Source organism: Mesocricetus auratus, unplaced genomic scaffold, assembly GCF_017639785.1.
Source record: "Mesocricetus auratus isolate SY011 unplaced genomic scaffold, BCM_Maur_2.0 Super-Scaffold_100008, whole genome shotgun sequence".
Taxonomy (NCBI): Eukaryota; Metazoa; Chordata; class Mammalia; order Rodentia; family Cricetidae; genus Mesocricetus; species Mesocricetus auratus.
The window spans coordinates 80,926,595-80,983,838 of record NW_024429192.1 but is presented as its reverse complement, the minus strand read 5'-3'; the positions used below and the strand labels follow the sequence as shown (position 1 = coordinate 80,983,838).

At 48.2% G+C, this 57,244-nt stretch overlaps 1 protein-coding gene across 3 annotated transcripts; it reads left to right on the top strand.

Moving 5' to 3' along the window:
* The first annotated feature begins 9,625 nt into the window (after positions 1 to 9,625).
* Positions 9,626 to 49,475, top strand: Mmd2 (monocyte to macrophage differentiation associated 2). 3 transcript variants are annotated; one of them, XM_040751278.1, is made up of 7 exons: positions 9,626 to 9,879; positions 33,855 to 33,936; positions 38,325 to 38,485; positions 38,820 to 38,894; positions 43,497 to 43,598; positions 45,231 to 45,300; positions 48,002 to 49,475. In XM_040751278.1, the coding sequence occupies exons 1-7, from the start codon at positions 9,830 to 9,832 to the stop codon at positions 48,203 to 48,205; spliced, it is 744 nt and encodes a 247-aa protein (XP_040607212.1). In that variant the 5' UTR covers positions 9,626 to 9,829; the 3' UTR covers positions 48,206 to 49,475. The 3 variants fall into 3 exon arrangements, with proteins under 3 accessions (XP_040607212.1, XP_040607210.1, XP_040607211.1); XM_040751276.1 differs by having other exon boundaries at positions 45,065 to 45,300; XM_040751277.1 differs by lacking the exon at positions 9,626 to 9,879 and having other exon boundaries at positions 33,866 to 33,983; positions 45,065 to 45,300.
* The last annotated feature ends 7,769 nt before the right edge of the window (positions 49,476 to 57,244 follow it).

The window sequence follows — 57,244 nt, the reverse complement described above, 5'->3', positions numbered from 1 at the left end:
ATTCACTCAGACTCCATCCTCTCCTCACACATTCACTCAGGAATCCATCCTCTCCTCACACATTCACTCAGACTTCATCCTCTCCTCACACATTCACTAAGGACTCCATCCTCTCCTCACACATTCACTCAGACTCCATCCTCTCCTCACACATTCACTCAGGAATCATCCTCTCCTCACACATTCACTCAGACTCCATCCTCTCCTCACACATTCACTCAGACTTCATCCTCTCCTCACACATTCACTCAGACTTCATCCTCTCCTCACACATTCACTCAGACTTCATCCTCTCCTTACACATTCACTCAGACTTCATCCTCTCCTCACACATTCACTCAGACTTCATCCTCTCCTCACACATTCACTCAGACTTCATCCTCTCCTCACACATTCACTCAGACTTCATCCTCTCCTCACACATTCACTAAGGACTCCATCCTCTCCTCACACATTAACTCAGGACTTCATCCTCTCCTTACACATCACTCAGACTTCATCCTCTCCTCACACATTCACTCAGGAATCATCCTCTCCTCACACATTCACTCAGGAATCATCCTCTCCTCACACATTCACTCAGACTTCATCCTCTCCTCACACATTCACTCAGACTTCATCCTCTCCTCACACATTCACTCAGACTCCATCCTCTCCTCACACATTCACTCAGACTTCATCCTCTCCTCACACATTCACTCAGACTTCATCCTCTCCTCACACATTCACTCAGGAATCATCCTCTCCTCACACATTCACTCAGACTTCATCCTCTCCTCACACATTCACTCAGACTTCATCCTCTCCTCACACATTCACTCAGACTTCATCCTCTCCTCACACATTCACTAAGGACTTCATCCTCTCCTCACACATTCACTCAGGACTCCATCCTCTCCTCACACATTCACTCAGACTTCATCCTCTCCTCACACATTCACTCAGGACTCCATCCTCTCCTCACACATTCACTCAGACTTCATCCTCTCCTCACACATTCACTCAGACTTCATCCTCTCCTCACACATTCACTCAGACTCCATCCTCTCCTCACACATTCACTCAGGAATCCATCCTCTCCTCACACATTAACTCAGACTTCATCCTCTCCTCACACATTCACTCAGACTCCATCCACTCCTCACACATTCACTCAGACTCCATCCTCTCCTCACACATTCACTCAGGAATCATCCTCTCCTCACACATTAACTCAGGACTTCATCCTCTCCTCACACATTCACTCAGACTTCATCCTCTCCTCACACATTCACTCAGACTTCATCCTCTCCTCACACATTCACTCAGACTTCATCCTCTCCTTACACATTCACTCAGACTTCATCCTCTCCTCACACATTCACTCAGACTTCATCCTCTCCTTACACATTCACTCACAGCTTCTTTGGCACCACAGCAAATAAATAATAAAAATTCAGGATATTTGTAAGGTCCATAACAAAACCTTAGCAATCTACTTCTCCTTTCCCATCTAGTTACTTTGCCCTCTCTCTCTATTTCCTTCTCACTTGAATACTCTCCCTCCTCCCAGGCTGTCTTCCTCCATTGCCCACTCAGCGCACCCACTCCTATTCCTTTTCCTTCAGGTCCGTTTCTTCACTTTGCTGCCTCTTCACGACCTGGTTAGCTTTCTTACAAAACTAGACAGAGAAATCCTCAAGTCTGCCTGCTATCCAGCATTCCTCCCTCCCTCCCTCTCTCTCTCCCTCCCTCCCTCTCTCCTCCCTCCTTCCTCCTTACTTCCTTCCCTGGCTCCCTCATCTCTCACCACCCAGGCCAACCCCTGACAACAAAACAGTCCTTGACAGAACCCAGCCAGGTTCCTGTGAGTCCCTCCCCATCCTGGCCTCTGTGTGGGTCTCAGAAACACCCAGTTCACGGGCCACATCCTGGGATGACCCAGGCACTCTGAAAGGGCCTGCCAGAGAGAGATCATGGCGGTCAAAGGACTCAGTTTGCTCCATCCCACAGGGGCATGTAGTGAGATATCCACCCCGCCCCCACCTGTAGCACTGACCACGCCCATTTGCTGACATGATGGAGAGTGGTTTTAGGTCTCGGTCGGGGGTCGCAGAGAGCAGCCTGTGTGGATCCTTGGAGCTGGAACTTGTGGCTATTATCTGTTTTCTGTGTAAGTGCCTTCTCCCTGAATAAACTTTATTAACCTATATTGGTAATTCACTGGTATATAGGGACAGCAGCCACCAATAATGATAATCCTTTAGCCATCAATAGGGTTTCCTGGGGGACCAAAGCTCTTCCAGCCTCAGTTTCCCTCCTTGATCCCACGGAGCCTCCTCCTAGCTCTTTCCCTGCTGTCCACTTTTCTTTCCAATTCCTCTTTAAAAACAGCTTTTTAGTTGGGTGTTGGTGGCTCACGCCTTTAATCCCAGCACTCGGGAGGCAGACGCAGGCAGATCTCTGTGAGTTCGAGGCCGGGCTGGTCTACAAGAGCTAGTTCCAGGAAAGCCTCCAAAGCCACAGAGAAACCCTGTCTCGAAAAATGAAAAAAAAAACAAACAAACAAGACAAAACAAAACTTTTTTCCTACAAGATTTCATGTAGTCCACAAATTAGCCTTAAACTTACTGTAGCGCCCAGGCTGGCCTTGAACTCCTCATCCTGCCTCAGCTTCCCAAGTGCTGGGATCTCAGAAGTGCCCTGTTCCTCACCTTTAAAACGTCTAGAGCTAGCGGAGCATGGCGACTCACATGTTGAGGGAGGAAGAGTTTAATGCGGGGCAGCCTGGGCTACACAGTAAGGCCGGTACATAGTAAGAAAGACTGGGAAACAAGGACTAGACGCAGGTAGGTAGTGGCGTGTTAAAGGGCCTGGTTTCCCTCTCAGCTCTGCAAAAGTAAGTAAGTGGAGGAGGTAAGCGGCTGGGAGGAGGCTCAGTCCACACAGTGCGAGGATCTGAGTTCTAGCCCCCATGTAGACAAAGAAAGGTGTGGTGGCTGACACCCCTAGCTCTATGGAGGCAGAAACAGGAGGATACCTGGGACTCCTTGCTCCGCAGGACTAGCTGAATCGCCAGACTCCATGAGTCAGAAATCCTGACTCAAAAACGAAGACAGGGCAAGATGGCTCCATGGGAAAAGGCGCTTGCCATCAAGGTTAATGACCTGAGTTTGAACCCGGAACCCGCACCATGGCAAGAGGGAGTCAGCTCCACAAGTTGTTCTCCGGCCTCCACACCTGGGCTCTGGCCTGCTAGCCTGGTTTGAGTTCTAAGCATTGGTTCTGACATTCACATGCACGAGTGCGTACACACACACACACACACACACACACACACACACACACACACACACACACACACACAGCTTCCTAGATACCTCTATCCGAATCCAATTTGAGATCAGTTCTTGCTGGACTCCGTCTGGTGCAGTAGTTGCCGCTGATTAAAATCTGTGCTGACCATACCAGTTTTGTCTATCTTTGATATGCCCTCCCACTCCTCAGACCTGTGTGTGCCCCTGGGTGGTGGCTCCTACCGTCTCTGTCTCTCTGACCCGCCTGAGAGTCCCACAGGAAGGGAACAGTGCCCACATGGAGACCTCGCCCACGCAGAGAGGTTGAGGCACTGGAAGAGGAGTCTGGAGCCCACAGGAGGTCAGCCTGGGGTGAGACATGGCTCTCCTTTACTGTTATTAGTGCTGGGTTTCCCTTTTGATCAATGACATCACTGTTTGCTGAAATGACCCATGAATTAATGTCTATAGACAGCCAGACAAGTATTTGAGAGGTTGTTAGGGCACCAGCCTAGAATTCCCCAGTGAGGGGCTGGGGTGTGGCTCAGTGGTAGAGCACCTGCCTAGAATCCCCCAGTGAGGGGCTGGGGTGTGGCTCAGTGGTAGAGCACCTGCCTAGAATCCCCCAGTGAGGGGCTGGGGTGTGGCTCAGTGGTAGAGCACCTGCCTAGAATCCCCCAGTGAGGGGTTGGGGTGTGGCTCAGTGGTATGTAGCATACTTAAAGACCTGGTTCTCATCCCCAGCATTGCAATAAACAAACAAACAAACAAATACTTAAAAATAATAGAAAGGAACCACATAAGTGACTGGCACTTAAATTTATTGCTTGAACCAGGGAACAACCGGTTTGCAATTGCCGCAGTTACAGTGTATGTTGTGTGGCAAAACTTGTTGTCAGCTGGAGTAGAACTGTGTGGCACAGCCCTTGTCGAACATACAGGACACCTTGGGTTTCATGCCCAAACTTTCCAACAAAATCCTTGTAAAGTGTCGTTAGGAAACCAGACTCCATGAGGTCAGTGACAGCAGAATCCCCTCCTTATTTTGCCAGGTCTCTTTGATCCTAAAGCCACCTGCGCTGTTCAGTAGACATCAGTTCTCCACTGACTGTTTTTTGTTTTTCGAGACAGGGTTTCTCTGTATTGTTTTGGAAACTGTCCTGGAACTTGCTCTATAGACCAGGCTGGTCTTGAACTCACAGAGATCCTCCTGCCTCTGCCTCCCGAGTGCTGGGATTAAAGGCATGCGCCACCAACGCCCGGCTCTGACTGTTCTGGCTTAGAGAGGTAAAGTGGAGAAGCAGGGGGTCCCCACCACCCAGGCTTTCTAACCTTTCTCTGGGGGCCCTGCTACGCTCGCTGCATGTTCTCAGAAGGCCAGACTCTGCCATCCTGGAACTTCATGATACCCTGTGTCCTGCTGCTTCTCTTCCTCATGGTGGCTTCAATTCACAAGCCACAGGCTCTAAGTGGGCGAGGGCAGCCAGGAAGAGGTGCAGTGATGGCCATCTATAATGTAGATCTAGGATGAAGGAAAGGATGGGACCAGTCATGGTGTAATGCATTTGTAATTCTGGCACTCAGCGCACCAAAATGGCAATTCAGCTGTGGTCAGTCCAAGTCGTGTAGGGAAACCCTGACTCAAAAGCAAAATATAAAGGCCATAGGGCAATTGCAAAAGTTTGCTTATTGGTTCAGTTGGTAAGTTTCACTGCCTGTCTCTTACCTGGCTGCATTTGTTTGGCAGTTTTGAGGGTAGAGTCCAGGGTCTGGTGCATGGTTGGCAAGCACTTTACCACTGAGTCATGCCCCCAGCCCCTCACTGGGGGATTCTAGGCAGGTGCTCTACCATTGAGACACACCCCAGCCCCCTTACTGGGGGATTCTAGGCAGGTGCTCTACCACTGAGCCAGAACTCCTCTTCCAGTACTCTAGCCTTCTATGTCAGTAAGTGTTTGTGCAGCACTTGTAAGTCCTGGGTTCAATCAGCAACACCACAAAAGTATGAGAAGGAAAAGGAAGGGAGGAGGGAAAGAAGAGGAGGGAGGGAGGAAGGAAGTAGAGTGGTGAACTGTGAAGATGTAGGTTTGGTGGCCAAGAGTCCCTGTGATGTGGGCATGCCGGTGGTCCTCAGACTTCTCTCCCTGCTGCCAGCCACCCCACCAGCCACCTCCTTTACCTTTTCCCTCACACATAACCCCCACCTTGGAGCAAGAGCAAGAGTCAGGCCCTCTGTTGCCATAACAACCACATCCTAGCAGTAAAAATAGTAACTTATTTTTTATTCAGCTTCTGTAGCTGATGGAGAGGGAAATATACATTTCTAGAGTTGCTTTTCATTCCAGGGTCTCCTGCTGGCCTCCACAGAGCCCACTGCCAAGGCCTGCCTGAAGGTGGACAGCAGTAGGAGGGGACCACCAGCCCAGGGCGAGGTGGGGCACACAGTCTTGGAGCGGTCTGGTCTCAGTCTACTAGGAGCTGTGGCGACCAGTGGCCACTTGGAACCTGGCCTGGATTCTCTGGGGAGAAAGGCGACCAGGAAGGGTCAGGCCATGTTCAGCAGAAACCTTGGGAGTTGAGGTGTAGGGCTGGGCAGAGACTGCTGGCAGGCAGACGGGGGTTAATGTAAAGAGACTTAGGTCAACGGGTTGGCACAGGGCTTGCAATGTGGGGCTTATCTCTCACTGTGTCTGTTGGGTTGTGTCTTCTGGAGGTCTGTAGACGTTACTAGAGCTTCTGGGAGTTGTACTTAGCAGTGAACTCAGGGTGTTTCGAATGAGATTCAAATGCACAGGAATGTCCCCATGAGCTGTGTCCCTTAGGACTGTCTTCGTCCCCCTGAGATCCAGTATGCCCCATTCATACCATACCACTCTGACCACATAACCCTGGCTCACTCTCGTGTGTGTGTGTGTGTGTGTGTGTGTGTGTGTGTGTGTGCGCGTGAGTGCGCGCGCGTGCGCGCCTGCTCACGTGGCGTTCTCAAGTCAACTGGATGTCCTCCTCTAAAGCAGTGTCTCTCAACCTTCCTAGCATTGTGACCCCTTAATACAGTTCTTCATGCTGCGGTGACCCCAACCATAAAATTATCTCCCCTGCTACTTCACACTTCACGCTCGATTGCTACTTTATAACTGTAATTTTGCCACTGTTATGAATTGTAATGTAAAATCTGAATCACAGATGGTCTTGGGCGACCCCTGTGAAAGGGTGGTTAAACCCCCAAATGAGTCATGAGCAGGTTGAGAACCACTGCCCTATTGCTTTGCATCTTTTTATTTATTTTTTCTTTTTAATTTATGATTTTATTGTGTGCATATGAGTGTGCAGTCTGCATGTACGTATGTGCACTGCATGAATGTCTTGTGTCTAGGGTCCAGAAGAGGGTGCCAGGTCCGCTAGAGTTAAGGGTGGTTGTAAATTACCATGTGGATGCTGAGAACCAACCTAGGCCCTCTGCAAGAACAGCAAGTGCTCCTAACGACTGAGCCATCTCTAGCCCCTCTACCTATTTCTTTGACACAGGGTTTCTCATCAAATCTGGAGCTTGCCAACCAGACTGGACTGGCTGACCAGAAGGTTCCCAGGGTCCCACTGTCTCTGTATTCCCAGAACTGGGCTTATAGATGCATGCCATTGTACCCAGATTATATACAGGTGCTGGGGATCCAAACTCAGGTCCTCAAGCTTGCATGGCAAGAACTTTACCCATTAGATTGTCCCTCCAGTCTCTCATGGGATTTTGTTCCTCTTGCTCTTTTTTTTTTTGTGGTTGTCCTTGTCTTAGTATGCAGTTCAGACTAGTCTTAAAAGCAAGACCCTCTTGCTTCAGCCTTCTGAACGCTGGAATTACAGGTTTTAACTACCATATCTGGCCTTGTTACTCAGTGTTACTACGAGTTGCAAATGAACACACATCTTCATCCCAACTAGGACACACAAAGGACACATCAATATGTATTTGAACACACCTTCCTCTCACCTGTGCAAAGGCCTTATAGCCAATCCTTCTGCCTCATTAAAATTTTTTTAAAGTTACCATAAGCAGCAAAGAGTTTCATGTGGTATTTTGTTCTCTCTCTCTCTCTCTCTCTCTCTCTCTCTCTCTCTCTCTCTCTCTCTCTCTCTCTCTCTCGGCTAGATAGACCCTCTATTGATCAACCATGCTCCTGGCCTCCTATGCAGGTGCTCTACCACTGAGCCACACCCCAGCCCCTCACTGGGGGATTCTAGGCAGGTATTCTACTGGAGTAATGTGCCCCGCTTTCTTTTGATTTCTTCTTTGAGATAAAATCTTACTAAATTTTCTAGGCTGGCCTTGAATTTGAGCCTCTCGTGCCTTTGTAACCCAAGTGCTGGGATGACTACATTAGACATCTTGAACTTCTAATCTTACATCTGAGGCTGGTCAGCCTTATTTCCTAAGTACCCCAGGGCCTTTCCTTTGGCCTCTTCCTCTAGCGTTCTCATTCTCCCCTACCCTCTTTCTCCTTGTGGCTACTCCTGCCATGATCTCCTCCCCACCATCCACCTGTACCCTCTGGTCTTGCCTCACCAGGGTCTTGTGTGTGCCCACTCCGGGCCCAGCATTTGGAAAGCAGAGGTGAATCAGGTACTCCGTCAGTTTATTTCTTGTTCTAGCTCCCTTGATGCAGAGGTGTGGGTGGCATTTTCTCAGTCACCGGTAGGGCAGCAAACAAACATTGTTCTAAGAAGAACGAGGTCTGATGGTGAGTGTACATGCTGGCCGCTAGGGAGACTCAAGGTGAAGGATTGCAAGTTCAAAGTCAGCCTGGGCTACAGAGTGAACTCAAGGCCAGTTTGAGCTGTTCAGCCAGACCGCCTCAAAATGAAAAGTAAAAAGGGGCTGGGGATGTAGCTTAGCTGTAAAGTGTCCATCTGGTGTGTGCTGAGACTGGGGTTCACTGTCTAGTACTGGGTAAAAATAACTAATTAAAAGGATTAGGGCGCTGTGGCCCCAGATGGAGAAGCCATGCAGTGGGTGAGGAGAGGACTTCCCATAAACCTGGGGACCCTTCTGGTCATTGCAGCTACAGTTGATCAAGAAGCAGAGATGCCGGGCAATGGAGGCGCACACCTTTGATCCCAGCTCTCGGGAGGCAGACGCAGGTGGATTTCTGAGTTGGAGCCTAGCCTGGTCTACAGAGTGAGTTCCAGGACAGCCAGGACTACATGGAGAACCTCTGTCTCTTGAAAAACAAAAACAACAAAAAGAAGTCAAGATATACGAGTGCTGGCACTAAGTTAGAATTCTCTCTTTTATTCAAGGCTATCCCTCAGCTCAGGGAAAGGTCCAACCCACATTTAGGGTGGTCTTTCCCACCTCAACCTAAGGAATATAATTCCTCACAAACATGCTCAGAGGTTGTGTCTTTGGTGACCTCAGATCCCGTCAAGTGGAAATCAGTAGCTATCATAAACATCAAAGATCATCTTTCCTCCAGCAGCTCCCTCAGTGCTGTTCAAAATCTCCACAGACAGATTGTGTCCCTGAGTCCTCCAAACAAGGTCCCCTAAAGCAGAACGCTGAATCTGGGGCTGGTGAGCTGGCTCAGCTGGTAAAGGTGCTTGTCACCCAGCCTGAGGACCTGAGTTTTCATCCCAGGTTGTACATGGTGTAAGAACAAAACCAACTCCTGCAAGTTGTCTTCTGACCTCCACAAGCATGATAAATATAAATGTAGGAGGCTGGCGAGATGGCCCAGAGGTTACAAAGTGCTTGCTGCTGGTCCAGAGGGTTGGAGTTTGACTCCCAGCACCACTTTACAAAACTCCAGTAACTCCAGGCCCAGGGGATACCACACTTCGGACTTCCAGGCACCTGCACTGCACATACATGTACACATACACACATGGATTCAAAATTAAATAAACGTGTAAAAATCTAAAAATAATAATAAAAAGAAAGCTGGAGTTTGAAGATGTGAGGATGGACTTGGGGGTGAAGATCCGAGACATGCTGGAATGTCCTCATCTTGGGGCGGGTCGTTGGGGGAGCAGACGATTCCTAGAGTCACAGAGTCCTGGGGAGTAGTGAGGAATCAGTATTGGCAGGCTTCTCAGAGGTGCACAAGAGCCAGCAACAAGTAGACCGAGGATGCCACCTGGTTCGGTCCCCAAGCGTCCCCTGTGGCTTGTAGAGCTGCCTGGCTGACAAGAGGTGACAGAGGCGGTTCAGTTTAGACCAAGCTGTCTTCTGCTGGCTGGAAAAGCGATGGGGTGGAGGGGACACGGGTAGACGCCAACAGGAGGAGAGGACCTCCCAGCCGCGCGATTGGCAGAGTGCGACTGAGTCGTCCCCCCACCCCCCCATATCCCGCCCCCGCCCCGCCCCCGCCACCATCTGCTCAGGATTTGCTATCCCGAGACTCCTAGCTCGGGGGCTCGGGGCTCCGGAGGCAGCCGATCAGCTCTGCTCAGGGCTCTGGAGCTGCCCAAGGATCCGACACCCTTCCAACCTGCTGCGCCTCCCGCAGCGGCTCCCTGCGTTCCCGCGTCCCAGCCCCGGGCCGGGCGCTGATGGAATCGCGGCGATGTTCACTCTGGCCAGGTTGCTGGATTTCCAGAAAACAAAATACGCAAGGTGAGCAGCAGAGCTGAGGGGTGGTAGACAAGGGTCAGGGCCTTGAGGCCCCTCTTTCCTGCCTGGGGAACTGGGCTTGATGCACAGACCCCATTGCCTGGGCTTAGAACAACCCGGGAACCAGGCAGCATCGCCTTCATAATGGAGTGGAAATTGTCATCCCGCATTTGAGCGCAGCGCAGCGGATTCTCCGCGTTTCCTTTCTCGCTTGGGCGAGGCGCTTCATGGGTCCAGAGCACAGTTTCTCTATTTGCGACCCGGTGAAAGGCGAGAGTCCCCACCATTAGGGACCACGGGAGGATTAAATGAGATGATCCTTAGAAAGCACTTTGGGATGCCAGCAGGGCAGGGGAACTGCTCAATCCCTGTGGGGCTCCGTGGGTAACATTTAAAAAGGGTTTTGCACGCACCGGCTGCCCACTCTCAATGCAAGGCAGACGAATAGATAGGTCTCTTTTCAAGTGGAGAAACTGAGGTCCAGAACTCAGGAGGAACTGACTGTGTAACCAAGTCCTCGCTGAGCCCTGGTTTCTTTTTTCTGTTTTGTTTTGTTTGAGACAGGTCTTACTATGGTAGCCCTGGCTGGCCTGAAATCCTCTTTGTAGACCAGGGTGTTCTTTGACTTCGTAGAAATCTGTCTGGCTCTGGAGCGCTGGTCATTCTTTATAAATTTTTTTCTGAGACAGTCTTGCTGTGTACCCCAGGCTGGCCTTGGTCTAATTGTATAGCCTAGGCTGGCCTTGAATTTAGTTATCCAGTCTCAGCATCCTGAATGCTGGAATTAGGGCTGGGTGTCCCTGCACCTCACGAGAGTTTATTTATTTAACACTTTGTATACATGATTTCAGGATATAGTTCTTCTGAACACATCATTTGTGAGGTATTTTGCTTTTTTTTTAAATCTGAAATCTTCAATATCTGGTGTACATTTTGGTTTGATTTGATTGCCTTGTGTGTGGGTTTGTGTGCCACAGCGCACGTGTGTAGGCCAGGCAACATTGTGGAATTGGTTCTTTCCTTCCAACTTTATGTGAGTTTCAAGGGTTGCACTCAGGTCTCCGGGCTTCCGTGGCCAGCTCTTTGAACTGCTGAGCCATCTTGTCATGCCGTCCATGGCTTTTTTTTTTCTTTAAGAAAGTGTCTCGTTCTGTAGCCCAGGCTTCCCTGAACCCACCATGTGGCCCAGGTCAGTCTGGCACAGGTGGCAATCCTTCTGCAAGTGTGTGCCAGCACGCCTGCCCAATGTGGAGATGATCACTCTGTGGCGGTTGGAGAGGTCGGCCTTTGAGAAGGTACTGGGTCTTAAGAAATAAAACTCTTTCACTGGAGTGAGTGCCCGCTCTCAGACACTGGATTCGCTCTCCCCGGAGCTGGTTGTTGCAAAGCAAGGCTGCTTCCTCCAGCAGGCTTGCCCGTTCTGCACACACCTGCAGATTTAGCCCCCTTGAGCTGAGGCCAGCAAACGGACTTGGGAGTTCCAGTCTCGGGAGCCTCTCTGTCTGCCTCTCTGTCTGTATCCTAAGCCGGCCTCTAACTCACAGCTGAGGATGGCCTCAAATTCTCCATCCTCTGAGTGCCGGCTTAGGTGCCACCATGCCCAGTTTATGCATTGCTGGGGAGGAAACCAGTGTCTCATGAATGGTAAACATACTAAGCGACTCCCCTAGCCCAAGAACCTCTAATTCTTTGAGCTAGCCTGTCTCGGGTATTCTGGTAAAGCAACAGAAAACAGACCTAGAGGCTGAGAAGAGAGCTCACCTGATGAAGGCACTCAAGATTAAGGGCCTGAGTCTGAACCCCAACACTCAAGATAGAAAGTCAGATGTGGCGACGCCCTTGAAATCCCTGTGTCAGGGAGGTAGAGACAAGTGAATCCCTGGAACTTATCCAACCTCGTCTACTCAGCTGGCCCTAGGTCCCAGTGAGAGGCCCCTGTCTCAAAAACAAGTGAGTGGCTCCGGAGGAAGGACTGACCCTCTGGCCTCTGCATGCAAGTGCACACATGTGTATAAACTACCCTCCAAGAACATGCATACACGCCCCCCAAAGATAATGGACAGACTTAGATAAAATTGGGGAAGGCACGCCGGGTGTTTCTTAATTCTACCAAAGTTATCTGCTTTCTTTCTTTCTTTCTTTCTTTCTTTCTTTCTTTCTTCCTTTTATTTTTTGAGACAGGGTCTTTCTGTGCAACAATACTAGCTGTCCTGGAACCCACTTTGTAGACCAGACTGGCCTCTGCCTCCCAAGTGCTGGGATTAAGGGTGTGTGCCATCACTGCCTGGCCTTTCTTTCTTTTTGTATTGGATGTCTGGAGATGCTAGGAAAAGAAGTTTTGTGTTCTTTTAGTTATTTTATTATTATAGTTTTTTATTACATTTACGTATGTGGGTGTGCCATGGCATTCACGTGGAGGCCATAGAATAACATGAGATGTCTGTTCTTCCACCATGGGGGTTACAGGGTTAAACTCAGATCATCAGACTTGGCAACGGCACCTTTACCCACTGGGCCATCTTGATGGCCCCTGCTTTGGAGTTCCAAGTGTCTAATGGTGAAGACAGACAAAGCTTCATTTCTTTGGTGATTTTTCAGTTTTATGGTCTGTATAGATGATAAAACCTGTTTTTCATTTGTTATACAATTTTTAATTTGTCACACAGTAGGACGCTTCCTGAAACATAGTTCTTGTTTTTTTTTGGGGGGGGTGGGGGTTGTTGTTGTTTGAGATAGGGTTTCTCTATGTAGCTTTGTAAACCAGGCTGGCCTTGAACTCATAGAGATCTGCCTGCCTCTGCCTCCCGAGTGCTAGAATTAAAGGCATGCGCCACCACAGCCCAGCTTTCTTGTTTTTATTTTTGCTTTTTATTTTCTGAGACAAGGTCTCTGTATGCAGTCCGCTGGTCTTGGGCTTACAGAGATCTGCCTGCTTCTGTCCCCTAGTGCTGGGATGAGGGTCTTGGCACCACCATGCCCTGAGGTGAGCACATTTGTTCTTCCTGTTGCCAACAAGATCTTCTCCCTTTAAATCTTCTTACACTTGGGTCAGGGGTATCTTTGGAGATGTTTACAGAACATCACGTGGCCACACGGCTGGGGCTCCTGCAGCAATGCAGCTTCCTGTTGTCTGTCTCAGTTCAGCCATGGCCATGGGAGGCTGCAGGTCTCCGCTTCTCCTGCTGACGGAAACCAGCGATGGGGTGTGGCATCTTGTTCACATCTTCTTTAAGTTCCAAGCTTACTGGGTTGCAGACATGCGTGTGTGCACATGTGTTTGTTAAGCACAGGAAAGACGTTGTGTCTAGCCTTTGAGAATCCATTCTTAGCCATAGCTTCCAGGGATACTCCATTATGGCATGGAAGGCACCGAGGCAGGGGCTTGAGCAATCAGTCCCCTTTCTCCTGAGTTTGACCCATAGGACCCACGTGATGGAAGAACTGATTCCTTCCCTTTGCTCTCTGACCTCCCCACAGGCATAGTGGCATACATGCACCCCTCGTCTCCACCCCACAAATAAATGTAATAATAAGAACCCAACTCACCAACAAGTCAGTTTGACTTGCCATTTTCCTTGTTTGTAATAATTACTTGCAGATTCAGAGGCTGAGGGAGGAGAATTGTGAGTTTAAGGTTGCCTGAACTCAGTCATGAGTCCTTGTGTAAAAGCAAAGCAAAGACAACAAGAAACCCCAAACAACAACTTATTTCCAGCCGTGACTTAACACATGTCTGAAAGTCCATATCATGGTTTCATGATGATTTGTTTCATTGTCTTCCACTTTGGGATATTTGGAAATTTCCACTCCTGAGACTGCAGCTGGGCACATTTGTGCAGCGGTGTTCAGGGGGATTGTTCTTCTATGGCCTGTATTACCCATTGTTGGCTCTGGGCATGAGCAGGCAGGCCATGTGTATCCCAACTTCCAGGTCATATCCGCCTGCAGCCCAGTGTGCAGTGACCAGGTCAAATGGCCCCACAGTGGAGTTCTTGAACAGGACTTGGAATTCCTCCTAAGGCCACACAGACAAAGATAGGGTTCCAGCTTGTCCCACAGAGGAGCCCATGTTTTAACTCTGTCCTTACTGTGTTGTTCTGCCTGGCAGTGGGGCTGCTAGATGAGGTTGGTAGCCTCTTTGCACCCTGTTCAGGCCTCCTTGGTGTCCTCAAAGAAGCTAAGATATGGATGGGGTGAGGGCATGTGGTGGAGGACTTGCCTAGCACGCATGAAGCCTTGGGTTTCATCCACAGCATGGCATACAAAAAGTTTTGTGGCTCATACTGAAAATCCAAGGACTTGATAGGTGGAGAATGCTAGAATTGTGGCGCTGTGGAAAGCTGTGAGTTCTAGAAATAGGTTTTGGCTGAGAGATGATTGGTGAGACATCTTCTGTGGTGTCTGATATGAAGACAGGTATTGCCAAGTGCTGGTTATGCTTTCTTGTGTGTGTTCTTATTGAACTGGCTGTTGAGTGTAGGAGCCTTGCACTTGCTAGGCAAACACTCTATATATCTTCAGCCTCTTTTGTTTTCTTTCATTTTGTGGGACAGACCACAGCCCTTGTTTATGGCTGCATGATCACCTTTCTGGTTTGTGCATTCCTGGGGCCAGGAGTGGTGACCAAGATGCATGTATGCACATCACAACTGTGAAGGTCAGAGGACAACCTCTGGTGTTGACCCTCAAGAGCCCTCTACTTTTTGTTTGAGACAGGGTCTCTATGGGTCTGAAACTTTGCCATGTAGACCAGGTTAGTCTTCAAACCTCCAGGGGTCCAGTTGTCTCTGCATCTCATCTCATTGTCCCAGGCTGACTTTTTATGTGGGTTCTGGGGATCTGAACCTAAGTCCTCACACTTGTGAGGCAAGCCCTTCACTGACTGAGCCGTCCCTCCAGCTCTTTTTGACCTGGAGTTTGAGACAAGGCCTACCTAAGTTGCCCAGGCTGACCCAAAACTCTTTCTGTAGTCCAGGTGGGCCTTAAACATTCAGCCCTTCTGCCTCAGCCCCTATCGTGGCTGGAGGGACAGATCCGAGCTCCTGGTCTCCCAGGGTTGGCTGTTTATGCCATCATTATTTATGATTGGTTCATTTTCAGAGGGGTTTTGACGTAGTTTGTAAAAAGTTACCCTGTCGAGGTCAGTGGGGCTGTCTGAGAAGTTCTTTGTTCTTATTAGGTCTGTGGGGCTTTGGCTGGTTCCTCTGTGTATGGAGGGTGGCTAACGGGAGGTGGAGGTCGTTTGCTTGCTCTCCCATGTTATGGCAGATGGCTCTGCACAGGGTCTCTCTCGGGATCTGGATGAGAGGCACTCTATTCATCACTTGTCAACTTCACCCCATCTAATCTTGCTAGCCAGCCTGCTGCTGGGCACATTGCTTTCCTCCCTCCCTCCCTCCCTCCCTCCCTCCCTCCCTCCCTCCCTCCCTCCCTCCCTCCCTCCCTCCCTCTCTCTCTCTCTCTCTCTGTGCGTGTGTGTGCACGCACACGTGTGTGTATACTTGCTTGCGTGTATATGTGGACACACGTGTACCACGGCTCACATGTGCAGGCCAGACGACAACATTAGGTGTTGGATCATTGACTTTAGCCTTCTTTGAGACAGGATCTCATTTACCACTGAGAACACTAGCTGCTCCCAGGCTTCTGTGAAGTCCCCTGTCTTGGTCTCCAGTCCTGTCTTGCTGTAGGATTGCTGGTATTAGAGATATGGACTGCTGCATCCAGCTTTAGCTGGATTCTAGGGATCTGAGCTCAGGTCCTCATGTTTGCAAGGTAGGTGCTTTACCCACTGAGCAATCTTCCCAGCCTTGGTATATTTTTGAAATCCTCCATTTGGTTTGCCTAAGCTGCTGCTTCGATTTTCTGCTTCCCTCACACATCCCACCCACGCCAACCAACAACAATGGCAGTGCCGACCATAGGGAATAGTCCCCATAGAAGAGCATGTGCGCCTCCCAACCCCGTTTCCCACGAGACACAGGGGTCAGAATTAGGTCTGGAGCTGCCCTTGCTACCCATGCTTGGGTGGGACTTAGTGAGGCTCTCAGAACATGCAATCTGCAGCTTCATTAATTTAAACTGTCCGGCATCTCCTGCTATCTCTTGCATTCATTCACTGCCTGGCATCTGCAGGTCCCCTCCTGCATTCATTCACTCTTCTACTGGCCAGACATTTGTAGGGCGCAGCAAGTATATACAAATGGGAACCCACATACGGTATGCCCTGGTATTTTGTTTTATTCTTTTGAGACAGCATGTAGCCCAGGCTGACCTGGATATCTCCATCTACTTACTTGAGCCTCCAGAGTAGCTGGGATGACAGCTCTGCACTACCATGGCCTGCTAATTAGCCTTTTCCCCCTTGATGTCACTGTGCCAAAATTATTCTGTTTATATACAGTTTCTCTAAAATTCAGTTGTTAACAGTCCCAACCTGAAGCTCTGCTGTCACATAAAGTAACATGGGCCACCTGTGGCTACTTTATTTTAAATAGAAATCATTGAATTCACTAAAATGAGCAAGGCTGTGCCTCAGCTACCTTGGCCACATTTCCAGGGCACAGGATGCTTGTGACTGTGTGGATTCTATTTTGCATAGCAGAGATCTGGAACATTCTAGTTTTTGCAGACACTTCTCTTGGAGAGCAAGGCCCTACAGCATTAAAGTGTACAATGTGAAGCTCATTGTGGTAGTTTGCACCTGGGCACCTGCGGCAGGAGGACTGCCCATTGGAGGTCAGCTTGGGCTACACGTTGAGGGAAGGGATGGCCTCCTGCCTATTAGACAAATACTCTACCAATGAGCTCTATTTTTAAGTCAGTGTCAAAACTATTTAAATAAAGATGATTTGTTTTTCTTTGATAATGGGATTGGATCTTAGGAAATGAAACAGCTCTACCTAGAGTTCTGTGTCTTTTTAGTTGCTGGTGTGAAGAGAGGGGGAGTGATTCTCTGGTACTATGTTAGATAGGAAGTGCTCTATGAATACTACATCAGTCAGACTCCGTGTGAGCTCCTTTTGGAAGCGCCTCAGGCTGAGAGAGCAAGAGGAGCAGGGTCTCCATCCTCGGGACTCCTGGAACAGGACACCGACCTAGGCAGGAGTCTGGGCTGCTCGTGGCACCAGGATAAGTCTGTCACAGAAGTTAGCCCGTCTTCTTTTCAGTGGTGTGTGTCTATGTGCATGTGTTTGTTTGTATGCAGGTGTCTGTGTGTGTGTGTGTGAGAGAGAGAGAGAGAGAGAGAGAGAGAGAGAGAGAGAAAGAGATGTGTGTGTGTGTGTGAGAGAGAGAGAGAGAGAAAGAGATGTGTGTGTGTGTGTGTGTGAGAGAGAGAGAGAGAGAGAGAGAGAGAGAGAGAGAGAGAGAGAGAGAGAGAGAGAGAGCGCTGAGGTCAATGCTTGTCCTCCTCAGTTACTCTCCACTTTGATTTTTGAGAAGGGTCTCTCACTGAACTTGGGGCTCTCTGATTTTGCTACACTGACTGACCAGGGAGTCCCAGGACCTGCCTGTTACTTCCTCCCCGTTTGGGATTACAGGCACATGTAGCTTCAGACAGCCTTTTCTGTGATGGCTAGGGATTCAAACTCAGGTCCTCATGCTTGCACAACCAACAACTTTCCCACTGAGCCATTACCTTGCTCCTCACCCCAAATGGGCCATCTTACCAATTTCAAAAAGTGTGTGTGAGAGAGAGAGGAGAGAGAGGGGGGAGGAAGAGGGGAGGGAGAGAGGGGGAGAGAGAGAAAGGGGAGGGAGAGAGAGAGAGAGCAGATGATTCTCTCTACAGTGTCTTTATTTTCTGTCACTGAGTATACAGGTTATCTGGCCCCCACAGACTACTTGACAGTCCTCCTGTCTCTTCTCACTGCAGGAGTGCTGGGATTATATATTTGCACCACCACAAAAAAAATTTTTGAGGGCAGATTCCAGGGATCAAACTCAGGTGATCAGGCTTACTCAGCAGGCACCTTTACCCTCTGAATTATCTCACCGGCTCTACCTTAATCATTTTTAACCACACAATTCAGTGGCATCAAGTACATTCACATTGTGCTACCACCTGCTTCCAGAACTTTTTATCTTCCCTGACATGAAACTCTGTAGTCATTAAATGCTAAGTCTCATGCCGGGCGGTGGTTGCGCACACCTTTAATCCCAGCACTTGGGAGGCAGAGGCAGGCGGATCTCTGTGAGTTCGAGACCAGCTTGGTCTACAAGGGCTAGTTCCAGAATACCTTCAAAGCCACAGAGAAACCCTGTCTTGAAATCCCCCCCCAAAAAGCTGTCTCCATTTCTCAGCCTCTAACTCCCATCATTCTCTTTCCATCTCCTCTCCACCCCATCTTTTTTCTTTACAATTTTTTATTGAAATTTTTAGTTCTTGTTTTTTATTAATTTATTTTTTACATTCCAATCCCAGTTCCCCCTCCCTCCTCTCTTTCTGCTTCCCCCACGCCCCCCACCTCCCACCTGCTCCTCAGAGAGGGTAAGGCCTCCCCTAGGAAGTCTACTAGGTCTGTCCCATCATCTCGTTGAGGCAGGACCAAGGCACCTCTCCACCCCCCACACCCCTGTGTCTAGGTTGGGCAAGGCATCTCTCCACATAGAATGGGCTCCACTAGGTCAGTTTGTGCATCAGAGTTAGCTCTTGGACCCATTGCCAGTGGCCTCATATACATCTCACCATAGGAACACTGGGGTTACAGACGTGTGCATCACTCATACATCTCACCATAGGAACACTGGGGTTACAGACGTGTGCATCACTCATATACATCTCACCATAGGAACGCTGGGGTTACAGACGTGTGCATCACTCATATACATCTCACCATAGGAACGCTGGGTTACAGACGTTTACATCACTCATATACATCTCACCATAGGAACGCTGGGCTTACAGACGTGTGCATCACTGTGTCCAGCTTGGAGTCAGTCTTTATGTGAGTGCTAGGGATCCGAACTCAGTCCTCACGCTTGCACAGCAAGTGCTTTCCCCACTGAGCCACCTCCCCAGCCCTCCTTGATCTGTTTATAACAGCAACTCCCAAACCTTAGCACAGACCCCAAAACCTAAAGACTGGGTCCCATAGACTGTGCCCGTTTTGGTTGTTGATCTCAAGTAGCTGGTTCGTAAATTATGGCACATGTGGCTACAGATTTGTGGCTCCTAGAACAGGGGGCCACTTTTACTCATATTCAGTGTGTGTGTGTGTGTGTGTGTGTGTGTGTGTGTGTGTGTGTGTGGTGTAGGGTGTACATAAGTGCCCTGGCCTTCATATGGAGGTCAAAGGACGATTTTCAAGAATCAGTTCTTCCACCTGTAGGATCCAGGGATCAAACTCAGGTTGTCAGGTTTGGCAGCAAGTGCCTTTATCCACTGAACCATCTTGCTGGCCCACATTAATATTTTACCATTTCTTGTAATGGTGTACAGATGAACAGTCTGGATGGGTTCCCAAGCTGAGGGGCCGCTACCCCTGTGGAGTCAAGGTAGCCCTTTTCTGTCCGCCGTATCTTAGATAGATCCTAAGCCCAAACTGCCATGTTCCTAGGCTGAGGGTCAGACCTCTGCAGCCTTGGGACTCTGTCAGAGGACAAATTCCACTAGGCACCATGGGGCCAGAGGGCAGATGGGGCGATCAGGGCCTGTGATTATGCAGTCTGGATGTTAATAATTACCACTAATTACAGCTTCAGTTGACATCTGTAGCTAGTGTTGGTGCAAGAAAGGAAGGGGAGAGAGGTTGCATCACATTGTGAGCTGTCTGACCTGAAGGAACAGCATTAAGGAGATACTCATGGGAGGCTGCAGAGGCGGGGCAGTGCTTACTGCTCTTACAAAGGACCTGAGCTCAGTTTCCAGCATCCTCACAAGGCCACCAATAATTCCAGCTCTGGGTGATCTGATACCCTCTTCTATATTCTGGGGACACCTTCACTCATGTCCATTTGCACCCCAATATATATATATATATAATAATGATGATGATGAAGTTCATGGGGCTAGTGAGATGACTTAGCAGGCAAACGCATTTGCTGCCAAGCCTAATGATCCAGGTTCAATTCCTGGTATCCACATGGTGGAAAGAAATAGCCAACTCCTGCAAGTTGTCCTCTGACTTCTGCACACATGCCAAGACACACATGTAGCCCCTACATAAATAAGCAAGTAAATAGACATAATAAAAATTTTAGAGCTAGGTGGTGGCAGAGGGAGGCAGATCTCTGTGTTGGAAGCCAGCCTGGTCCACAGAGTGAGTTCCAGGGTAGTCAGAGCTACACAGAGAGACCCTGTCTCTCAAAAAACCAAATACAAATGGATATAAATAAAAAAAGGCACATTCATGGGGCTGGGAAATGATTTGTTGGAAAAGTGACTGCTGTGCACGACAGCCCGACTTCAGATCCCCAGCAACCACATAAAAGCCAGGCGTGACACGTGTCTGTAGCTACCACACTGGGGTGGGAATAGAAGCAGGGACAGGAGGCTTCTGGGAGCTTGCTGGCCAGCCAGTCTAGCTGAGACAGAGAGCTGCAGGTTCAGGGAGTGACCCGGCCTCGAGGAATAAGGAGACATGTGACGCCAGCCTCTAAGCTCCACAGCACACATGAGTGAGCACCGTATGTAAACACGTATGCATGCACACACCACACATTTGGACAGGTTACAGTCCACCACTGAAGGTTGCCAAGGCAAGAGCTCAAGGCAAGAGCCGGAAAGTGGAGGCGGTGCAGGACACTGCTTCTGGCTTGCTTCCAGGCTCATGCCAGCTTCCTTCCTTACACAATCCATTCCCCCCCTTCCCAGGGGTGGCATTGCCCACAGGGAGCTCCTCCCCCATCAACTCGCAGCTCAGAAAATGCCTCACAGGCATGGCCACGGGCCAGTCTGATGAAGGTAGTTCCAGCGGCCTCTGCCTCCTGAGTGCTGAGATGAAAGGTGTGCACCACCAAGCCCAGTTAAAATGTATGACTTTTCATTTCGTGTGTGAGTCCACATGAGTGCAACATCTGCAGAAGCAAGAAGGCTGCTGGGTCCCCTGGAGCTGGAGTTACAGGCAGTCACGAGCCACTCAATGTGGGTGTTGGGAATGGAACTCAGGTTCTCTGGAAGAGCAGTCAGTGCTCCTCACCATGGAGCACTCTCTCTAGCCCCTCTTTGTGACCATCCTCCTGCCTCTGCCTTCTGAGGGCGGCACTTCAGGCACGAGCCATCTCTGTATCTCACGTGTGTGTGACGTCTGCAGTTGCTGAGTGTGCCCCACGTGGCTGTATCTCAGCATACAAGAAGTGGAGGCAGGAAGGTGATGTTTGTCAGATCAGTCTGGGCTGTATAGCAAGAACCGGAACCCAGGTCAACCGACCCAAAGGAAGACAGAATAAAGCAGTCGCCCCACAGTGCCTGTGAGCCAGCAGGCTCTGTTCTGAGTGCTGGACCAGACAAGACCCACTTCTAAGCCAGGCTGGTCTTGGCTTTTTGTTTTTTTGAGATGGGTCATTTGGCATCATGTGTTTAGACAGAATATCATATGGCTGGAGCATGTGGAGGGGAGCTATTTGCAGGAAGTAGAGAGAGAGAGAGACAGGAAGTGACCAGGAATAATATACTCTGAAGGACCCACTCCCAGTGACCTACTTTTCCCAGCTAGATCCCACCTCCAAAACTGTCCATCATCTCTCAGAATAGCAGGCCATCTGGAGACAACACATTCAACACATGAGCCTGTGGGGACAAATCATATTCAATTCATAATGGAGTTTGTATAATGCAATATTATCTTTAAATTGTCTCAGGCTGTTTGGGCAGCTATTCCAAAATGCAAAAGACTGAACAGTTAACGAACATCTGTTTGTAGAGTTTCTTCCCTGGGGAAATGTGAGCAGTGCCCACCCCCTCATAAGGTCCCAGTGACAAGCCAAAGCATGATCCCATGAGTTCTCTCTGGAGAAATTAATGAGATTATTGGGCTTGCTTACAGTACACGGGTGAAGTTACTTACAGGAATGTGGGGTACCCCAAATCACCCACACCGGACAGTCTTCGCCAGTATGGATGGTGGCTTTTCCTTGGCTGCACAGATCGGGTCCCTTCAGTTAACCTCCCAGCCGGTGTGCCTTAGCATCTCTGGGACACAGAAGTCACTTGTAATTAGAAAGGATGGCATACACACGGCTGTGAGGGGCAGCTGAAAGCTCAGGCAAGTGTCCAGTGACCCTTAGATGAGGGGACATCAACCAGTGGGCCCAATCGTGATGGACTGGTGCAAGCGACACAGACCATCTGATGAAGGTGGTGGCTGTTCAAAAGAAATTCAGGTCACCTGCAATATCAGCTCTCGGGATGTGGACACAGGCGTTTGTGTCATGAGGTGGATCGGGAATTAAAGGCCACCCTGGGTTACATAGGTTCAAAGTTAACTTGGGCTATGTTGGACCCTGTCTCAATCACCAAAGTGAAAATCAGCAACAATCAGGATCAATCAGAAATTCCCTCGAAGTGCCAGGAACTTTGAATTTGAGATCAAACTCCCACCATGGTCTGTGTTCTCCAGATTTCCAGTGTTCAAATGTCCCTTGCGTAGTACCAAGAGGGCTGAGGAGAACTCTGCTATCCTCTGAATTCCATTGATGAGGTTCACCCTCCTGAACTCATTTTCTCAGAAGCGTTCCTCCTGATGCCATCATATCCGGCTTGTACCATATGAATTTGGCAAATGGGCACATACATTCAGTCCATGATGCTGGGGCTCACCAAATTTTACCATCTTAACCAAAGGCCATCTCACCAGTTGTCTCTTCTAGGAGGCTTGCTTGGACCCAGGATCTTGTCTACAAGCAGGCATTGTTCACCCACTGGCATCTCTTTGCTTGGAACTCCTCCTCAACGCCCCTCCCTGTAGTCCTGCAGGGTACTGGGGAACACTCAAGCTAATTGCTTTGTAGGCACTCTCCTCATTTAGAATCATAGGATAGTTTCTCTGGATTCCAACAAGACTGTTCTCTCTCTCTCTCTCTCTCTCTCTCTCTCTCTCTCTCTCTCTCTCTCTCTGTGTGTGTGTGTGTGTGTGTGTGTGTATTAATGTGAACATGAGTGTACACCAGCCTGAGGCCAATGTTTTGTGTCTTCTTCAGTTGCTCTCCACCTTGTTTTTGAGGCAGGGTCTCTCACTGAACTTGGAGAGCACTGATTTGGCTGGACTGACTGGCCAGCAAGCTTCAGGGATCCTCCTGTCTCTATGTCCCTTCCCCCCAACTGAGCTAGGGTTACAGATATGCCCTGCCACACTAAGTTTTCACATGGGTGTTGGGGTATTTAAATTCAGATAGTCATGCTTGTGTGGCAAGCACTTACCAGCCACGCCGCCTTTCTAGTCCATCTTTTTCAGACAGAGACTCATGAGGCCCAGGCTGCTTTTCTGGTTCTCAATGTAGTTAAGTCTGACCTTGAACTCTGATCCTCCTGTCCTCATTTCCTGAGTTCTGGGATTATAGGTATGTACTACTACAGTCATCTATCTATCTAATCTATCCATCCATCCATCCATCCATCCATCCATCCATCCATCCATCCATCCATCTATCTATCTATCTATCTATCTATCTATCTATCTATCTATCTATCTATCATCTACCTGATCTCCTGAATTCTGGGTTTGCCCAGTGAAGCTGTCCTTGAACTTCCACTATAGCTATCTGCATGCCATGCCTGGGTTTACTGTTTGTTATGTAGCAAACCCTCTATTTAGCTGAGAATGACTGCTGATTCTTCTGCCTTGGTCTCCAGAGGATTGAGATGACAGGCGGGCATCATGACACTCAACGTCTTACTTTTAATGAATTCATATTTAATTAGCTCTGTGACTGATGGCTCCATAGCAGCACAGATGTGTTTAATGATATTCACAATAGACATTTTTAAAAGAAAAGCAGAATGCATGATGCATTTCATGCACAGCTCAACAGGAGACAAAATATTGATGCTTCCAGCTATGATACATTGATCGTTGGAGATAATGGTCAGCTCTTTTTGAGTATCTTGTTGCCCAGCAACCTCACATCCATTGGTCCCTCTGGCCATTAGTTATCAAGATCAGAATCAATTCTTTTAGTCATTAGGGTGTTGCAGTTTCCTGATTACCCCTTGCAATATTTTATTTTAATAAAGAGGACCCTGCTTGCTTCCCCAGCTGCTACTTCCTTTACCTAAAGTTCTTTCATTGAGTATTTCAAAGTGGTTGGATCCAAGATAAAGCCAAGACTGTATTTCGAAGAAAGATCTCAGAGGGAAACAAATCGATTCGAATGCATTTGGAACATGGATACCCTTAGATGTGGGGGTGCTACAGCTCTGTGAACCCATGGGAGGGAGGGAGGGAAGGAGGGAGAGGGAATAATGAGAGAGAGAGAGAGAGAGAGAGAGAGAGAGAGAGAGAGAGAGAGAGAGAGAGAGAGAGAGAGAGAGAGCAGTTTGCTCCAGAATGTGTGAGTCTTCCAGGGAATCTGTCTGTGGCTACCTTACTTGAAAGTCAATGCCTGAATTCTGTGTGTGTGGGATGGAATTGGACTGAAAACAAGCTGTACCATATATCAGAAAACCCTCTGGTACTGGAATTTTAAAAACTTTACTATTTGTGTGTGTGTGTGTGTGTGTGTGTGTGTGTGTGTGTGTGTGTGTGTGTAGGGGTGCAGCACATATGTGTAGAGCTCAGAAGACAACTCTCCGAAATTGGTTCTTGCCTTCCACCATGTAGGTCCCAGGACTGAACTCAAGTAGTTATGCTTGGAGGCAAATTTCTTTACCCACTGAGCCATCTCACTGGCTTCTGGATTTGTATTATTTGACAAAGGGTCTCACTATGTACCTCAGGCTGGCCTCCAACTAGTGATCTTCCTGTATCAGGCTCTTGAGTGCTGTGATCACAGGCATGTGTCGCTGCATATTGTGTTAAGTAACCTACTTACCTCTCTCCCTCCCTCCCTCCCTCCTCCCTTCAAGGTCTCATGTATCCCAACCTGTCTCAGACTAGCTATGTAGCTGATGATAATCTTGAACTCCTGATCCTTCTGTCTCTCTCCCTAATGCTGGGATTACAGGCATGCACCGCCATGCCTAGTTTCATGCAGTTGCGGTGGGTTCAAACTGTGGCCCTCAAGCATGTTTGGTGAGCATCCTAACCACTTAGCCACATCTCTGAGCCTTTGTGTAGACCTTGTGTATATCTTGTGTGCATCTCAGGCTGTGCTGACATGATATTTTGGGGCTGTGGTTTGAGAACTTGTGCTGTGGCATGGTGTCAGGGTTATTCTTTGCTGGCCTGAACTCTGCAGGGAGTTGGACTTGGGGTCTTAAGAGCACGGTGTGAAGACCAACTGGGATGGACCTTCTCTTTGGAGCTGTGGGTGAGGTTGGTGGTATGTGGGGACTAGGGAATAGGACTGGCCTTCCCCTAAACAAAACTCCACAGGTGTCCCATTAAATCAACACAGCTATGTTGGTGGTAGGGCACAATGCTTGCTAATGGCTGGCGAGGCAGGAGGCGAATAGAGTGAACTTACTGTCCTGTGTGCACCTCTGTTTCTGTCTGTAGAATGGTAGCACCATGTTATCCTCCCAGTAAAGGGACTGCCTGTGATATGTTCCTTGGGAGAGCTCAGCAGTGAGAGTCCCATTCCCAGTACTAGAGCTTGAACTCAGGGCCTCCTGCAAGCTAGGCACACACCCACTGCTAATTCATGCCTCCAGCCCCTCACTGGGGGATTCTAGGCAGGTGCTCTCCCACTGAGCCACACCCCAGCCCCTCACTGGGGGATTCTAGGCAGGTGCTCTACCACTGAGCCACACCCCAGCCCGTCACTGGGGGATTCTAGGCAGGTGTTCTAGTGTCCCCAGTCCTTTTTATTTTTTATTTTGAGATAGGGTCTCATTAAGTTCTCCAAGCTGATTTTAAACTCACTCTGTAGCTTAGGCAGGCCTGGAACTTGCTATCCTCTTGCCTCAGCCTCCCAAGTGGTTGGGGTAACAGGCCTGCAGCCCTAGGTCTGGTTTGCCTGGCAATTTTGATGCCATGAGTAGTCTCAGGTGGCACAAGCCCAAGGTCTCTTTCCCAGAGACCGAGCCAGGTCACTGTGAGCCTTGTGGGAGGAGCCCTGAATCTGTGAATGGACACAAAGAAACTGCCTAGGGCTCTAAAGAGAGGGAGCACTGCCTCCCGCTGCCTCCCGAGAGCCCACTTGTTCCTGGCTGTCCTTGGCCTCTATGGGACCCACAGACAGAACTCCCTTTGTGCAGGAGTCTGGGCAAACCTCTTTAGTCTCTTGTCCAAGGGACTCAGGGTCGCCACTGGCAGGCACCAGCCCAGTGGGGGAGGGGAATGACTGCAGCAACTTTCTCCTTCTCTCCGGTGGTATAGACCTCCACACCCTAATGACAGGCCACAGGGAGAGAGAGAGAGCCTATGGAAGCAGAGGCAGGGCCTCCCAACTCCCCGAGCCCCCTCTCCCCATCAGTTCTGACCCTGCTCAGCACAGTCAGGCTCCCAGTTTTGTCTGCAGACTCATGCTGTTGAAGTTGATGGGAACACACTGGGACTGTGTGCAGGGCCCTCAGTCTGCCCGCTGCTCACCGTATTTCTATGTTCAGCCCTTACCCCTTCCAGATGTGAGCTTGGGGTCATGATGTGGGTTTCCCACCTTTCACTCCCCCTCCCGTGGATGGGCGTACAGGGGTTTCTGACAGCTCTGATCTCACCAAGCGGAGAGCCATGGGTCCTCTGTTTTAAAGCTATTCCCCTTTGTGTGTGTGTGTGTGTGTGTGTGTGTGTGTGTGTGTGTGTGTGTGTGTGTAAAACACTGCCATTGGAAGCCGGGCGTTGGTGGCGCATGCCTTTAATCCCAGCACTCGGGAGGCAGAGGCAGGCGGATCTCTGTGAGTTCGAGGCCAGCCTGGTCTACAGAGCAAGTTCCAGGACAGCCTCCAAAACAATACAGAGAAACCCTGTCTCGAAAAACAAAAACAAACAAACAAACAAAAAAACCACTGCCATTGGAAGTGAGGTGTTTTATATCAGGTTGATGGAGCACACACAGCTAACAAATGGAGGTCAAAGGACAACTTTTGGGATTCAGTTCTCTCCTTCCACCATGTGGATCCTGGGGGTTGAACTCAGGTCATCAGCCTTGGCTGAAAGCAGCTTTACCTATTTTACTTTTAGCCACCCATCCTCTCCCTACATGTATTTTTTCCTTTGTTCTTGATCACTGATTTAAAAACCTGAATTTTAATAATTAAAATGTGTCTGGCTTATTAGATTTTTTCTTTTTCTCTTCCTTCCTTTCTTAAATTATTATTATTACTATTGTTGTTATTATTATTAATCATTACAGCTTTTGAGACAGGGTTTCTCTGTGTAACAGCTCTGGCTGTCCTAGAATTCTGTAGGCCAGGCTGGTCTCAAACTCACAGAGATCCACCTGCCTCTGCCTTCCAAGTGCTGGGATTAAAAGCGTGCCCCACTGTCCAGCTAGAATTTATTTTTAAAATCTCATTAAAGTACCGTGGGTGTGGCTCTGTGGTAGTTAGCATGAGGTTCTACCCAAAGTACCAAGATCAGTCACTATCAATCAATCAGTCAGTCAATCACCAATCAATCAATCAGTCAGTCAGCCAGCCAATAAGGCTGGATATGGCTCAGCTGGTAGAGGACTTGCCATCTACATCTAAAGCCCTGGATTTGATGTCAGTCACTGCATTAACTAGGTGTGCTGGCGAATGCCCATAATCCCAACCTGGATGGCAGACACTAGAGGATTGCTATGATTTCAAGGTCAGCCTGGGCGATCTCTAAAAACCAGTATATCTCTCATCCTCTTCGCATCTGATTTTTTCCTGGTATAGCTGACAGTGAGGTCTGACTGGCTTTCCCTCATAGTTCCTGCTTTTTCATGTCAGCAAAGTGGTCTTGCCATTTAAAGACGGTGTGACTAGCCAGGTGTGGCAGCATTCATCTGTCATCCTAGCACTGGGGAGGCAGAAGCAGGAGGACTGAGCATCATGGATAGCCTGGGCTACATAGTGACATCCTATTTAAAAACAAGACATATAAAAGTAGTTGGGGTGCACTGTTTGCTCTGTCACCTTCTGTGATCTGCTTGGTGATGGAGAGATGGAGTCCTGGATAGTCTGGGAAGTCTCATTTGCATAGAAGAATTCCAAGATGTCCACAGTCATTCGGGGCCGTTCCTATAGGTTTCTCAGATGTACTATCTTGCAGAAAGCCTTGCCCTGCTCTAGTATAGTTCTCTGACTCAGCACTTCATCTTTAAATGTGCCAACCTGCCTTCTTCAACATGCCTGGAACACCCTCCTCACTCCTCAAGCCAAACATGCCCCATTGTTCAATACTGGGACCTAATACTCATTGTGCCATCCCTCCAATCAAATAATTCTTACGATTAAGCTGTCATTTGGGGTCGGGCTGCTGTGACACAACGTGTATTTCATTTCCTGTGCGGCCTTTTGAGTTGGTCTGTTAAATTTAGCGTAGCTTTTGGGGAGAGAGCTGGAGACTGAATTTAGGGTCTTGTGCATGCCAAACAAGCACTCAGTGGCCTGCGCCTCCTGTCCCTAGCATAGTGTTTTGCGGTTCTCCTGAGCTGGAGACCTTATCAGTCCATAGCTCTCTCTCTTTTATTTTATTAATTGTATTTGTGGGGGGCACACACATGCCGTGGAACCTGTGCGGAAGGCAGAGGACAGCTTCTGGGAGTTGGCTTTCTCCCTCCGTTGTGTGGGACCCAGGAACTGAGCTCAAGTCATCAGGTTTGGTAGCAGGTGTTAGTTTCCACCGTGGCGGTGACCTTCCTCTGCCACCAAATAGCTCCGTCATCACCTGCTGCCAGGTGCCTTTCTATCTGTACAGCATGTGCACCCTTAAAAGTGCACGCCGCTCGCTCTCTCGCTTCTTCTCTCCTCTCTTGCCTCTCTCCTTCCTCTTGTCTCTTCCCTGCTTCCTCTGTTTCTCTGTCTGTCTGTCTGCCTGCCTCTCTCATGTCCCTGCTCCAACATGGCCTTTTGCTCTTTCACTCCCCCTCCCCCTCCTCCAATAAGCCTCTGCACTAACTCTGTTGTGGTAGCATGTTTGCTTAGAGGCATACCTTGGCAGGACCCACCGAGAGGTACCCTCTTTTCTTTCCTTTCCTTTTCTTTCCTGTCCTTTCTTTCTTCTCATTCTTTAGTTGCTGAGCCACCTCTCTAGCCACATCTCCTTTTAACGCTGTGTGTATACACTGGCCTATGTGTGTGCAGTGTGACTGTGCTTGTGCACATGTGCTGATTGAGACTGACTTCAGGTATCTACCTTCTTGTCTCCCATCCTATTTTATCTGATTGTCTCTCACTGACCCGGGAGCTCGGCGAGTCAGCTAGACTGGCTAGCCAGGGAGGGGACTCAGCATTCCGCACTCATTTGCCAGTGGTAGGCCTTGGATTCTGGCTCAGCCTGGGAGCCTGCCAAGGGGCTGCAGCCACATGGCCATCGGTGCTTCAAGGCTGGCCACAGAATGGGAAGTCTGTTCTCCAGAGACGGGGGACAAGTGCTCAGCCTCCGCCTTTACTTTGCCTATCGAAGGCCTGCGCAGAGTGTTGGCTATCTCACTGGAAATTTCTAGCTATCTTTTTCGGTTTGTTAGTTTCAAACAAGGTCTGTGTTGTGCGGCCAAGGTTGACCCTGAACCACTGAGTCTGCTGCCGCTGCCTGCCCAGTGTTGGGATGAGCAACCTCAGCTCCCTGCGGTCTTGCAGTCGCTTCTTTGATTGCCAGCTTGGTTCTGAAACAGCTACACATGATCTAGTTTCTCTGTTTATATCAAAGCTCTGGGGCTGTGGGGAGGGTGGCTTGGGAGGTCAAGTGTCTGCTGCCCAAACACAAGGACCCATGTTCAGATGCCCAACACCCATGTTAAAAGCCGGGCATGGCATCTGTAACCCCAGCCCTGGGGAGGCAGAGACTGGTGCATCCCTAGACCTCACTGGCAACTAATGGATTCAAACTGATGAGCTTTGGATTCAGCAACAAACCCTGAGATCTCAGAAAAGAAGGCGGAGAGTGACTGTGTCAACCTCTGCCCTCCATGGGCACCCACATGAGCACATCTCTCTCTCTCTCTCTCTCTCTCTCTCTCTCTCTCTCTCTCTCTCTCTCTCTCTCTCTCTCTCTCATTCAGACAGACACACAGAAAGACACATAGACACACATACACACACAGACAGATAGACAGACAGACAGACACACACACATAGATAGACACACACAGACAGATAGACACACATACACACACAGATAACACAGACACACAGACACACACACACAGATAACACAGACACACACACACATAGATAGACACACACAGACAGATAGACACACATGCACACACAGATAACACACACACACAGATACAGACACAGACACACACACACACACACACTGCCCTAATCTTCTGTAGGGAACACCGATACATTCATCCATTCATCCATTGGAATATTTCTCATCACAGAAGAGGAAGGGGCTGGCGAGTGGCTTGTAGGGGAGCACTTGCCTGGTATCTTGGCTTCTTCTCCTGTTGCTGTAATGAAATTTCCTGCCAAGGACAACATAAGGGTGAAAGGATTTATTCCAGCTCAAGTTCAAGGGCCCTGTCTGTCAAAACAGGAAAGTCAAAGCAGCAGGGTCTAGGGGCAGCTGATCACACTGCACCCATGATCAGGAGAATGGAAAGGGACAACTGTATCTGATGCTCACTCAGGCCATTCCTCTTTTGAGACAGGTTCTCACTATGAACATCTGATTGACCTGAACTTCTCTATGTAGTCCAGGCTGGCCCCTGACTCCCTGAAAAGTGCCTGCCTCCAGGAGGGCTGAGACTAAAGGCATGGCCTCTTTCTCCATTTACCCAGTCTAGGATCCCATCCAGGGAATGGGTACCACCCACAGTGAGTGGATCTTCCCTCCTTAGTTAATAAAGTCAAGATAATGCCCACAAATATTGCTGGAGGCCCGACTCTCGGGTGATTCCAGATTCTGTCAGGTCACCAGTTGACACTAACCATCATATCTAGACATGCACAAGGCCTTGGGGTCCTTCTCTACCCTGCAAAACAAACACAGACATGAAAAGGAAAGGGGCTGTGGAGATGGCCCACTTGGCACATCCAGTGTCCGTGCGAGGACTGTAGTTCAGTCCTCAGACCCTACATAGAAACTTGGCATGACATCAACCTCTGTATTCATGTGCACGTGCACACACAAAATAAATAAATAAAACACTTCATAAAACAACAACAATACACTGAGCCAATGAAATAGCTCATCGGTGAAGGCAGCTTGATGCCAAGCATGGCTGCCTGAGTTTCAGTCCTGGCATCTACAAGGTGGAAGGAGGGAACCAGCTCTGTTAAGTTGTTTGCTAACCTTCATATGGACACCTTAAGCTCTCTCTCTCTCTCTCTCTCTCTCTCTCTCTCTCTCTCTCTCTCTCTCTCTCTCTCTCTCTCTCCTCTCTCTGTATTGTATAGAACAATACAGGTGAATCTCAATTGTGTTATACTAAATGTTAAAACCTGACTTAAAGACTGTGTAATGGAGAAAAGGAGACAAGGAGTTGAGAATTATCACCAAAATTATCTTTAATAAGGATATTTTTCAGTGTTGGGGATAGAAACCAGGGCCTGGTACATACTAGGCATGTGGTCTACTGTCAAACAACACCCCAGCCCCTCCCTGGGGGATTCTAGGCCAGTGCTCTACCACTGAGCCACACTCCAGCCCCTCACTGGGGTTATCTAGACAAGTGCAGTAGCACTGAGCTGCACCCTCAGCCTAAGGTTTCCTTCAGCAGGGTCCAAGTTCCTCTGGCTCATTTGTATGGACTGTTTGCTAGTCAAAGCACGGCTCCCTTCCACCTAAGAGTGTGCTTTGTCTTGATCTGTCTCTACTGATTTTCTGAACCAGGGACTCGAGTAGCTCAGGTTAGCATTAAATTCCCTGTGTAACCTGGGCTACCCTTAAGATCCTGTCGTGAGTATGACCTGGGGTTACAGGCATGCATTATTTAAGTGTCATGGTGAGTCCATGATCAAAAAATCCTTCAAACTCCTAAAACCATGTTTCAAAGTAGTGAGACATTTTTATTGTACACAAATTAGAACACAAAAGGTGAATTTGTTGCCCTTTAAAATGCCTGTCTAGGGCTTTTTGAGGGAAAACACTGGGTCACAAGGAGTTAAAAGAAAACTACATGGGTCTTCAGGGTGGTGGGAATGGTTTCTTGGGCCTTTGCCAAGGCATGCTCCCCCACCTTCAAGCTCTCCCCCCCATCACTCTCCATTCAATAGCTACAGCCTAAAGGAGAGACAAGGGGAGTTTTGTGGAAGACAGAAATAAATAAATAATGGCCTGCCCCAGGTCGCCACGGCAACAGTGACATCACCCTGGACCCACATGGCTGGCACCATGGGTGGCTTGCCTGGAGTTAAAGGCACAGGAGAGGATAGGGTGGCTCCTGGTGACAGGTGAATGACCTCCTCCCTGCAGAGGGTGATGAGCTTGCCCACCTGTGGATCTCTTTGCCAGTTATCTACCCAGCTTCAGGCCAGCTGGTGGCAGCATCAATTGTCATTGCTTCTTGGGGGCTTTGGTAGGGCTAATTAACATGCCTGCTGAGACATGAGCCAGTGCCACCTGCCTGCAGGAATGAATGGAGTGGCCGATACTCAGTGCTTAGGCACACATAATTCTCCCATACTTCTTGGAGGGCTGACTTTCAGGATCAAGGTGTGAGCTTGTCCTTTCTAGTTCTGAGGTCTCCTCTAGGTTCTGAAATCTTTGGTGGCTTAGAAACTTGTTGCTTACATCTCTGCCTCTGTGACATGATGCCGTCTTTTTCCTGCAACTGTCTCATATGACATCCTTCTCTGTATTGTTCTTTGCCTTCTGCAATATTTTATTTGTGGTACTGGAGCTTGAACCTATGGTCTTGCATATGCTGAGCCACATCCCAGTCCCTCACTGGGGGATTCTAGGCAGATTCTCTACCACACCCCAACCCCTCACTGGAGGATTCTAGGCAGGAGCTCTACCACTGAACCATATCTCCAAACCTCTTTGTACTTTGAGTCAGGACCCCACTAAGTTGCCCAGGGGTAGTCTCAGCCTCACTTTATATCTCCGGCTCTCTCAAACTTGTGACTCTCGTCTGTTTGCCAAATAGCTTGGGTAATAATAGGCATGCACCATAAGCACTGGATGCATGCTGGTTTTCTTTCTTTTTTAATTTAATTTAATTTTTTATGTGTATGGATGTTTTGCCTGCATATTTATGTCTCAGATCCTCTAAACTGGACCTATAGACAGCTGTGAGCTGCTATATGGGTGCTGGGAATTGAACCCGGGTCCTTTAGAAGAACAGCCAGTGAGCGTAACTGCTGAGCTAACTCTCCAGCCCCCGCATGTCTGGTCGTTACCCTGGGCATGAGTTCAAATCTCAGAACGTATGTAAAAGGCAGTTACACATAATGACAGGACCTGCAGTGAGGAAGGTGTGGGGAAGGCTGAGACAGGCAGATCTCCGAGGCTCACTGGCCAGCCAGCCCTGAAACGGCAATTTCTGGGTCCAGTGAGTGACCCCGCCCGGAAGAAAAGGGGAGGAGTGCGATTGAGGCAGACACTTGATGTTGGCTACCAGCCTATGTGCGTGTATGCGTGCACTTAGAAATGGAGAGAGAGACAGAGAGACAGAGACAGAGACAGAGACACAGAGAGAGACAGAGACAGAGATAGAGACAGAGAGAGACAGACAGAGAGACAGACAGAGAGAGAGAGACAGAGAGAGAGAGACAGAGAGAGAAAGAGGGAAGCTGTGTGGGTGAGAATCTAGACTCTGACTTCCTCATCCAGTTTTTCTGCCTCTCATTGCAGGTTTATGAATGACCGAGTCCCAGCTCACAAGAGGTACCAGCCCACAGAGTATGAACACGCAGCCAACTGTGCCACCCATGCTGTGAGTTGACTTATGGGGTACTGACGTGGGGACCCTTCATGGTGGGGGTAAGGAAGGCACTCTTCTCAATCTATTACATAATTAGTAATATTGTCTGTGTGTATGTGCAGGTGAGTGCAAGTGCCTAGAGAGGCCAGAAGAGGGCGTCAGATCCCCTGGAGTTGGAGTTAAACAGTTATGAGCTGCTCAGTGTGGGTGCTGGGAAAGAGTACTGAAAGCTGGATGCAATGGTGTACACCTTTAGTCTCAGCACTCTGAAGGCAGAGGAGGAGATGCTGCATTAAAAAATCACTGATCACTTTTAACTGCTAAGTCAGCTTTTGTTTCTTTAACATTATTTGTTTTTTATTTGCGTGTGGGTGTGCACATGTGGGAGTCAGAGGACAAATTTCAGAGTCAGTTCTTCACTTGCAGTGTGACACTCAGAGATCAAACTTAGGAGTCAGGCTTCCATGAAATCATGTTGTGGAATTCATCTTGTTTTCTGGGTGCTTTCTCTCACTGGGACCTGGAACTAGGCTGACTGACCCAGTGACCCCAGGAACTAGACTGACTGACCCAATGACCCCAGGAACTAGACTGACTGACCCAGTGTCCCCAGGAATCTGCCAGTTTTTGCTTCCCAATAACCAGGATTCCAAGCATGGGACTCAGCTCTTGACATGGGTACTTGGAATGCAAACTCAGGTCCTCATGCTTGCATATCAAACACTTTGCTGATGGAGACATCTCCTCAGTCCTTCTCAAACCACCCCATGTGACCTGTTCCTCGAATCTCTCAGGACCCCAACAGTGTGGTTTTAAAGGAAGCACAATGGACTAGAGAACTGTGGTTGGCTTTTTCTGTTCTGCCAGCCAGCTCCCTAATGGTGACATGGAGACTTATTACTGATTATAAGAGCTTGGCCAGTATCTTAGGCTTGTTACTAACTAGCTCTTACAACTTAAATTATTGACCCATTTCTATCTATCTACATGTTGTCACCCAGCTTGAGGCTTTTACCTGTCCTCCAGCATGTCTTGCTCCCTCTGCATCTGCAGGTGACTCTGCCCTTTTTCCCAGCATCCTCTGTGTCTGGCCATCCCACCTAAACCTCCTGCCTAACTAATGGCCATTCAGCTTTTTGTTAAACCACTCAGAATGACACATCTTCACAGTGTACAAAAAGATTATTCCACGACTTTAGCCACACTAGAATGACCTATCCATCACTCAGCTGTTGGACAGTTCCGGTACTCTCATGAGGAAAAGATGGAAGGTTTGGGGGAGGTAGGTCACAGATTTGTAAAGGTAAAGGATTTCAGGGGTTCATTCTTTAAAACCAGGTCTTGAGTGGCATACCTCTCCCCCTGCTCTGTCTCCTCTTAAATGGCGTCTCAGGTAACCCAGGCTAGTCTTAAACTCACTATGAAGCTAAGGATGAACTTGAATTTGGTTCTTCCTACCATGACTGCTTTGTGTGGTGGAGGGGATGGAACCCAGGGCTGTGGGAATTATACAGAAGCCTTCTACAACACAACTATGGAACTGTATATTTCAAAAAGCTTGAAAGAGGGTTGGGGATGTAGCTCAGTTGGTAGAGTCCTTCCACAGTATGAGGGGGCCCTGGGAACCACCTCTAGCACTGCAAACAAGCAAACAAACACACCTAGAAGGATTTGCAAGTTTTTATCCTAAAGCAATGATAAGTGTTTTCAGAGATAGCTGCCTTTGACCTGAGTTCTGTTCCCTGCACCCATAGCAGACAGCTCACAACAGCCTGTAACTCCATCCTCAGGGATTCTAACGCTCTCTTCTGGCCTCCATTAGCACCTGCACTCAATGCATCACTCCACAAACATAATTAAATATGAATACTTAAATGATGATGATGATGATAAAACTCCGCAAGGAGCCTAGTGTGGTGGCACAGACCTGTGACTCTACCCTTTGAGAGTCCGAGGCAGGAGATAGTTTTGACTTTGAGACCAGCCTGCCTGCTATGAGAGTCTGTCTCAAACTGAAATGTCATGGTATCACATTAACATGTACAACTTTTAAAATATCTTTGAGTGTGTGACATGTGTGCACCTGTTTGTATGTGAGAGTGTGAGCACACGTGTGCCATGATGCAGGTGTGGAGGGCAAAAGACAATTTCACGTGTCATTTCTCACCTGCCACCTTGTTTGAGATGGTCTCTGTTGCACAGGTGTAGGCCAGGTTAGCTGGACCATGGGTTTCTGGGAATTCTTTTATCTCACTGCAGAAATGCTAGGATTATAAACATGCGTTACTGTGTGACCCAAGCCACAGGAATAAGAATTCAAAGCAGCAAGGTGGGCCGGGTGGTGGTGGCACACGCCTTTAATCCCAGCACTCGGGAGGCAGAGGCAGGCGGATCTCTGTGAGTTTGAGACCAGCCTGGTCTACAAGAGCTAGTTCCAGGACAGCCTCCAAAGTTGCACAGGGAACCCCTGTCTCGAGAACAACAAAACAAAACAAACAAAAACAAAAAACAAAGCAGCGAGGTGTTGAGGAGGACAAGGGATGAGAAAATAAAGAAGACAGAATGCTGAGACCAGGTCTGCATGAGCTTGCCTCCTCCCTCCCTCCCTCCCTCCCTCCCTCCCTCCCTCCCTCCCTCCCTCCCTCCCTCCCTTCCTCCCTTCCTCTCTCTCTTTCTCCCTCCCTTCCTTCCTCCCTTCCTCCTTTCCTCTCTTTCTCTTTTTCTCCCTTCCTCCCTTCCTGCCTTCTTCCCTCCCTCCCTGCCTCCCTCCTTGCCTGCCTCTCTTTCTTTTTCTTTTCCCAAGACAGAGTTTCTTTGTGTAGCTCTGACTGTCCTGGAAATTCATTCTGTAGACCAGGCTGGCCTCAAACTCAGAGATCTACCTGCCTCTGTTTTTCAAATTAAAGGCATGTGCCGTCACCACATTTTATATACTATTTCCCTGGGGTAAATGGGACAAAGTCAGCAAGAAGCTAATCAAGCAATGTTGCACAAAACAGACACAGGATATCTCAAGTGTGTCACAGACTGAGAACGTGGTGGCCTTGGGACTGATAAGAACAGCCATTATTGGGGAAGAGTTAGATTCCCAGGATCTGAAGTTGCAGCTCCCCCAAGACTCAGCCCCTAGGCCATTACTGGCTCTACCAAGCATGTTCGTGGATTTAGACAGGGAACTATGTTCCTTCTCCATACATTGGGGCCTCAGGAAAGTCTTGAATTGGCCCAGCTCCCAACAACCATGTCTGGCTTTATTTGGATTCTCAGGATCTGAACTCAGCTCTTCACACTTGCATGACAAGTGCCTTACCCATTGAGCCATCTGCTCAACACAGTATGGGTAGTTTCAATTTGTAATTGTAACTTTGTGTCTATGGGTATTTTGCCTAGATGTGTGTGTGTTCACTGTGTGATTGCTTGATGTCCACAGAGGCCAGACAATTGTGAGCTACTGTACGGGTGCTGGGAATTGAACCTGGGTCCTCTGGAAGAACAACCAGAGCTCTTAACCACTGAACTGTCTCATCAGCCCCCAATAGGTACAGTTTTTATGTCTTATGTGTCAGGTAAAGTTTTTGAAAAATGAAAATAGAACCCATTCCCACTTCTCTTAATGGCACTGTTAGCCTTCATGTGCTCGGTGGGAATTGTATTGTCTAGGTATTGGGCAGCATGATCTAGAGAAAGGGGGAGTCAGTGCAAAGATTTTGGGGCTCTGTACTCCCCTGGGCACTGTTCAAAAGTCTGGCCCTGTGACGATGGCTCAGTAAAATGCTTTCTACATGAGCATGAGAACCTGAGTTCAATCCCCAAGGCCTACAGGGCAGGAGAGAATGCCTATCTATGATGTCCAGTGGTGCACCCTGGCTCTCACACACACCCATGCACATGTGCACACAAAATTAACAAAAATATTTCAAACAGATAAACAAGCGGGTGAACGGTGCCCGAGGAATGATGCCTGAGGGTGACCTTTGACCTTCACATGCACGTGCAAGAAAGTGCAACTCAGTGCCATAATAAGACATAAAAAGCCTTCTGTCCTCCACATCACATACTCCCCCAATCCCACGCACAAAATGTTGGTCTGTGGGGATGGAGAGATGTTCAGCAGTTTAGAACATGCGCTGCTCTCGCAGAGGACCTGACTTTGTTTCCCAGCAACCAGACATGGGTGCTGCTTAAGACCATGTTTAAGACAGCCCGAAATCCTAAAACCATCTGAAAGTCCAGCTCCTGGGGATCCAAGGTCCTCTTCTGGCTTTTGCCAACTCCTGCATTCATGTGCATAACTCCCACCCTACCCTACACACATATGCAGAATTAAAGACAGAACACATCTTTAGGAAATACATCTATTTTTAGAAAGGCTGGCCCTGTTCTGTCTTCTCTCGCTCTAGTTCTGGATCATCCCCAGTATCCTTGGCAGCTCCAACCTCTACTTCCTGTCTGACGATGATTGGGAGACCATATCTGCCTGGATCTACGGCCTTGGCCTCTGTGGCCTCTTTGTGGTATCCACCATTTTCCACACAGTCTCCTGGAAGAAGAGCCATCTCAGGTACCCCCAGCCAATCCCATGGAAGGGCGCATGGACGTACATTCTACACACACACCCATAGTCAGAGGTGTGCCAGCATTCACCATAATGGGAGTCCTGAGGCACCTCCATAAACCCCCAGAATGGCAGGCAACCTGGAAAACTGTTGCTCTGGTCCCTTGCAGGTGGAGAGACTGAGGCTGGAGGGGGGAGTCTACAGGATGGGGTGAGCATTTCTGTCTCTCAGTTTCTCCCACTGGGGAAGGCAAGGCTGTCCCTAGGCAGTGCTGTGGGTGCCCCTACCCTTCCCTGCTACACAGAGGCTATGACCTGTCACCTTCTCTACCTGCCCTAGGATGGTCGAACACTGCCTGCACATGATCGACCGCATGGTCATTTACTTCTTCATCGCGGCCTCCTATGCTCCTTGGTGAGTGCCAGTACCCTCCTCTGCTTCCTTTCTCCTGCTCGAATTCTGCCTACCTTTGGGTGGGTGATCGGTGACCACACAGATGGGGGAGTAGGTGAGAAGACATGCTCGTCCTTACTCTTGTGCCAAGAAATACCTACTGATTACCAGTGTCTTGTTACAACAACAAGGGTTGGTGTAGGCAAAAAAGAGCAAATGTGTATGTTTCTGTGCATGCAAATACTTGTGTATACATTAAATATTTTAACATATATTTACAGATATAAATAGATGTCAATGGCTGTATAGATGTGTAGACACACTTGCACATATATACAGATAAGCATGTGCTTTGGGTTTTGTTTTTTGTCTTTCTTCGTGTGTGTGTGTGTGTGTGTGTGTGTGTGTGTGTGTGTGTGTGTGAGAGAGAGAGAGAGAGAGAGAGAGAGAGAGAGAGAGAGAGAGAGAGAGAGAGAGAGAGAGAGTCTCAGGTTATCCAGGCTAGCCTTAAACTCTCTATTTAGCTGCGGCTGGCCTTGGATTCCTGATCTTTCTGCCTCCACTTTTCCAGTGCTGAGATTACAAGTGTGTACCATGGTGTCTGGTTTATGTGTGTGTTAAAAGCATTACTTATTACTGGGTGTAGTGGCACATGCCTTTACTTGGGAGGCAGAGGCAGGTAGATCTTGGTGAATCTGAGGTCAGCAGGGCTACTTAGTGAGATCCTGTTTTTTAAAAATTACTCATTTTTAAGACATTTTTTATCTTTTTTTCCTTGTGGTGCTGGGAATCAAACTGGTTCACTATCACGGAGTCATACTTCCCCTCTATGTTTTGCATGTATATTGCACATTATAAAGTGTGTGTTTAGACAAGTGTGTGGCATGTACTTGCAACCCCAGACTTTGGGAGGCTGAGGAAGAGTTTGAGGCCAGCCCTGGTCATATAGTGAGCCTCTGTCTCAAAAACAAAATAAAACCCCAATATCTAGTTTTACCTCCTGCCTATTTTCCTTTTCGTGTGTGAATGTGTGTGTTTGGTGTGCATGTGGTATACATGTGTGTGATGCATTTTATGTGTGTCAATGTCTGGAATCATCCTCCATCATTCTTCACCTTGTTCCTTGAGACAATATCAGGAATTTGGATGACCACATTTCTCCCACACAGAAAGCAGAGAGCTACTGCGATGTGGGTAGAGCTCAGGCTTTCTTCCACAGGTGCTAGGAAACATTCTCCCTCCCACACTTTTTCTGAGATGGTGTCTTGCTATGTAGCCTTTGCTGGTCAGGAACTTCTGCGAATAGATCCTCTGACTTCAGTCTTCTCCAGCAGCTGGGACTACAGGTTTGTGCCAGCATGCTCAGCTACTTAAGGTCTTTTTTTTCCCCCCAAGACAGGGTTTCTTGGTGTAACAGCCCTGGCTGTATTGGAACTTGTGCTGTAGACCAGGCTGGCCTTGAACTCGCCGAGATCCACCTGCCTCTGTCTTCTGTGATAACAACTAGATACTGAGCAGGGGGCTCCCCCCTCCCGCTCTGTCTTAATTTCCCCCTCTTGGCTGAGAGCACTTGCTACTCTCGCAAAGAACTAGAGTTCAACATCAATGCTGGACAGCTCACAACCACCTCTAACTCCAGTTCTAAGGACTCTGGCGCCCTCTCCTGGCCTCCACTGGCACCTGCATGCAAGTGCACACCTCACATAATAAAAAAAAAATGTAAAGACTTTCTCATCTAAGAATTAATTCCACAGAAGAGTTAAGGGATCTTCATCCTCTGCCCCTTATTTTTTTGTTTTGTTTTGTTTTGTTTTCCAGACAGGATTTCTCTGTGTAGCTTTGTAGATCAGGTTGGCCTTGAGCTCACAGAGATCTGCCTGCCTCTGCCTGCCCAGTGCTGGGAGTAAAGGCATGCGCCACCAGATCCCTGCTCTTAGCACCTTATTGTCTTTTCTAAACTGCTTGGGAAGGGGCTCAGTTTTCTCTCTGCTTCTACATGTAACCCATCTTGTGTGCAAAGTGTATGATCTCGCTGTCTTGTCCCGGCTCAGACTGTGATAAGACACCCCGCTGAAACAACTTAAGGGAGAAGCATTTATTTTAGCTGGTGGCTCAGGAGTACAGCCCTTCATGGCAGGAACTTGAAGAAAACTAGTGCCACCCATACTGAATGGGTCTCCCTACATCGTTGAGCATAATTAAAGTCACTACTCACAGCTGTCCCCGGAGGTCCTCCTTTTTAGGTGATTCTAAGAACTCATGAAGTTGATAGTTAGCGCTAACTACCACATCTGTTATTCTTTTTAAAAATTATTTATTTTTATTTTATGTGCATTGGTATTTTGCCTGCATGGAACCCTCACATGTCTATTAGTGTGTCAGATCCCTGGAACTAGAGTCACAGGCAGCTGTAAGCCACCATGTGGGTGCTGGGAACTGAACTCACAGCCTCTGGAAGGGTAGACAGTACTTAATTGCTGAGTCATCTCTCCGGCCCTACTATTCTTTTTTAAAATATTTATTTGCATTTTAAATTTTATAAGCTTTATTATGAAAACTTGCAAAAATAAAATCTCATGTCAGAATTAGCTATATCCTAAGTCTATATATGTCAATGACTTGGACAGTTAGAGTAGCCATCTTGGAATGGAAGCTGGGGTGCTTCATTTGGAGTTCATACTTTAATTATCAAATATACTTTTTTTTTTTTGGTTTTTACGAGACAGGGTTTCTCTGTATTGTTTCGGAGGCTATCGGTCCAGCCCGGCCTCGAACTCACAGAGATCCGCCTGCCTCTGCCTCCCGAGTGCTGGGATTAAAGGCGTGCGCCACCACCGCCCAGCCCAAATATACTTTTATGCATGTATCCATTGCCCAAAACAAAAAAAAATCTATGACAGAATTAGAACCAGGAAACATATCAGCTTTCTCTCCTCTTTCATAACTCATCACCTGCACTCAGTTCTTTCTCATCTCCTGATTTTCAGCCTTGTTCTTTTCAACATGTTATGCTGTACCCACATGTACATTTGTTTACAGACATACATACATGGTTGCATATATGTCTGTGTGAGACATTGTGTGGATGTGTACCACATGATTACAGGGACCTGTGGAGGCCAGAAGAAAGTGTCAGGTTCCTTGGAACTGGAGTTACAGGTGGCTAATGTGGGTGCTTGGAATTGAACCTAGGTTCTCTCCGAGAACAGCAAATCTCTCTGACTCTGTCTCTCCTCCCTCCACCTCTGAAGATGGGTCCCACTAGGTAGCCATGGATGGCCTGTAACTCTCTATGTAGACCAGGCTGGATTCCATCTATGTCTGCCTCACCAATGTTGGGATTAAAGGTGTTGCCACCATCTGTGGCACAGCAAATACTTGTAACTGTCCAAACTCAAGCTATTCTTGACTGATCTCCCTGCTCTGACATCTACTAATAGCTTATGGGGTTTAACTATGTTGAATCAGTTTATCTGCCTATTTTTAAAATGACTGTGATCAGGGCCTTTAAGATAACTCAGTCTGGAGCAGGAGCTCATGTCTTTAACCCCAGCACTCAGGAGGCAGAAGCAGGCAGATCTCTGAGTTCGATGCCAGCCTCATCTACTGAATGAGTTCTAGGACAGCCAGAGTTACCTAGAAAGACCCTGTCTCAAACAAACAAACAAACAAAAATCCAAAAAACCAAAATGACTTAGCAGACTTAAAAAACAATGTGCCTGCGGACAGCCCTGACTTCTGCAGACAAATCAGAGTTCTTGCCCTGGAAGCCACATAGCAGAAGAGAAGCAATTGTCCTCTGACCTCCACACATGCGCAATGGCACATGAGCACACACACACACACACACACACACACACACACACACACACACACAAACAGAATAAATGTTAAAAATTCAAATGTACTCAAAATATTGTATAATTACAAGAGTTGGACATGGCAGTGTACATTAGGGTTCCTTAGAGAAAGAACCAATGGAAAGTATGTATATTATAAAAGGGGTATACGTGTGTGTGTGTGTGTGTGTGTGGTGTATATGTATGTGTATATGTATATACATATTCTTGTGAACGTGTGTACATACACTCACGTGAAGAACAGGGATCACGTGAAGAAGGTCAGACATCTCTCTTGTTTGATCTCCACCTTATGTTTTGAGACAGGTTCCTTATTGAGCCTGTCACCACTATTCAGCTAGGCTGATGGCTGACTGAACCACAGGGATCCTCCTGTCTCTGCCTCCCCATCACTGGGAGTTATGTGGGTTGTGGGGACTTGAACTCGTGTTCTCACCCTTGAGTGACTGGCACTTTACTGACTCCTACCTGTGAGGAGAGCTTTTGTCTGGGTCTTTTGTCATGTGTGTAGCTCATATTGGCCTGGGACTGGTGACACTCCTGCCTCAGCCTCCTGAGTGCTGGGATGACAGGCATGTACCACCATTCCAACATTGCCAATTCAGTTTGTACAACATTCTGCCCCTCTATGGTAAGAGTCCTTGTCCTGCCTGGGTAGCCATTGGGGACTGGGCTGCTCTGGGGTCAGCTTCCTGTGACAGACTGGCCTGTGCTTGGCCTTGGTGGCCCCCTGAGGCTCTGCCATTGGCTTTCTCTCTCCCAGGCTGAACCTTCGGGAGCTGGGCCCCTGGGCCTCCCACATGCGCTGGCTGGTCTGGGTCATGGCCTCCGTTGGTACTATCTATGTCTTTTTCTTCCATGAACGGTAAGTCAGGGCTGGGGGATCTCAGATTGGTGAGGTATCCCTTCATTCTCCAGCACTACCTCTCAGCAACCTCAAGCAGGTGAGCCCCCAGGATGACCCCCAAAATGTGAGGAAAAGGCCTTGCTTACATCCTACCCTTTGAGGCTCATGGTTGTGTATCAGGCTCCATGACCCAGAGGGACATGTCTAAAGCAGTGTGTGTGTGTGTGTGTGTGTGTGTGTGTGTGTGTGTGTGTGTGTGTGTGTAGGCCAGAGTTTAATGCTGGCCAGTGAGCCCTAGAGATCGTCATGTCTTCTCCCCCTCAGAAATGAGGTTATAGATGTGTGTGATCATGCCTGGCTTTTATGTGGGTGTAGGGATATAGATCCTCATGCTTGTACAGAAAACTCCTTGCCAATGAAACCATCTCACCGGACCCTGAGTGTTTTCCAAAAAAAGAAAAAATCATAGTGGGTGTCATGGAGATGACTCTGTTGGCGAAGTTCCTGTTGTTCAAGCATGAAGTGTTGAATTTGATCCCCAGAACACGCTTTAATATCTGGGCACAGTAGTGTACCCATCATCCTGCTGCTGAGGAAGCAGAAACGAGAGGATGCCTGGGGCTTAAGGCCCAGACCTCAACCCTACTTGGCAAGGTCCACATCAGTGAGGACCACCCTTTCTCAAGGTGGACAGCACCTGAGGAATGACACTGGATGCTGCTTTTTGACTTCCACACTATGTGCTCACACCTCACACATATGTGCATCTGCACACTCACAAACACACACACATCAAAAAATTGTGCTTCATTTATGTGTGTCTGTGAGCATGTATATGTACACTTGTGTGTGGATTCCCAAGGAGGCCAGAAGAGGGTGTCAACTTCCCTAGTGGAGCTGTAGGTGGCCGTGAGCTGCCCATTGTGGGTGCTGAGATTTGAACTACACATGCTCTAACTGCTGAGCCATCGGTCCAGCACACTATACTCTCCTGATTCTTTTTATGACATCATAGGTTACTTGAGCCATTCAGTGAACTAGGCCACTGTCACTACCTGCCTTCCCTAAACTGTATTATCAGATAATGGGAAAAGCCTTTAAGAGATCATGTACCTGGAAAACTTTTTTTCCCTGCTATGGGATTGGAATGATAGTCAATAAGTGTGGAGGAGAGAGAAGCCAGGGAACAACAGAACATAACAAAGTCCTGCAACCACAGAGCCCACAGGTCCTCCAGGAGACAAACAACCCAGAATGCCATAGGGTTCGGCTCATCTAACAATTCAGCATAATTGAGAATGGCTGCTTGGGTCCTGTGGGAGAGGATGCTGGGATTAACTAGGATGTCTGCCATAGACCACACATTGGCGATACGCATGTGCTATGCCTAAACTTGCAACCCATGTTTTGCCTACAGTGTAAGCTTTAGAAGCTCAGAAATAGGCTCAGAGAAGAAAGGGGGCTTATCATATGATTTTCTCAAGGTCACATGACTCCCATTACCTGTTGATGTTGCTGGGCAGCATACAAGCCAAAGAGTTCCACACAGAGAGAGTCTCTTCTCATTGTGCTGGTCTTCAACATCAGGAAGTTGTGTGCTCTGTCCCTCCTTGGAAGCTTGTCCTGAGGCCACATGATCTGTCTCCCCAGGTACAAACTTGTGGAGCTGCTCTGCTATGTGGTGATGGGCTTTTTCCCCGCCCTGGTCATCCTCTCTATGGTAAGTCCCATTTGCCCGCAGCGAGGGAACTCATGTGTGAGCCGGACCTGCCTCTCGAGACTGTCAGTCAAGTCCTCTCCTCTGTCAGCAGGGGAAACAGAGACTGAGTGGGCCTGTGATCTTGCCTAAAGAGAACATGGCGATCTCACCTGGGAGCTGAGGCATTCCTTGTGCCTAAGTGTGAGGTTGGGTCTCCATGAAGGGGACTAGACACTGACCATGGTGCCTGGCACATGGTGCTGCTAAGAAACACTGGGTGTTTTGACTACCGTGTGGTTAATATTCAGAACCAATACTCTTGAGGACTGGGGAATACGTTTGTGTGTGCGTGCGTGCGTGCGTGCGTGCGTGTGTGTGTGTGTGTGTGTGTGTGTGTGTGTTTTGAAATGCCTTAGAGATATTCACAATAACACCCTAAATGCTTTAGATTCACTTTTGTCTCTGTGACAAAAAGCAACTTAGAGGGCTGGACTGGAGAGATGGCTTGGTGGTTAAGAGCACTGGCTGCTCTTGCAGAGAACCTGAGTTGGTTCCCAGCACCCACATCAGGTGGCTTACAAACACCTATAGCTCCAATCCAGGAGATCTGATGCCCTCTTCTGGCCTCCATACTCATTGTACACAAATGGTGCATGTACCCCCTCCCATATACACACACAAAACTAAAAATGAAAGCAGTTTAGAAAAGAAAGGGCTCATTTGGATCACAATCCCATGTTCCAGTTCATCCTTGAGGGGAAGCCAAGGCAGGAACTTGAAGCAACTAGTGAGATTTATAATCAAGAGCAGACAGAAATGAATGCGTGTCTCCTGTTCAGCTTACCGCCTCTACTGTCAGACAGCCCAGGACTCAAATCCAGAGAATTGTGCTGCCCACTTTTAGGTTGAGTCTTCACCCGTCTGTTATAATCATCAAGCCAACCTCCTACAGACACACCCACCCAACAACCTGATCTAGACATTTCCCTGTGGCTCTCTTCTTCTCAGGCAATTCTAGACTGTTGAGTTGGCAGTTAAACCAAGCACCACATGGGTGATTTAAGATCTCTGAGGGGTTTTTTTGGGGGGGGGGGAGAGGGCCTTCTGTAACCCAGACCAGCATCAAACTCATTATGTAATGCAGCTTTTTCAAAGCTGAATAACATTCTCATGTCCAATTCTTTTTTTCTGTTTTGATCCATGCTATTTACCTGAGACGGAGGCCTGCTCTGTAGCTCAGGCTGGCCTTGAACCCTTTCTTCCTCTGCCTACTGAGTGCTAGGGTTGCAAGCAGGTACCACCTGCTCAGTCTCCAAGAGACTTTGTTTAATGACTGTTCAAGTTGTAGAAAGACAGGATGGTAGAATCCGACTGACCTAAAGATGATTAGACCCTGTGTGTTATACAGATGAAGGCCACAAGCCACATTAGGTGGCCCACAAACACCTGTAACTCCAGCTTAGGGGATCTAGTGCCCTCTTCAGGCCTCCTTGGGCACCCACACGCATATGGCTTATGTATGTATGTATGTATGTATGTATGTATGTATGTATGTATGTATAAATAACTTGTAAAAATAAAAATTAATCTTTAAAAAAAAGCTGGGCATGATGCATGCGCTTGTAAGCCCAGCACTGGGAAGGATTTCTGAGCTTGCTGGCCAGCTATTGTAGCCTTACTGGTGAGCTTCAGACTAGTGAGAAATCCTGTCTCATAAAAACAAGATGGATGGCCAGGCGTTGGTGGCATATGCTTTAATCCCAGCATTCGAGAGGCAGAGGCAGGCAGATCTGCAAGTTTGAGGCTAGCGTGGTGTACAAAGTGAGTTCCAGGACAGCCAGGGCTACATAGAGAAACCCTGTCTCAAAACAAAACAAAACAAAACAAAACAAAAAACAAAAACAAAACCCAGCCGGGCATTGGTGGCGCACGCCTTTAATCCCAGCACTTGGGAGGCAGAGGCAGGCGGATCTCTGTGAGTTTGAGGCCAGCCTGGTCTACAGAGCCAGTTCCAGGACAGCCTCCAAAACAATACAGAGAAACCCTGTCTCGAAAAACAAAAACAAAAACAAAAAAACAAAACCAAAACACAAGGTGGATGGTGTCCTGAGGAGCAATGCCCAAAGTGGATTTCTGACCTCTATGTGCATGCAAACATACCACACATCAACACACACACACACACACACACACACACACAGAGAGAGAGAGAGAGAGAGAGAGAGAGAGAGAGAACCCCTTTTCTCCCCATTACTAAATTCCTTCCCCTGAGAAGATGTAAACATTACCCCTACTGGAGTCCACCAAAGTCAGCTCTAGGCTCACCTGCAGGGGAGTATGTGAGGGGTTGTGGCCAGTACTCTACTATTCAGCCACATCTCCGTCGCCAGCCACCACCCCCTTTCCTTTTCGGGTCTCAGTATTTAGCTTGCATTCCTTTTTTTTTTTTTTTTTTGGTTTTGCTTTGTTGAGGCACAGCCTTGTGTAGCCTGGCATGACCTTGGATTTCTAACCCTGCTGCAATTGCCTTCTCCCAATTGCTGGACCTAGGAGGTTTGTGTTCACCATCATCAACCAATTGCAGATCTGGAAAATTAATGTGGGAAATTTCGATGCCAGAGTGTTGAGATTTCCTAGGGGACTCTGGGCTTGTTCATCACTTGTAATTCCTTTTGTTTGGGTGGCAGGGAATAACTTGTGTCCAATCCTTTTCTTCCAACAGCCCAACACCGAGGGCATCTGGGAGCTGATGACAGGAGGGGTCTTCTACTGCTTGGGCATGGTGTTCTTCAAGAGCGATGGGAGGATTCCCTTTGCCCATGCCATCTGGCACCTCTTTGTGGCATTTGGTGCTGGTACCCACTACTATGCCATCTGGAGGTACCTCTACCTGCCCAGCACCCTGCAGACCAAGGTGTCTAAATGAGGTGACCCAGACTCCATGGGTCATTTAGACTTTGGGATCAAAACATCATGGGAAGTGAACTGTGAAGTCTAACCCAGAGCATAGTGCCAAGGTCTGCCTGCCTTTTCCTGGATGGAATTCTTTAAGGGTCTAAGGTCCCTTTCAGTGACAGCCAGACCACCTTTTGAGTCTCCAGCAAGGAAGAAAACATTTAGTCATCTCTGTGGAGAAGAAATTAATTCAGTACTGTATTTCTACTTTAGACAAATGACTTTTTTTTTTACTATAACCAATATTAACATCCTCAGAAAAGGGCAAAATAGGGAACGATCATCCAAGAGGTAATTTTTAAGGTCCTGAGAACTTCCCTTTCTGGTTCTGGCGAAAGTCACCTAGCATTGTAGATGACAGATGGGGACTACCCCTGATCATTGTGGACACCACCAATCAATTGCAGCATTAGTAGAATTCAACATAGTGCCACATGCAGACATTACTAATTGATTCTGTGCTCATCACGGAACTTCTTGGCTGCCCTGATATGTTAAGAGACAAGATCACAGCTGAGCCATTAGAAGTCACTGTATGGAGGAGCATGCTTATCTCCAGACACCATTACCTTCTATTCCGTCCTGTCCGCCTTCAAGGAAGTTCTTAGTGTGGGATGTTTGGAGCCAGTGTGGGGAAACCAAGGCATACATTCCAAGCAGCGCTTACCCTCTGCTCCACCATGGCTGGTCCATGGTTTTTGAGGAGCTGAGAGCTGGGATGAGGGTGCTGCTACTTGGCCATTTCTTCTCATCTCACAGAATCCAGAGAAACTAGGAAGCTGCATTCACCAGTTTTTTCTTGGTATCCTAAGATGGCTCTCTGAGGTCTCTCTGATGGGCCCAGCGTAGGGTCTTCATCTGTCAGAATGTATGGAATGTCTGCATTTTACATCCCCAACCTCTGAAGTGACACGTCAGCTAAGAACATGGCTGTCAGGGGCTGTCCTCAGCCACCTCCACTTCTGGGCTAGCCTCGTCCTAAGACGCCACCTGGACACTGGATGAATGTTGGAGCTGCAGGCCTGCTCCTGACTGGAACTGACACCTCAGACCCTCTGGAAGAAGCTACTGGAAATCCAAGGTCTTATTCAATGACTGCCAGCCAGATGAGTGTGGGCGAGGGTGGGTCAAGACAGGGTGCCTTATACTTTGTTCTAGCACATTCCAAGGTATTTCAGGGCTTCAGCACCTGGAATCCCATATGTCAAAACCAGTATTAAATCAAGTTTATGCATTCCTCAGAAAGCTGGTTTTGGAGCCAGTGAGCTCTAGGATTGGTTCTGTCTAGCCTGCCTGTGCATATGAGTGCCATGTGCATGTATGAACGTGTGTGAGTGTGTGTGTGTGTGTGTGTGTGAGAGAGAGAGAGAGAGAGAGAGAGAGAGAGAGAGAGAGAGAGAGAGAGAGAGAGAGAGAGAGAGAGAGAACAGGACTTCCAGCCTCCTGGAAACGGTCTTAGGTAACCCTGTCCCATGGATCTCCCCCATGTTTCCTCCACCTGGGGGGTCAGGGTTCAGAGAAGAGGATCACAATGGAGAGCTGACTGCAGACTGGGATGGGACCCTCATGACTGGCGTCCCCCTGTGCCTAAGGCTGTGGGGGTAGGAGTGGGGCATAGGGAATGCTGTATGGGGACTTCCCAGGTGTGGAGAAATATCTTCAGTCACTAGGATGCTAATGGGAATCAGGGGGCTCCCAGGAACAGTGTTGAATGCCTAGGATAGCAACTTGGCACTTCAGAGTGACCACATGGCCCCAGCTGAGCTCTTGAGTTGAATAGCTCCATCTCCTGTGCCCCTGAGCAGAACATTTGATTTGAATTGGCCCTAGACAGCTATCCTGTAGGAGGAAACAGGACTCCACCATTAGCCATGTGGCGCTCTAAGGACGCATACGGATGTGGTAATGAAAGGGCTGAACTGTGCCGCTAACCACACCCACTTTAGGCATGACTAGAGACAGGGCGGTGGAACTATGCCACTAGCCAGGCCCACTTTTGGGCAGGGCTAGGGGCGTGTGCGGAGGAAGGAATAAAAGAAGGGACAGCAGAGCGCTCGCCCCTTTTCTCGGCTTCCAATTCGGTGGGGGAAAACTGCTCGACTCATCAGGGTTGCTCGTTTCTCTCTTGTGAGTAGTTTCTACAGTAAACCGTTACCTATACCCTCAAGTGTGCCGTTTATCGTTGCAGCATCACTATCCCCTCATGCTGTCTCTCATCTATCCAACTCCTACTCATCCTTCAAAGCCCAAATACACATTGAGGAGCTTGCAGGTTTTGTGTGACTCTGGGGCTATCCTCTGCACCCCAGCTCAGAGCCCTGTCTGTCACTCAGGTACTTAAGCTGCTCCTGGAGAGTAGGGCTATCTTGGTAGGCTTGTCATCAAATCTGACTTTCCCCATTGGCAAGGGTTTACATCAATTCCCTGCTCTCTGTGGCAGGTGTCCCCAGCTATAAACAAAGTAAGACAGCACCTTATAGAGGGTGGGAAAGATGGCTCAGCAGTTAAGAGCACTGGCTGCTCTTCCAGAGGATCTGGGTTTGATTCCCAGCACCCACATGGCAGCTTACAACCATCTCTAGTTCCCATTTCAGGCGATCTGATGCCCTCTTCTGGCACCAGGGATGCATGTGGTACACAGACATACAAGTAGGGAAAACACCCACACATATAAAGATAAATAAATAAATAAAGGGCTGCATGAAGAATGGAATAGGATAATAGGTAACCAATGGAACTGGTGAGATGGCTCAGAAGGTAAAGCTTGCTAATCCTGATGACCTTAGTTCAGTTCCCAGGGCCTATAGGTAAGAGAGACTGGACTTCTGTAAGCTGTCCTCTGTCTTACACACACACACACACACACACACACACACACACACAGCCATTTAAAATGCAGCACCAGCCTGTGTCCTAATTAGTTATGTTAATGTCCACATGAAAAATGAGCTGTGATAAAGACATGCCTGTGCTTGAGTTCTAGCTCAAGGAATGGATGAATCACTAATGGTTTCAACTATGGGTAGCACTTGGGAGCATCCTGAAAGGCCTTGGCCACTCTTCCGTTGCTTTCATTCAAGACCCACTGTTCATCATCTGTCATTCAAGGAAGAGGGCCTTCTAGGATCTGAGCCCTATTACCATCTATCACCAGAGCAGGAAAAGGTATTCCCATGGGTCAGTGTCTCCAGTTCTGTCCCAAGAGCATCCTGGGTGATGTGCCAGGAGTCTGGGGGCAGAGAGTATGCTGGAACCTAAGATGCCAGCACTTTGCTATTATCCTGCCGCTAAAGAGCCATGGAAACAACAGCACTGTGTCTCCCAGCTGTGCACAGCTGGGAAACTTCCTTGGAGGTCTTGGAACAGGTCAGGATTGGAGAGATTTGTATCACTCTTAGACCGGAGCTAAAACGGAAGTGTGGGCAAGGCTGGGTGGCTCTCTCATGAGGAAGCATAGGAGTGGAGCCCTGGATGGCAGAAAAGGAAACAGTGCTGGGAACTGCAAGCAGACCTGGGTCTCCTTGTCTAAAACTGCCTTCGGTGAGGCTGGGCCCTGAGGATAGGAACTTGCAGGGAACCCACCCTGCCTTTCCTTCCTGCCCGCCTTTCCTTCCTGCCCGCCTTTCCTTCCTGCCCGCCTTTCCTTCCTGCCCGCCTTTCCTTCCTGCCCGCCTTTCCTTCCTGCCCAGTTCTGTGCTGTCCTCCCTTCCCATTTCTCTCCACATTCCCTTTCTTTTCCTTTCCTGTTCTTCTTCCTTCCTTCCTTCCTTCCTTCCTTCCTTCCTTCCTTCCTTCCTTCCTTCTTTCTTCTTTCTGTCTCCTTCCCCTGCCCCCTCAAGACAGGGTTTCTCTGTGTAATACTGTCCTAGAACTCACTATATAGCCAAGACCTGCTTTGAACTCACAGAGATTGACTTTCTTGGATTAAAGGAATGTGTGGTGATGTATTATTTATGATTTATTAAAACTTGCCTGAGGATTCAGAAAACAAAGTCAGTTTCAAGCTATAGAGACCAGGCAGTGGTGATACACACCCTTAATCCCAGCAGCCAGAAACTAGGGGGTGATGGTACACACCTTTAATCCTAGGACTGGGATTAAGAGGTAGACGGATCTCTGTGAGTCCGAGGCCACCCAGATCTACACAAGAGCGAATCAATCCTAAAGAGAAACAGTTCATACAAAGATGATCTCAGCACCCGGGATCACAACCCTTTAAACCCAGCACTAGAGGGGTAGGAAAGACAGGGGCAGGGTCTTCAGCAGTCAGTATCAGGCATTCATTCTCCAGCCACATTGAGGAGAGGAAGACATTGAAGTCTCAGGATTCTCCAACCACACTGAGGAAAGGATCTGCGGTTTGGTGGAGCCAGGATCCCATTTCAGTCTGAGGTAGAGTGAGATCTAGTGGCCAGTTGCTTTGCTTTTCTGATCTTCAGCATGAAGTTTAAACCCCAATATCAGCTACTGGGTCTTTTCCTTTTCATTTAACAGGAATGCACCACCACACCCAGCTTTTCCTTTTCTTCTTTTGAGACAGGGTTTCGTGTAGCCAAGGCTGGTCTCAGAGCTAAGAATAACTGAACTCCTGATCCTCCTGCCTCTACCTCCAGGGGCTGGGATTATGAATGTGCATGGTCACACATGTTTGTGCAGTGCTGGGGAGGCAGCCCAGGGCCTTGTGCTTGTCAAGCAAGTCCTCTGCCAGCGCAGACACAGCCTCATTTCCCAGCTCTTTTCCATCTAAGCCTGCAAACAAACTGAGTAGTCTTTCCTCTAGAACTCCACCCAAGCCTAGCGATGGGAGGCAGAGACAGGAGGATGCCCGGAGCTCACTGACCAGCCAGTCTGGATGAACTCGTGAGCTCCAGGTTCAGTGAGAGACCTTGTCTCAAAAAAAAAAAAAAAAAAAAAAAAGCTGAGGGCCTTCAATATAGATCAGCCTGCCAAGGCTCTTGATGCCGAAGATGACCAGAATTCGATCTCTGGACCTACAGAATGGATATCTGAAAATTTGTCTCCTGTCCTCATACATGAGACATGGCACAATCTCCCACCCCCAATATAAATAGAAATGTGATTGAAAAGATAAGCTGGGGAGTGGCTGGAGAAGGTGCCTGACATTGACCTCTGCCTGGTCCACACATGTGCACGCTCAATTACACTTGCATACCTGTGTGCACACATGGACACATTCATACCCCACAAATGAATAATAACAACAATTTAAAGATAAGAACAGGAAGACATGGGTTTGGACTCAGGGAGGTGTTTATTCAGCTGGCAGCTGGGGAGAGAATAGGTGTGCCACCACTGGCTGTGGCAGCTGTCCTCATGAGCCCCTCCCCTTGTCCAGACAATTTTCTCTTTATAGTTGGCTTCCAGATAGGCTTTAAATCAGCTTTGGTGCTGGTGTGCTCTGTGTGTGTGTGTGTGTGTGTGTGTGTGTGTGTGTGTGTGTGCCATGACACACATGTGGATCCTCGGATTTGGAACTTGGATCACCAGGCTTTGTGGCACATGCCCTCTTTTTTTTTTTTTTTTTTTTTTTTTGGTTTTTCGAGACAGGGTTTCTCTGTATTGTTTTGGAGGCTGTCCTGGAACTCGCTTGGTAGTCCAGGCTGTTCTCGAACTCACAGAGATCCGCCTGCCTCTGCCTCCCGAGTGCTGGGATTAAAGGCGTGCGCCACCAACGCCCGGCTGGCACATGCCCTCTTTAGCCTCCCTCTGCTCTGCTTTGTAGATTCATCCTTTTTAAACATGTTAGTTTTCTCCATTGCTGTACAGAACACATGGCAAAGTTGAGTTAAAGGAGGAGAGATTTATTTGGACTCATGGTCTCAGAGGTGTCAGCCCATGGTCACTTGGCCTCATGGTTTCTGATGAAGCAGAGCATCATGGCGGTGGTGGTAGTAGGGGAATGGAGAATGAGAGAGCAGGTGATCTGTCTTCCTATTATCCAGGATAACTCTTCCTCCAGGCAGCCTCCACCGCCTAACATACCATTCAGCTGTGATTACTTAACTGATGAAATCAGCACCCTCACAATGTAGTCACCGTTCAAGCCTTCCAACTCTGAACTCTCCTGATCAGGGAGCACATGAACCTTTGGTGGGGGGCACTTCATAGTCAAATCAGGACACTAGTGTCCCCAAAGAGGAATCATACATTTGCCCCTTTGTACCTGGCTTATATCAATATAATACTTTCAGGGTTCGTCTCTATGGTAGCATGTATCAGTACTTTGTTGTTGCTACATTGATAAAAACAAAAAATAATAATGGTTATTACTATTATTACTGTGTGTCTGTGAGTTCAGACATGTGAATGGCACAGCATGTGTGTGGAGGTCTGAGGAAAAGTTGTGGGAGTCAGTTCTCACCTCCCATAGTGGGCTCTGGGATTGAATTTAGGCTATCAGGATTGTGAGTCAAGCGCTTTCACTCCTGGAGTCATCCTGCCAGATCATCACTGCTGAATATTCACCCATCGCATTTGTTTCTGTCCATTTGCTAAGTGATAGATATATCAATTGTGTGGGTATCTGGTAAATATAATAAGCCTTTTACTGCTGCAAACATTTGCACACACATTTTTTTGGATTTGCTTTATTTATCTACCTCTTCTCTCTGTCTCTGTCTCTCTCTCTCTCACACACACACACACACACACACACACACACACACACACACACGGGTAGGCACATATATCCCTATGGTGCTGAAGTTACAGAAGATTGTGAGGCCCTAGGTGTGGGTGCTGGGAACCAAACTTGGGTCCTCTGCAAGAGCAGCAAGTGCTCTTTAGTGCTAAGCCATCTCTCCAGACCTTGTATGCAAGTTTTTGTGTAGAACTGTGTCTCTGTTTCTCCTGAGAGTTCCTAGATCATTGAGGAAAGCTATTATCATTTAGACACTATGAATTTTCCTAAGTCTCTGGATAGTTACTATTGATAGTTGATGTCACTAGATCTAGACTCACTTAGGAGATAAACCTCTGGGGTGTCTGTGAGGGCGTTTCTAGGATAGGTTAATTGGAACATAGGTGATACCATCCCATGGGCTGTGGCCCTGGACTGAATAAAAAGGAGAAAGTGGGCTGAGCACCAGCATCCACCTCTCTCTGCTTCCTGTATGGGAACACAATGTGACCAGCTGCCTCACATTCCTGCCACCAAGCCTTCCCTGTCATGATGACTGTACCCTCAAACTGTGAGCTGAAATGAACCCTGCCTTTCTCAAGTTGTTTTTGCCAGATATTTTGTCACAAAAATCAAACAAGAAATGAATACACCATGTCACCCTGTTCATTCTCACCAGGAACATGTAAAGGTCCCAATTTCTCTGCAGCCCCACCCACTCTCTCTCTCTCTCTCTCTCTCTCTCTCTCTCTCTCTCTCTCTCTCTCTCTCTACAAACACACACACACGTACGTATATATGTGGGTATTTGTATGGATGTGCATATATATACATATATATGAGTATTGCTTAAATATAACATATATGCACACATACATGCATACTTGTATATATTAGACAGGGTCTCACTGCATAGCTCTAGATGGACTGGAACTCACTGTGTAGACCAGGCTGGCTTGAATTCACAGGGTCTATCTGCCTCTACTGGATTAAAGGTGTACACTGCCATGCTTGGCTAAAAATATTTTTATTTGATTTTTGACAAATTAATACATGTATGGGGGTATTTTGATGGTATTCTTTACCATTGTCCTCTTTGAACCGTCTCTCCGGTCAGGTGTCAATTAGGCGTATAGGCAATTTACCCATGGCTGTGCTCTCCTACCCTGAAAGCTTCCCAGGAAGGTGTGTGGCCTCACGAGCTACTCCCCTGTCTATGATGGAACATGGGTGGGCCAATCTCATACAGCATTGTTGTTTTGTTTTGTTTTGTTTTTTTGAGACAGGGTCTCACTCCACGGCCCAGGCTGAGTCCGTCCCTTCTTTAGCCTCCCGAGTGCAGCAGGTGTCATAAGTGTGCATTGTTGGACCTGGCAGCAGGTTCTTTATGTCAGCTCCTGTGGTATGGTCTGAACCCCTGCACTTCCCCTATCTTTCAGGAGAAAATCGGGTTCCTGGTAAGACCATTTCTGAGAATGTGGAGGCAGGCAGAGCAGATTTGAATGCAATCCCACCCAGTCATATCACCTACCAACATGCAGGCAATAACAATTCTTTAGTGTAGGTCTCTGAATGCTTGTTACACACCACTATTACAGCATTAGCTGACAGTTATACAATTGGTATCTCATTGTATTATAATGAACTCTTCACACCAGCTTGTATATATGTGGGTGGCATATGTCTGTGTGAGTGCATGTGCCTATGTGTGCATGCAGGGGACAGAGGAGGATGTAGGTGTCCTGCTCTATCACTCTCCATATTATTCCTTTGAGACAGGTTCTGCCAGTGAACCTGGAGCTAGCCTAGAAGCCAATAAATCCTACTGATTCTTCTGTCTCTGGTCCCCACTTTGCTGGGGTTACGGTGTATGTGTGTCCACACCTGGCTTTTTACAAGGGTTATGGGGATTTGAACTGTGGTCCTCATATTTGTGCAGCAGGTGCCCTTGTCCGGCGAGCTGCCACCCCAGTTGCAGAGGCTGCCTTGCTCATCTTTGTAACTGTATTGCCCCATGGGTTGCAGGTGACAGGCAGCACCCGATTATTAATTGAACGCGCCTGCTGACACCTGCTCTTCATCACCTCTCTCCTAACCAGGAGTCCATTCTCTTCATTTCTGCAAAGTCCATCCTCTGGGGACACAGCTTAACCTGATACTTATCTTTGGGCTCAGTAAATCCTTTGCCTGACAGTCCTAGGGATCTGCCTCCACCTGCTGGCCAAAGATGGCATCGCAAACTCCATTTCCTCTCTCTGTCTCTCTCTGTCTCTCTCTCTCTCTCCCTCCCTCTCTCTCTCTCTGATGACTGTGTGTACATATGTGTGTGTAATGTACATGTTTTTAGGTGAATGTACACGTGTGGGCAGG

What these genes read in the sequence shown, in the direction of transcription:
- Mmd2 (XM_040751276.1), top strand. Translation starts at nt 9,830, where the DNA reads ATGTTCACTCTGGCCAGGTTGCTGGATTTCCAGAAAACAAAATACGCA. An exon ending in CAGAAAACAAAATACGCAAG is followed by an intron (nt 9,880 to 33,854) that starts GTGAGCAGCAGA and finishes CTCTCATTGCAG; the next exon opens with GTTTATGAATGACCGAGTCC. An exon ending in GTCTTTTTCTTCCATGAACG is followed by an intron (nt 43,599 to 45,064) that starts GTAAGTCAGGGC and finishes GATTTTCTCAAG; the next exon opens with GTCACATGACTCCCATTACC.